The 72,089-nt window shown below is 38.5% G+C and overlaps 1 pseudogene; it reads right to left on the reverse strand.

Annotated features, from left to right (window-relative positions):
- Positions 1 to 44,383: 44,383 nt before the first annotated feature.
- On the reverse strand, positions 44,384 to 46,900 carry LOC137225990 (PC-esterase domain-containing protein 1B-like; annotated as a pseudogene).
- Positions 46,901 to 72,089: the final 25,189 nt, after the last annotated feature.

Raw genomic sequence — 72,089 nt, forward strand, 5'->3', positions numbered from 1 at the left:
GTCCATTATGAGTTGCTATAATTTTGACATATTATTCTAAGGATCTGTGCTTGTGTGCAGGCGTGCATGCGTGTGTGTGCACGTATGTGCAGGGTGTCCTTCTGACAGAGGAAAGAATTTTGAGAGCCCAAGTGTCATTAAATAGTAGCTTCCCTCAGGGGTTTCTCAACGAAAGCCAACTTAGGCCAATAAGGAGGTCACATGAGGTGACACCATGGGGAGAGGCACAAAAAGATTCCCAAACTGTCACTTACAACTTGGATAAACAGTGAATAAAGTCTTATAAGAAGTATAAATTAAATCATCACTCTGAACAAATGGAAGGCTCTAAACTCAGTTAAATTTCATCAAACTGGATTATTGGGGAAACGAGGGAGGGATGAGTTGAGACTGCTCCTAGTATAGATCAAAATCTAGTTTCACTATTTCCTGGACACACAGACATCGTCTGGTGAATATAAAAAAAAAAAAAAGCTAGATACTTGCTGATCTAACTTTTATGTAATCACTTTATTTTCAAAGTTATGCTTCTCTTCCTGACTTGAAGATATATCATGAGAATGTGATTTGTTTTGCATCCAAAGATCAAATTTTCCTTGTACATTTTTAGGTATGATCATTGCTTTCATAGATATATGAAAATTTGTTACCAGCAGAGATTTTATATATGTATATACATTTTTAAAGTCCAATAATACTACTGAGTTTATAATAAAAACAACAGAAACTTGACCCACCCAAACTCATTCCACTTCCCTGTACCCTAAGGCAACCATAGGCAACACTTTAAGCTATACATTCTAGTGTTTAATTCTGTATTTTCAAGTAACACACTCTATTACTATTTCTTGATTCTTTAATTTTAGACACTATGAACTTCCCATTATGAAAGGTAAGAATTTAGTTCTGTACACACCTGCCCTGTCAACCCTGCCACACTCCCTCTGACACACACTCACACACTCTTCAGTCTTATTCTTCTAATAGAGATTTCACTATTTGGAGCTAAATAAATAGTTCGAGTTTATATTATTAATATAATTATGTAAATATTATTTAGAGATGATCAATATAGTGATAACTGCATTTTGCTTCTTATATAACTTTATGTATTTCCTAAAGTTTATACTTGCCTTTGTTTTTGTTTCTTTAGTTTCCTATATACCAAGTATTAATTTACTTCCTAACTTTCTAACAAAGCTAAAATTCTCCACTTGATATATTTTAAAAATCAAGTATTATTTTGTTCTTTGAGTTATGTCTTTTTGGACCCTTGTTTTATCCAGTTACAATTTAGATGTTTCATTTCTAGGCCTCCAATGTCACTATCATCCTGAGGATTAATATCCTAAGATTTTCCTACACCTTTTTCTTGGTTTTCCTCCTAATTTTGGTGGGAAATACCATCCAACAACTTCTTGAGAGAGATTCATAAGAGATAAATGTCTTAAGTCCATGCTTAAAAAAATTCTCTTCTACTCTTACCCTTGATTAATACTTGGTCTGAGTATAGACTTATAAATTGAAAATAATTTCTCTTCAAAACTCGAAAAGCATTGTGTATTTCTGAGGGATTCCCTTAGTATAGGTTTTATTTTAATCATTGTATGGGCTCTTGAGAGTCATGTCAATCTGGGAATTCACATTACAAGAATACCTTGGAGTTAGTGTGGGTCTGGCTCCAGGCCACCACAATAAAGCAAAAATCACAATAATACAAAGCATTTGATTTTTTTTGGTTTCCCAGTGCATATAAAAGTTATGTTTACACTATACTGTAGTCTATTAAGTGTGCGATAGCATTACATCTAAAAAAACAATGTACATACCTTAATTTAAAAAACAATGCTGTTGGGAAAATGGCACCAGTCGACTTGCTTGATGCAAAGTTGCCATGAACTTTCAATCTGTAGAAAAATGCAGTATCGGGGGACATTCAAGATGGCAGAGGAGTAAGAGGTGGAGATAACCTTCCTCTCCACAAATACATCAGAAATACATCTACATGTGGAACAGCTCCTACAGAACACCTACTGAATGCTGGCAGAAGACCTCAGACCTCCCAAAAGGCAAGAAACTCCCCATGTACCCGGGTAGGGCAAAAGAAAAAAGAAAAAAGAAAAAACAGAGACAAAAGAATATGGACGGGACCTGCCACTCTGGGAGGGAGCTGTGAAGGAGGAAAAGTTTCCACATACTAGGAAGCCCCTTCACTGGCAGAGGGGGGGTAGTGAGGGCGAAGCTTCAGAGCCACAGAGGAGAGCACAGCAGCAGGTGTGCAGGGGCAAAGCAGAGAGATTCCCACACAGAGAATTGGTGCCGACCAGCACTCACCAGCCTGAGAGGCTTGTCTATTCACCCACTAACTGGGACGGGTGGGGCCTGGGAGCTGAGGCTCGGGCTTCAGAGGTAAGATCCCAGGGAGAGGACTGGGGTTGGCTGTGTGAACACGGCCTGAAGGGGACTAGTGTGCCACAGCTAGCTGCAAGGGACTCCGGGAAAATGCCTGGAGGTGCATAAAAAGCAAGAGACCATTGTTTCAGGGTGCATGAGAAAAGGGAAATCAGAGCACTGCTTAAACAAGCTCCAGAGATGGGCATGACTCACAGCTAACAGTGCAGACACCAGAGATGGGCATGAAATGCTAAGGCTGTTGCTGCAGCCGCCAAGAAGCCTGTGTACAAGCACAGGTCACTGTCCACAACTCCCCTCCCAGGAGCCTGTGCAGCCCACCACTGCCAGGGTCCTGTGATCCAGGGACAACTTCCCCAGGAGAACACACAGCACACCTCAGGCTGTTGTAATGTCATGCTGGCCTCTGCCGCCACAAGCTTGCCCTGCATTCCCTACCCCTCGCTCCCCCCGGCCTGAGTGAGCCAGAACCCTCTAATCAGCTGCTACTTTAACCCCGTCCTGTCTCAGTAAGCAACAGATGCCCCCAGGCGACCTACACACAGAGGCAGGGCCAAATCCAAAGCTGAACCCCAGGAGCTGTTAGAACAAAGAAGAGAAAGGGAAATTTCTCCCAGCAGCCTCAGGAGCAGTGGATTAAATCTCCACAATCAACCTGATGTACCCTGCATCTGTGGAATAACTGAATAGACAACAAATCATCCCCAAAATGAGGCGGTGGACTTTGGGAGCAATGGTAGACTTGGGGTTTGCTACCTGCATCTAATTTGTTTCTGGATTTATGTTTATCTTAGTTGAGTATTTAGAGTTTATTATCATTGGTAGATTTGTAAATTGATTTGCTTGCTCTCTTCCTCCTTTTTTTTTAATATATAGATATAAATACATTTTTCCTTTTTCTCTTTTTGTGAGTGTGTATGTGGATCCTTCTTTGTGTGATTTTTGTCTGTATAGCTTTGCTTTTACCATTTTTCCTAGGGTTCTGTCTGTCCATTTTTTTTTTTTTTTAGTATAGTTTTTAGCGCCTGTTATCATTGGTGGATTTATTCTTTTTTTTTTTTTTTTGCGGTACGTGGGCCTCTCACTGTTGTGGCCCCTCCCGTTGCGGAGCACAAGCTCCGCACGCGCAGGCTCAGCGGCCATGGCTCACAGGCCCAGCCGCTCCGCGGCATGTGGGATCCTCCCAGACCGGGGCACGAACCCGTGTCCCCTGCATTGGCAGGCGGACTCTCAACCACTGCACCACCAGGGAAGCCCTGGATTTGTTCTTTTGTTTGGTTGCTCTCTTCTTTCTTTTTCTTTAATACGTTTATATTTTTAAATTTTTAATAATTTTTTATTTTAATAATTTTATTTTATTTTATTCTTTCATTCTTTCTTTTTTTCTCCCATTTCTTCTGAGCCATGTGGCTGACATGGTCTTGGTGCTCCAGCTGGGTGTCAGCTTTGTGTCTCTGAGGTGGGAGAGCCAAGTTCAGAACATTGGTCCACCAGAGACCTCCCAGCTCCACATATTATCAAATGGCAAAAGTTCTTCCAGAGATCTCCACCTCAATGCTAGGACCCAGCTCCACTAAACGACCAGCAAACTACAGTGCTGGACACCCTATGCCAAACAACTAGCAAGACAGGAACATAACCCCACCAATTAGCAGAGAGGCTCCCTAAAATCATAATAAGGTAGCAGACACCCCAAGACACACCACCGGATGCAGTCCTGCCCAACAGAAAGAGAAGATCCAGACTCATCCACCAGAACACAGGCACTAGTCCCCTCCACCAGGAAGCCAACACAACCCACAGAACCAACCCTACTCACTGGGGGCAGACACCAAAAAACAAAAACGGGGACTATGAACCAGCAGCCTGTGAAAAGGAGACCTCAAATGCAGTAAGTTAAGCAAAATGAGAAGACACAGAAACACACAGCAGATGAAGGAGCAAGGCAAAAACCCACCAGACCAAACAAATGAAAAGGAAATAAGCAGTCTACCTGAAAAAGAATTCAGAGTAATGATAGTAAAGATGATCCAGAATCTTGGAAATAGAATGGAGAAAATACAAGAAACATTTAACAAGGACCTACAAGAAATAAAGAGCAAACAAAAAATGATGAACAACACAATAAATGAAATTAAAAATTCTCTAGAAGGAATCAATAGCAGAATACCTGAGGCAGAAGAACGAATAAGTGACCTGGAAGATAAAACAGTGGAAATAACTACCACAGAGCAGAATAAAGAAAAAAGAATGAAAAGAATAGAGGATGGTCTCAGAGACCTCTGGGACAACATTGAATGCACCAACATTGAATTATAGGGGTCCCAGAAGAAGAGAAAAAGAAAGGGACTGAGAAAATATTTGAAGAGATTATAGTTGAAAACTTCCTTAATATGGGAAAGGAAATAGTCAATCAAGTCGAGGAAGCACAGAGAGTCCCATACAGGATAAATCCAAGGAGAAACATGCCAAGTCACATATTAACCAAAGTATCAAAAAATAACTACAAAGAAAAAATGTTAAAAGCAGCAAGGGAAAAACAAAAACTAACATACAAGGGAATCCCCATAAGGTTAACAGCTGAACTTTCAGCAGAAACTCTGCAAGCCAGAAGGGAATGGCAGGACATATTTAAAGGGATGAAAGGGAAAAACCTAGAACCAAAAATCCACACCCAGCAAGGATCTCATTCAAATTCGATGGAGAAATTAAAACCTTTACAGACAAGCAAAACCTAGGAGAACTCAGCACCACCAAACCAGCTTTAGAACAAATGCTAAAGGAACTTCTCTAGGCAGGAAACACAAGAGAAGGAGAAGACCTACAATAACAAGCCCAAAACAATTAATAAAATGGTAATAGGAACATATGTCTTGATAACTACCTTAAGTGTAAATGGATTAAATACTCCAACCAAAAGAAATAGACTGGCTGAATGGATACAAAAACAAACCCTGTATATATGCTGTCTACAAGAGACCCACTTCAAACCTAGGGACACATACAGACTGAAAGTTAGGGGATGGAAAAAGATATCCCATGCAAAAGGAAATCAAAAGAAAACTGGAGTAGCAAATCACATATCAGACAAAATAGACTTTAAAATAAAGACTATTACAAGAGACAAGAAAGGACACTACGTAATAATCAAGGGATCATTCCAAGAAGAAGACATAACAATTGTAAATATTTATGCACCTAACACAGGAGCACCTCAATACATAAGCCAAATGCTAATGGCCATAAAAGGGGAAATCTACAGTAACACAATCGTAGTAGGGGACTTTAACACCCCACTTTCACCAGTAGACAGGTCATCCAAAATGAAAATAAATAAGGAAGCACAAACTTAAATGATACATTAAAGAAGTTGGACTTAATTGATATTTACAGGACATTCCATCCAACAACAGAATACACTTTCTTATCAAGTGCTCATGGAACATTCTTCAGGATAGATCATAACTTGGGTCGCAAATCAAGCCTTGGGAAATTTAAGAAAACTGAAGTCATATCAAGTATCTTTTCCAACCACAACCCTATGAGACTAGATATCAATTACAGGAGAAAATCTGTAAAAAATACAAACACATGGAGGGTAAACAATACACTACTTAATAACCAAGAGATCACTGAAGAAATCAGAGGAAATCAAAAAATACCGAGAAACAAATGGCAATGACAACATGACGACCCAAAACCTATCGGTTGCAGCAAAAGCAGTTCTAAGAGGGAAGTTTATAGCAATACAATACTACCTCAAGAAACAAGAAACATCTCAAATAAACAACCTAACCTTACACCTACAGCAATTATAGAAAGAAGAAAAAAAAAACCCAAAGTTAGCAGAAGGAAAGAAATCATAAAGATCAGATCAGGAATAAATGAAAAAGAAATGAAGGAAACGATAGCAAAGATCAATAAAACTAAAAGCTGGTTCTTTGAGAAGATAAACAAAATTGATAAACCATTAGCCAGACTCATAAAGGAAAAAAAGGGAGAAGACTCAAATCAATAAAAGTAGAAATGAAAAAGGAGAAGTAACAACTGACACTGCAGAAATACAAAGGATCATGAGAGAACAGTACAAGCAACTATATGCCAATAAAATGGACCACCTGGAAGAAATGGACAAATTCTTAGATAAGCACAAACTTCTGAGACAGAACCAGGAAGAAACAGAAAATATAAACAGACCAATCACAAGCACTGAAATTGAGACTGTGATTAAAAATCTTCCAACCAAGAAAAGCCCAGGACCAGATGGCTTCACAGGTGAATTCTATCAAACATTTAGAGAAGAGCTAACACCTATCCTTCTCAAGCTCTTCCAAAATATAGCAGAGGGAGGAACACTCCCAAACTCATTCTAGGAGGCCACATCACCCTGATACCAAAACCAGAAAAAAATGTCACAAAGGAAGAAAACTACAGGGCAATATCACTGATGAACATAGATGCAAAAATCCTCAACAAAATACTAGCAAACAGAATCCAACAGCACATTAAAAGGATCATACACCATGATCAAGTGGGGTTTATTCCAGGAATGCAAGGATTCTTCAATATACGTAAATGAATCAATGTGATAAACCATATTAACAAATTGAAGGAGAAAAAACATATGATCACCTCAATAGATGCAGAAAAAGTTTTTGACAATATTCAGTATCCATTTATGATAAAAACCCTGCAGAAAGTAGGCATAGAGGGAACTTTCCTCCACATAATAAAGGCCTTATATGACAAACCCACAGTCATCATCATTCTCAATGATGAAAAACTGAAACCATTTCCTCTAAGATTAGGAACAAGGAAAGGTTGTCCACTCTCACCACTATTATTCAAGATAATTTTGGAAGTTTTAGCCACAGCAATCAGAGAAGAAAAAGAAATAAATGGAATCCAAATTGGAAAAGAAGAAGTAAAGCTGTGTCACTGTTTGCAGATGACATGATACTATACACGGAGAATCCTAAAGATGCTACAAGAAAATTACTAGAGCTAATCAAAGAATTTGGTAAAGTAGAAGGATAAAAATTAATGCAAAGAAATCTCTTGCATTCCTATACACTAATGATAAAAAATCTGAAAGAGAAATTATGGAAACACTCTCATTTACCATTGCAACAAAAATAATAAAATATCTAGGAATAAACCTACCTAAGGAGACAAAAGACCTGTATGCAGAAAACTATAAGATACATAGAACTATAAGAAATTAAAAATGATACAAACAGATAGAGAGATATATGATGTTCTTGGGTTGGAAGAATCAACATTGTGAAAACGACTACACTACCCAAAGCAATCTACAGATTCAGTGCAATCCCTATCAAACCACCAATGGCATTTTTCACAGAACTAGAATAAAAACTTTCACAATTTGTATGGAAACACAAAAGAACATGAATAGCCAAAGCAATCTTGTGAAAGAAAAACAAAGCTGGAGGAATCAGGCGCCCAGAATTCAGACTATACTACAAAGCTACAGTAATCAAGACAGTATGGTACTGGCACAAAAACAGAACTGTAGATCAATGGAACAGGACAGAAAGCCCAGAGATAAACCCACGCACATATGGTCACCTTACTTTTGATAAATGAGTCAAGAATATACAATGGAGAAAAAACAGCCTCTTCAATAAGTGGTGCTGAGAAAACTGGACAGCTACATGTAAAAGAATGAAATTAGAACACTCCCTAACACCATACACAAAAATAAACTCAAAATGGATTAAAGACCTAAATGTAAGGGCAGACACTATAAAACTCTTAGAGGAAAACATAGGCAGAGCACTGTATGACAAAAATCACAGCAAGATCATTTTTGACCCACCTCTTAGAGAAATGGAAATAAAAACAAAAATAAAGAAATGGGACCTAATGAAACTTAAAAGCTTTTTTTTAAAATAAATTTATTTTCATTTTATTTATGTTTGGCTCCATTGGGTCTTTGTTGCTGCATGCAGGTTTTCTCTAGTTGTGGCAAGTGTGGTCTACTCTGCTGTGGTGCACGAGCTTCTCATTGCTGTAGATTTTCTTGTCGCGGAGCATGGGCTCTAGGCATGCAGGCTTCAGTAGTTGTTGCACGCGGGCTCTAGTGCACAGGCTCGGTAGTTGTGGCGTACGGGCTTAGCTGCTCTGTGGCATCTGGAATCCTCCCGGAGCAGGGCTTGAACCCGTGTCCCCTGCATTGGCAGGCGGATTCCTAACCACTGCACCACCAGAGAAGCCCAGCTTAAGAGCTTTTGCACAACAAGGGAAAACATAGCAAGACGAGAAGACAATCCTCAGAATGGGAGAAAATATTTTCAAATGAAGCAACTGACAAAGATTAATCTCCAAAACTTACAAGCAGCTCATGCAGTTCAGTATCAAAAAAAAAAAACAACCCAGTCCAAAAATGGGCAGAAGACCTAAATAGACATTTCTCCAAAGAAGATATACAGATTGCCAACAAACACATGAAAGGTTGCTCAACATCACTAATCATTAGAGAAATGCAGGTCAAAACTACAAAGAGGTATCACCTCACACCAGTCAGAATGGCCATCATCAAAAAATCTAGAAACAGTAAATGCTGGAGAGGGTGTGGAGAAAAGGGAACCCTCTTGCACTCTTGGTGGGAATATAAATTGATACAGCCACTATGGAGAACAGTATGGAGGTTCCTTAAAAAACTAAAAATAAAATTACCGTATGACCCAGCAATCCCACTACTGGGCATATACCCTGAGAAAATCATAATTCAAAAGGAGTCATGTACCACAATGTTCACTGCAGCTCTATTTACAATAGCCAGGACATGGAAGCCACATAAGTTTACATCAGCAGATGAATGGATAAAGAAAATGTGGCACATATATTCAATGGAATATTTCTCAGCCATAAAAAGAAACAAAATTGAGTTATTTGTAGAGAGGTGGATGGACCTAGAGTCTGTCATACAGAGTGAAATAAGTCAGAAAGAGAATAACAAATACCATATGCTAACACACATATGTGGATTCTAAAAAAAAGAAAAAAATGGTTCTGAAGAACTTAGGGGCAGGACAGGAATAAAGAAGCAGACATAGAGAATGGACTTGAGGACACAGGGAGGGGGAAGGGTAAGCTGGGACAAAGTGAGAGAGTGGCATGGACTTATATATACTACCAAATGTAAAATAGCTAGTTGGAAGCAGCTGCATAGTACAGGGTGCTTTGTGACCACCTAGTGGGGTGGGATAGGGAGGGTGGGAGGGAGAAGCAAGAGGGAGGAGATATGGGGATATATGTATATGTATAGCTGATTCACTTTGGTATAAAGCAGAAACTAACACACCATTGTAAAGCAATTATACTCCAATAAAGATGTTAAGAAAAAAAAATGCAGTATCCGCAAAGGGCAACAAAGCAAAGTGCAATAAAATAAGATATACCTGTATTTAGTTCTGGGAAATTTTCTACAGTTTTAATTTATTTTTTCTCATCAAAACTCCAATTTTTAAAAATTATATCTCCTAGACTTTCTATCCAATTTTCTTACATTTCCCTAATTTTATTTCATGAACTTTTAACTTCTGCTCTCATATTTTTTCCATTTTCAATATTTCTTTTATCATCTCTGGTTGTGGCCTTTAAAAATTATAGGATATTTTTCTCAATTCATGAATATAATGGCTAAAACTTTTTTGTATGTTTTCTTTTGATCCTATTTCATCTGTGGGGTTTTTTGTTTGTTTATTTTGGACTCTGCTTTTCATGTTTGAGACTTTTCTGAAATGTCTAATGATCCTTTGATGTTTGTTTATATTAAATAAATCACATGAATTTACCATTTTTATAGGCTAAAAATGTTGAGTATTGGCAATTTCATATGATTTAATTGAGTAAAGTCTTAAAAAGCTGAAGCACTAGATGCAGATGGGGTAGGGGAGGGGTTTTGAGAGTTTGATCACTTAGTTTTCAGACTCTTATTTGATGCTCTTGGAACCTTACTTCCACCCTCAGTTGTGCCTGATTCCTTAAGTATGGATCCTGTCTTGTGCAACTTCTCCAGAAAGCAAATCTCCAGTCTACCGCTGGAATAAAAAAGTTTCACCACTCATTTTTGTAGGAACACAAAATCCTGGAAAGATAGTTTGACTGAGTCATTGAGAGCTCTGTTACAGAACCAGGACTAGACTCCAGATCTGTGACTCAACATAATCTCTCAGTAAAAACAGTCTTCTTTCCTCTTCATTATACAAATGATTGAATTTTTAAGGAACTTACCTCTACTTTGTTAAATAATTCAATATCCTCAAGATTATAGCAAATTCATTTCCTGGCTCACTCTTTGTATAAAGTGTTTTCCATTGTTGTCCCAATATATATGTGTTGCCCTAGTGAATGATGAAGTATTTAAATTCTCTCAATTATTGTAGCTAAAAGAAGACAGTCATTATTTTTATATATGGAATTAATACTTGTAACCTAGAGAAGAGATCTGTACTTGTTGGAGATGAAAAGTGTTTTCCTTTTTAAACAATTGTAAGCACAGAACAAATGAGCCTCATCAATGGTATGCTCTTCTCATCCTCAACCACCTTTTTTTCTTTTATAACAATAGTGATTTATAATTTATTGAAATAATGCAAATCCATAATTTAAAATCAATCAATAAAGAAAATATAAAGAAAAATAGTGACAAATCATTTGAAACACCAGAACACAAATATAACCACTGTTACCACTTTGTAAATCTAATTCCAGGTATCCCTTAAGAATATATACAGAAAAGAGATATGTTGAGAGGAAAGGGGATTTGTCAATATAATTCGATAATAATGGAATATTTAAATAAAATGTGTTTGATTTAACTGTACTTGGAAGGAATTTAATAGAAAAAAATGAAATCAGATTAAAACTGTAGTAGTTACTGAACTTATGATAAACATGCCTTCTTTATAGAAAATATTAAGAAGGAGCCTATTTAAACCGATGCTTTAGTTTCCCTCAAGATAAATTGACTTCCTGTTATGAAAGATTCCCCACATGCTCTTCAGAGACTACCCTTTTAAATAATGGTTAAAAGCTATGGAATCTGAAATAAAAATGCTACATTTAAATCCTGTCTCTATCACGCAATAGCTATATACATTTGGGCATATTTCTTAAGCTCTGCATGCCTCAGTTTTCTCAACGGTATTTTAGCAAGCGTAATAGCAGATACCTCAAAAGAGCTTTGTGAGGACTGAGTCATAGAACACTTAAGAAAAATGAATAAGCCCTCTGCAAGTATTAGATATTGTTACTCATTCTTGCCCTTCGTATTCCTTTAGTCTGATTCTTGTTGGTTATATTATTTTTTATTTATCATATTTGTATAATATTTAAATTCTATTCTGTAACCTTAATTTTATCGCTTTTTAAAATATGGAGATATATATTTAGATTAATTCAATATGCATAAACAATTCCTTTCGCTGTAGCTTCTTTATTTCTGAATTCTTTGATTTATTTTATAGAAGACTAGTTGCTTTAAACCCCTACATGGCTCATAATCCCTCTCCAACCTAAAGGAGCAAGTCCAATCAGAGTAATCTAACCCTTTGTAACACCTTTAGCCCTGTTTATCAACCTGCCCTGTCCTCACCCAGTACTCTTCACGTCCTCCATTTCAAATATGTTGTCTTTCCATGCATATGCCAGGCTCGTTAAAGCCTTTATGCCTTGGTAAATGATGTTGATGTTACCTTTGTTTGGAATACCATTCTTCTCCAGCCCGCTTGGCAACTATCTACTTAACTTGCAACATAAACTTTCCCCATTTCAATAAATGGTATCATAGTACTTCCAGTCACTCAGCCCCTAAACCTTGGAGTTGTCCTCTACTTCTCTTTCTACTTCATTCCTCATAGCTAATCCATCAGTGAGTTCTATCACCTCACACCCAAACCATATCCAAAATCCAACCACTTTTCATACTCTTCACTGCTATTCTCCTGGTCCAAGCTTTCATCATTGTCTTATAAATATGTAAATGACCCCAGGAAATTTCTCAATAATTGTCTCCCTTCTTCTAACCTTGCCCTTTTACCATTGCCTCTTTACACAACCAGAACAATCCTTACCTCTCCTCTGTTGCTAACTTGTGTTGGTTTTATGAGAATTGTAAGGTTTTTCCAGTGTTATTTTTGTTGGATGATGCTATATTTTTTATAGTTATAATAGCCAGTAAATATGCAATGAAAGTTAGAGATAAACTTAGAGATTGAATTTCTTTATTACCCAATCCCGAATCTTTGTTTTCTAATCAGGAAATATTATTATCCTTTTTTACACTAGGAAGCAACTTCTCTACCTTTATTTCCCAAATTTAAGGTATATTTTAGAAACAAATTTTCTTATGAAAATTTGAAGTTTTTGCAGTCTATGAAGCAAAGACTTTGAGTTGGGAAGTATAGATTCTTAGATTTGTGAGTTATTTTACATAATTATATTTCTGAAAAATCCTTTGGCATTTAGAAGTTGTCTTGTCTTTGTTCTTTGTGAAATAAGGGCCACCTTTATTTTACATACCTAAGGTTTCTCCTAGAGCAGTTTCTTCTGATATTTTCAAATTATAATAAAGGAAGGAAGAAAAATAAAAAGAAAATAAAAGAATAGAAAAGGAAGATAGGAAAGAAGAAAGAAAAGAGGAAAGAAGGGTAGGAAGGAAGGAAGGAAAAAATATAATGCATGTAAAAATTTCCAATCACTAAAACCAAAATTGAAAGTTAATACTCTACTAGTAGTAATACTATTTTTCCTAGTGTTACTACCAATAATAATAATAGCAACAATAGCCATTTATTGAACATTCTCCATATGCCAGACTCAGAAAAATATTTTACAAGTATCTTCTCATTTAATATCAATGCTACAATTTAGTACTGGTGGTACAAGTTATTAAGTAACTTGGTCTAGGTTGCCCAGCTAGTAGGTGACATTGCCAAAATCTACTAGCTAGAAGACTACTAGGTCTTCTAATCAGAAGCTCTGACATTACCCGAAACTCTTTTTACAGTATCTCTCATCATTAAATAATGAATAAAAATGCAAAAATAGCCTTCAAGGTTGAGTTAAGACATTGGAAATATTTGTGGTTATGTTTTTTTCCTCCATTGAAAAATAGATTGCGTTTCACAGTTTTAAATCACAACAATTCCATTAGCATTCAGCTTTTGCTGTGAAAGGGTTTGGATCTTTGCCATAATATGCCCTTTAAAGTGAAATTTGGCCAAGTTGTAGCCTAGGAGCAATAGTGGGGCAGAATTGATCTATTAAAATGAAATTGCCAGACTTGAGTGGTCTAGCAACCATAATGCATTATGCTGACTACGTAGATTCCAAAGTTCCTTTTAATGCTAATAAAGCAATAATTTTTCATGTTCAAAGATTTTCACAGTAGTTTACCTAGTTTCTTTCATTTATTTTGGAAGCATGTAATAATACCAGTTTATAAACCACAGCTAGAAGATGATGTTTACTTCACATCCCCAAATTCTCTACCCAACTCAAATTTACAAGAATTTAAGGTAGGGAATATGTAACCTGAACTGTAGCTCATAGAATTATTGCCTTACTTGGCAATTTAGGACTCTTGGCTGTAAACAACAGAAATTCAAAAGAGCTTAGACACCAGATAAATGTATTGATTCTTGTAAATGTGGGGGGTGTTTGCTTGGAGGTATGCCTGGATCCCAATGATCTAACAATGTTGTCAGAAAGTTGATTCATTTCAGCTCTCAACTTTCTTTCCTCTGTGTTTTCTTTCTTTTTCTTTTTTCCTCTGTGTTTTCTTAATTCTTATGCAGGTAATATTCAAATGGTGTCAAAGATGGTAAATATTCCAAATTTAGCTTAATAACATCATAAGAATAAAAGTGCCTCTGTCCTTGTCACTTTGGCCAAAGTTCCTGGAATGGCTACCATTAGCTCCTTTTTATCCCTGAGTAATTACCAAGGCCGGGGGATGAAGTGCTCTGAATGACCATTTGAGTCTGGCAATTTCATTTTACTAGATCAACTGTACTCCACTATTGCCCCTAGGCCACAATTTGGCCAAATTTCACTTTAGGGCAACCATCCATTCCTGAGGCTAAGGACTTGAGTCAGTCCCATTCAAACCCCATGATGCTGAAGCAGAAGAGGTGTCGTTTCTGTTACTAGAAGAAGGGGAAGTAGATGCTGGTCAGACAAAAACAGAAGCAATCTAGTATACCTGGACTTTTTCCCAAGTGACTGAGAAATACAGTAATCTCTCACAAATATCTCATTTTATTGGCATGAAATTCTACTTTATACTAATTTACTTCCATTTAACTTTTTGATATTTAGTTCTATTTAGGTCTTAACATAACCCTGGATTTCTAATGGTTTCCCTTGGCAATAATTAGAGAAAGAACCAAACAACAACATAGAAAATGGAGATAAAGTGAACTACAGAACAGGAGTAGTAACACTTTAGGATAAATTTAAGGAATATGAAAACGTTAAATCCTGCATTAGAGATTTTCCAACTTCAGTTACAAGGAGGCTGATGACCTCTGCTTTGGAGTGACTTTATCTTGGATAGCCAACATTTTGTGCTTTCCTATGTATTAAGAGGGAGTTAAAAAAAATGATCAGCTCAGCTAATCTTTTTCCATCAAAAGCATCAAAGTTACTCTCTGTCTCTGGGACTGTGATGAAATGTAGGAGGTGAGAATAAATAACTATAAACCATAAAATCAGAAAGGTATAAAACAGTCAGTTGAAGAAATAAGTGTAGAGAGTAAATTGTAGCATTCATATTATAAGTAGTCAAGCAAAATTAATCAATGAGTGTCTGCTTGAAATTGTAGGGAAGAAAAAGTACACTCAAATGTTTATAATGAAGAATGAAATGCCACTGAAAATTAATTGGACAGTGCTTATTATTATTTTTATTAATGAGAAGTCATAATAGTATCTAACTCATAGGGCTGTTGTGATGATTAAATAAGATGATACTATGCAGTGTTAGGCCCAACAAAAACCCTCAATAATTGTTAGACAGTCTATGGAACTTAAATGTCCTTCCATGCTAACTTATTTTAATTATAGGACCTAAAAAAGTTCTCCAAACTTTGCCTGAGCATACACATGAGCATACACATGAAAATAACAAAACACCTATGGGAATCCAGTTTCCCTGGACAAGAAGAGTAAGAAAAACTAAGGACAGGTGTCCTGATGAAATTTAATGGGAAAACCATGATAGAAAGGACAAATAACTACTTGACCAATGATAAAACACACAATAGCATTATTTAAGGAAGCTTAATACAGTACAACAAAGGCTTTCTACTTTGAAAAGATGATTGGCAAACCAAAATATGTATCAGTGGATGATGTGAAGCGTATAGAGATATAAATGTGTGACCCCGAAGACCAAGGGGAATAAATATCATAAAGCACAGAACAAAACCCACAAGAAATTAAAATCACGAGGAAAACGATCTGGGGGGAGATAAAAAGCAAAACAATTTGGGGAGGAGATAAAAAGCAAAACAATTTGTATAACTGAAATTAGGGATTCCCTCTGTGAATAATGGGTATTAAGGATGGAGAAAAAGAAATAAGCGGGGCTGGGGGGCAGCATGCAAGTTAGAGGAGGCTGGAACAGTGTACAGTTAGAGATGAAGAGAAGAGGGGAGTGGAGTGGAAGATAAATAGTTCCTTGGAAAGTAGTGTGATATAATCCTATTTATAGATAATTTTATATGTGAGTGCATGTGAAGTACACTTTTTGCTTTTATATATTATTTATTACAAAAGTTAATTTCTACAGATTTTGGGGGGGACCATAATATATTGTTCACTGAGAAAAGGACACCCAGGACAATGTGTACAATATGGTGGTGTTTTGATTTAAATAAAAAGATCAAAGCCCTGTGTGTGCACATGCATATATGTGTGAATGAGTATGTATGGGGGTAGGTATATGAGTGGATGTGTGTCTTCTTATATAGGAGAGGATATTAAATGAGAGAAGAGAGAAATGATTTTTGTAGTCATCTTCATATCATTTAACTTGTTTACTATTAAGTCATGTATTGCTTTTGTAATTTGTAAAACATCAAATTAACGTATCAGAATAAAACAGTTTAGGGTGCTAATATCTGGGTAATCTAACGATAGGGAAGGGGTTCAATGTAATGGAAACTACATTCGGGGGCTATTAAACCAACATATTTTAATCCTCCTAACTGCAGTTATCTAATGGGCTCCCAGATCAAGAGCCACACCTGGAAACTCAGATTCCACACCTGGAGCAGATATTGCCTTTGCAATGACCACTGCACCATGAGCCTTGCTCCTATAATGAAGAAGGAGAAAATGATGCAGAAAAGTAGAAGAAGAGGTGGACAATTACCCCTTAGGAGGCATTTTGGAAAATGGTGGGGCTCTTTGTTATTGTTGTCAAACAACGCTCGGAGGCCATGTTTTTAATGAAGAGAGACCAGGGATTCTAGACAGCTAGAATGAGTGGCCTGGTTCACTGAAATAAAGTAATATCCTAAGCCATGGACACATCGAAAATGTGTTTAAAGTAATCTGAGCCTAGAACCTGACTCTAACTGACATAAAAACAGGAATATTTTTCACCCAATTTGCATACATTAAATCTTCCATAAGTGTGCTACAGTATGAGCGGTAGGAAAATCATACTTTGTTTCCTTTGCTAGTTTATTGAGATTTGGTCACTATTTTGGAATATCATCCAACAAAGTATTCATGGAGTTTGAGTCCAGTAGAGAAATATAATTTCTCAGTAGAGAAATGATAACAGTCACATTCAGGTGATCTCCACATAAAGACATAACCACCAGACCAATTCAGTATGTCTTTCCTTGTAGTTATGACCAAGCATTTGTTTATATTTTAAAATATATAAAGAAAAATTACCTTTGCTTTTTCTCTCTTTATTACAGTTGGAATATGATACTGATTTTAGTTCTGTGAGGAGAGTTATATTATCTATGATTTCCACTTCAGGATAGCAAAAGATGTGACAAAGATTATTTATTATTAAAGGAGCATAGTGTCTAATAGGATGAGAAAGACTCCAGCCTCTGGGAATGAGGAAGGAAGGAAGGAAGAAGATGCCAGACTCCTTGATTCCTCCCCACTTTGGGGCTTACATTTTCAATGTTGTGGGCCACAGAAACATCTAGAAAGGTGGGGGGTCCTGGCATCACCATATCAGTGGCATGCTTCCCTGGGTGTATAGAGGGGAAGCTGCCAATGTCTAGAGAATTCTCATGCTCAGCATGGCCAGGAGCTGGGGAGCTCACATGGAGGCAGGAGACACAGAGAGAGAGAGAAGCACCTCTGCCTCTCCATTTCCTACACAGGAAATCCGGAAGTTCCTCCATTCCAGACACAGAAAATATGGGACAGCCCATCTCCCCTTCTGCCACGGGGTCACACACATCTAAATGTCAAGAGAGGGGAAACATGAGACTGGGAATTTTACCTAGAGACACTAAGAATTTTTCATGAAAATACTAATATTGAAGCTAGTGTGGGTTGGCGTGAGCTTCCTGGACTAGATTAAGTCTAATATTTTTCCTTACCATTCAGTGGAATATCAGATTAGTTATTAGGAAAATTCAAAATCTGCACTGTCTTTACGATTTATACGCAATTAAAAGTGAAATTACAAGCAGGTTCCAAATGTAAATATTGTAAGATGTCCTTTTTATTTTTTGATAGAGGGAAGATTTTAGAAGCTGGAGGGTACTGAGCACTGAAGGTGAAGGGGGGATAAGGTATAAGGTATAAGGTATATACAAGTTGGGAGGGAGCAGAGAAAAGGGAATTTCTAGATACCAACCAAGTTTTTCCACTTGACAGTTTTGCTTTGGGCCTATCCCGTTTGTCTTCATCTGGGCTCAGATAACTAGAAGCTGAGGCCAAAAGGCTTCTCCTTTGTTCTGCGTGACAGAGCACAGTCCAGCCTAAGCAAGAATTATATTAGTGTCTACTACAGAGATAGGGGAGGAAGAGAAGACATACTCTGTGGGGGTGTTTTCTTCCAAATTCTTCTGCGTGATCTTTGTTTCCCAAATACAGTTCTAAGATGTTTATGAGTTCCTTTAAAATGTTTTCTCCTTTTATTATCTCTTTTTTCTTCTTTCCTGCTCTAAGCATTCTTATTTTTATTGATTTCAACCACCTTGTATTTTGTGGGAAATGGAGAGAGTTTTAAGAGTGAGTCAATAAATTTAGAGCTAGGACAGAGGAAAGGCACTTAACAGAGGATTATGGCCAACCTCTTTGTCTAAATTCTCAATTTACTATGTTAGGGATTTCGTTTGAGTTGTGGATAAAGATGTTTAATGATTTTAGGAAAGCACATGCAGATGCTGATCACAGGAATGCAGACACTGAAAAGAAAGGTTTTATTTAGTCATTCAACAAATATTTATTGTGCAGTAAAACCACTAGCTGCTGGTGATATAGCAGTGAAAAGAAAAAACAAATACTGTTTTTGTTCTCGAGGAGTTTTAGTTTTATGCGGAGAAGAGAAACAACAAATAAATAAATAATATGCTATGTATCAGGTGGTATTAAGAACTATGAAGAAAGAAAAAGCAGGTTAATGGATTAGATAATAACTACCAAGGAGGGAAAGGGTGTAGCTATTTTTAAGAAGTCCTCGCCTGACAAGGTGACATTTGGAAAGAGAATTGAATGAAGCAGGGGGCCAGTCACTCTGATATTCAGAAGAGTGCCTTTTCAGGCAGAGAGACCAGCAAGTACAAAGCCCGTGAGGCAAGAGTGCGCCTGGCATATTGAGGAGAATGGGTAGTCTATATGGCTGGACCAGAGTGACCAAAGAGGGAAGTGTGACTCAGTTGGCAATAACCAAGTCAAGGTAGAGCTTTAGAAACCACTGGAAGGCCTTTCTTTTTCCCTGAGGGATATAGGATGCCATGGAGTTTTGTTGAGCAGAACAGTGAAATAATTTCATCTGTGTTTTAACTAAATCAATTTGGCAGCTGTGTTGAGAAAACATTAACAGGAAAAATCCAAAAGTTGGGAGGATATTGAGATGGGAATAGATATTTTGGAAGCTGAGAATACAAAATGTTTCAAGAAGGAGGTGGTGGTCATCTATGTTAAATGCTGCTATGAGGGCAAGTAAGTTTGTTCATTGGATTAGGCAATGTGGAGACAATGTTGACAAGAGCAGTTTCCATGGAGTTGGGGGTCAAAAGACTGGAGTGCTTTCAGAAGAGTGAAGGAAGTGGAGACATTAGTATGGACAAAAATTTTATCAGTTTTGTGTAAAAGAGGGCAGAAAAGAAAACGTGAAAGGAGAAATAGAGGATGGGAATGTGAAATAGGGTTGTAAAATCAAAGAAAGTTTGCTTTGATCTGTTTGCTTTAAGGTGGGAGTTTATGGCATGCTTGTGTATTGATTATCCTAGTAGATAAGGCATCAGTAATGGTTCAGGAGACATTGGGGACAGTTATAGAAAGCCCTTGAGTAAGGTGAGTGGGAATGAGTTCCAGGGGATAGACCCTGGAAAGTTTGTATGGAAGAGTTGACTTTATTTTCAGTTTTATTGGGTTATAATTGATAAACAGAAATTGTATATATTAAGGTCTACAACTTGATGTTTTGTTATAGTATACATTGTGAAATGATCACTAGGAATCAAGCTAGTTAACATATCTACCATCTCATATAGCTACAGTGTTTTGTGTGTGTGTGTTGGTGAGAACACTAAAATCTACCCCCTTAGCAAATTTCATATATACAGTACAGCATTGTTAACTATAGTCACCATACTGTATATTAAATCTCCAGAATTTACTCAGTTTGCATAATCGAAACTTAGGACTCTTTGTCCAGCATCCCCCCACTTTCCTCAACTGCTGGCAACTACCATTCTACTCTGTGCTTCTATGAGTTCAACTATTTTAGATTCTACATATAAGAGATCTTTCAGTATTTTTCTTTCTGTGCCTGACTTATTTCGCTTAACATGATGTCCTCTAGGTTCATCCATGTTGTCACAAATGGTGAGATTTCCTTCCATTTTAGGGTTGAATAACATTCCTCTGTGTGTGTGTGCATGTGTGTGTGTGCGTGTAAAATTATATTGCCTTTATCCATTTATCTGTGGACAGACACGTAGTGCCATATCTTGGCTATTGTGAATAATACAGCATGAGCATGGGAATGTAGATATCTCTTTGAGACAACACATTTCATTTTCTTTGGATATATACCCAGCAGTGGGATTGCTGGATCATATGGTAGTTCTAGTTTTAATATTTTGAGGAACCTCCATACTGTTTTCCATAACGGCTGTACCATTTGTACCAATGTAAATGTAAATTTACATTTCCACCAACTGTATGACTGTTCCATGTCCTCTCCAACACTTGTTATTTCTTATCTTTTTTATTATAGCTATTCCTAACCAGTGTGAGGTGATGGGTTGACTTTAGGTATGAGTACATCCATGGCAACAGGAAGGAAAGCAAAGTACCGGGTAGAGATATAGTGAAGTATACACTGGGGGTAGGAATATGTGGATATTCTTTTCTGATTGCTCTACTTCAGCAGTAAAATATGAAGTAGGAAATTAAAGAAGACAGAGAGTGTGTTAGAGATTCTGACAAGAAAGCGTAAGTGATGGAATACTCATTTTGGAGACTGGGGAGGTAAATTGAATTGAGACATGTAATAGGATTGCTAAGAACATCATGGGCCCACTGTAAGTAGTGATCATACATTTTAAGTCAGACAGGTCAACACAGTCATATGTTTTCATATGTCAAGTCATGTCCAGCTTCTCAGAGTCAAGCACAGAACACACAAAAGTTGGGATTCAACCACGGTGGCGTTTTGTCAGGCTACTATACAATGAAGGAAGAGAGGGAGCAATGTTTTCAAGGGATTGTGTGATCCTTTTATACTGAGTAAGGAGGGACGTGAGGATGTGAAAAGGATGAAAGACCAGCAAAAGTTGATAGAATCCATCTTCCCATGAAAGTGCAGAATCTTTGAATGGTGTATGAAAGGCATTAACTGAAAATAAAGAGAAAGAAGTAATCACAAAGTGGGGTATTTCAAATGGAGGTTGTTGAGATCTGCAGTTGATAACGACAACAGGATCTAGGATATGACCTGGAAGCAGGTGGTAGCAGGAAATAAGGGCAAGACCATTGGACATGAGGAGGTCAAGACACTGAGAACCTGAATATTGAAGGATTCTCTGCAATGTGAGTTACAAAGGTGTCAAAATTGCCAAGGATGATTGAAGAAGTGGTAGAGAGTCAGTGAGCTACTTGCTAAATTTTCATTGAATGAGAAGGGCTGATCTTAGTGTCTGTACATGACTGGAACAAGGGAGGGGGCCTATGATAGGAGGTTGCCATATGGCATGAACTACAAAGGAGCAGGGATTTTTTTTTTTAAAGGAAGGAGGTAGTACTGGTTTGGAACTACCAAGAAGAAACAAAGGAGAATATCTACTCCACCCTCACGATTTACGGGAAATAAGAGGAAAAAAAAATCACCTTTTTGGAGGCTACAGGGTATGCAGTATCCACAGGGCAAAGAAGTTTTTGTTAGAGCAGGAAAGTGAAGGAAACATTTAAAGAAAAATTTGAGAATCCCGGGGATTAAGTTGATGAAGTATCAGGAATTCCAGAGAGTACATTGGAAGGATTTAAGGGAGAAGGAAGGAGTGAAAGACTGCTCCAGATTAGGGGATATTAAAATTGATATGGGGATGAGAGGTCAAGTAATGAAAGAGGACTCCTGGTTCCTGGAGTGACTAAAGTAAACAGGAATGTAGGGCATGATGTGATTAGTCCCAAAACTTGACTTTGTTATCTACAGAAAGGATTACACAACTCTCTCATCATTTCAGGAAATATCCAAGGAAGCATGAAAGGTGAGAAGAGGGATTTAACAGTTTGTGATAGAAATGCCAAACAAGAAAGTTTTAAATTTACTCAGCATGCCTGACTACTTAACAGAGAGCTGCATTTTCAGTACAAAAATTTACTGATAGAACCCTGTAGTGAATGGTCCAAAAAATCCACCAAAAACAAAACCAAAACTGCACCATATTATGATAACCACCACATTATCAGCAATTACTAAATACATATTTTGGGCATTTATTGTGTTAAGCTATTTATATCTATTATTTAATTTAATTTTATAAGCACCACTGTCAGTAGGTCTAATAATCTCCATTTCACGGTTAAACAAAACAACCACGACGACAAAAAAACAAGTTCAAAAAAAAAAACAAAACCAGAACAAGGGTCGGTAAGGATTTGAACTTACAGCTCTCTGACTCCAAAGTTAAAGTTGAATGATGGTGAGGATCTGGAGTTTTGGAAGATTCGAGGGTAAATGTGGAGTAAAAGTCTGATTCCAGGAGCAATTCAGCTCCACAAATATCATGATCATACTCCAGCACCGCACTCAACCCTGGGATAAAAAAGATTAATAAAACTTGATCTTTGCCCTAAAGGAGTTCAAAATCTACTGGATGGACTTTGTAAACCAAAATTACAGTCCATTACGACAAGTGCAAATATGAAAAAGCCTGTGTCCAGATAGAGGTAATACACAGGAAGAAATGACTAACTCGGCATCAGGAGGGTTTCAAGGGACCAATCAGAGTTTTCCAGGCAGAAAAAGGATGTAGCACATTCTAGAAGGGGCCAATGTGATTAAAGACACATGTGGGCTTGTTAGGTGTGAATTGGAGGAGACCCAACATTTTCTGAGACTGTGGTGAAACACATAAGGATTAGTGAAATATAGTCACATGTAATAGGAGGTGGAGCCAATGAGAAGGCTAAAGAAAGACTATCCCTTGGTTTTATATAAGTTGCATGGTTTTTCTCATAAGAGCTGACATTCCAAGAAAAAATATAACATTTCTGGCCAGAGCTTCTCTTATTTTTAATAATCACAAGTATGTCTTATCCCCATTATGCAAATGAGAAGAGAAGAGACAGAAGTCCAAGTCTGTTTGACTCCATAATTCATGTGCTTTATACCTCCCACAAGGGGATTCCAGAAATACACTGTAACATGTATAAGTCATTTGGCCAAGTGGGAATCAGTAGCAAGAGAGAAGAAACTGGGAAAAAAAAATAAAAATAACAACAACAAAAAAGAATCACATAATAATACAGAAGGATTTTATAGGTAAAAATACCAATTGCAGAAAGGTTTCATGCATCGTCATGAACGCTGGACAAATGTGTATAAGTGACAAGAATACAAAAAGGCTTAGAACACCATCTATAGTTTGTGTTAGGAACAGATTATGTATATGAAAATAATTTAATTGTTCATTCATTATTTTACAAAAATATTTATTTGCTAATATGTACTGGACAACTTGCTAGTTCATATAAAATTCATATAAAAATAAAACAGAATCTCTGTCCTGCAGGAACTCACAGTCAAGTAAAGGAGACACAGGGGGAACTCCCTGGTGGTCCAGTGGTTAGGACTCTGTGCTTCCACTGCTGGGGTTCGATCCCTGCTCGCAGAAAAATCCTGCAAGCCACGCAATGTGGCCAAAAAAAAAAAAGTAAAGGAGACACAAATGAGTAACTTATGTATGGAAAGTGCTCTGTGAGAAAGCCCTAAGCTTGAAAATAAGTGTGAGTTATCGAGCACATAGCAAATGCCCCCAAAAATTATAGCTATAAGTGTTGCCCAATAGGTGTGAGTGGAAGGGAGAGCCTCCGGTTACTTTCCGCATTCTGAGTTTTGGTCTATTCAACTAGAATTTCAGGGAGGCAGGATCTAGGTACATTTATATTTCACAATTGCCCCAGGTGATTCCTCTGAAGAGACAAAGTTGGGAAGCATGAGTTAAGGCAGTGGTTTTTAACCACAGATACACACTAGCATCATTTGGGGAGCTTGAAAAAGAATGCTGCCTGGGTTCCCTCCCAGTCTCATTGAACTAGAATCTCTGAAGGTGTGTCTCATGCATTAGTATTTTTTAAATACTGTCTAGGTGATTCTAATGGTCAGCCAAGATTGAAGACCACTGAGTTAAGGGATTGGCATGGATGGGATAGCCCAAAAAGGAGGCTAAGAAAAAGCACAAATGAAAGAGTAACACTAGAGATAGGAGAGGATGCAAGAAAAAGTCATGCTGTAGCATTACAGGGGTCTTTCACAGAGGAGTGAAGATGTGGTCACCTGTTACAAAATGTCACAGAGACATCAACATGGTTGCTGGATTTGATTATTATAAGGTGGCTGGTGACCCTGATGAGAAGGGATACAAAGGATGGTGGGATAGAAGCCAGATTACAATGAATTGAGGACTGCATGAAGGAGAGAAAGTAAAGAGAGAGAGAGTAAAGATTATTCTTCTAAGAAACTTGCTTTCAGTGGAATAGAGAAAGTTTCAGAAGGATGGAGAGTTGGTCAAGAAAGGATAATTGGTAAAGGTGGGAGAACCTAAGACCCGGAACATAGAAGTTATAAGGAGAAAAGAAAGTTCTTCCTCTAGGAAAAGCCTTAAGGACAGGGATAGATATGGACAGTTTTATATCTGGGGGCAGGAGGGAAAGTTGAGGGAATTCCCACCCAAGGAACTCATTTGTGCTGATTGATTAAGCCAAAAAGCTGGGGAGGGGGATGAAGGAGGGAAGGGTGGCATTGAAGAACCTGTTGATAATTTAAAGAAGTTGGAAAGAATGGGGCTGAGTTAAGGGAAATGTACAAAGGCCTGATGTGAGTGCATTGAGGGCATTGCCTTGGTAGAAGATATTAAAATGAACAAATTACGCAACTTTATTCAGCAAAATTCTGAAGTCTGGATATAGAAGCCAACACTCGATAAATGAATTGATTGGGGATAGGTGAATTACGGGACAAGGAGAGCAGACAGATGTTAGTACTATAAGCATTCCTTCCCTAGTAATATTAGGTACCACATAAAAGATACTGTAAGTGGTCTTCCCAGAGCCAGTGCAAGAAAAAATGGCTTCCTGGGCAAACATTATATGGAGGAAAGGAGAGTTATTAAATATTAGGCTTAAGAAAGAGAATGAGGAGTAAGAGAAGTTGAATGGCAATGGTGCTGAGACCACAATTGTGTCAGTGAAGCTGGCAACAGTGACCAGTCTGATTGGAGCAGAAGATATGTGAGTGTGGAAGAGAAGAAACAGATGAGATCCAATTGCGAAGGGTCTTGGATGCTGGGATAAGGAGATACAGACTGAATCCCACGAGTGGTGAAGAGTTATGGTTTGCTTTTCTTTGATCGTGGAAAATGGTGTGCAAAGTTGCATTTTAAGCAGGTTAATTTGGCAGCCACCTATATGGCTCATCTGGATTTTAGATGTTGATCTCCTAAGTTTCTTGTGGTTTTCACTATTCAGCTTCTCTACTAATTTACTCTTCCATTCTTCACAATCATTATTATTTAGCACCTTGTGCTCCTGCTTTCACCACTACCTTCATAGATTTTTGGCAGATCTCATTCTCTTTGCCCTCTCTACCTCTTTCCACAACGGCTGGAATTTCCTCCTCCGTTGGCATCTGTCCTGCTTCCATTCCTATTTATCAGGCTGTTCTTTTCCTTCTTTTTAAACTCTCCTCCTTCCTCCATTCCCCTAATGCAGGTATCAGTCTGGAGTCCCTGTTCCTCTTTGTCTTCTTCTGAGGAGACTTCCTCTTTACGGCTCACCACCTCTGTGTAGATGACACAAATCTATACCTCCAGCCATCCCTGCTATCCTGAGTTACAGACCCCAAATTTCGATTTCTCAGTATAAATTATATCTTCATATGGGGTCCCTCCTGTACCTCAAACTCAGTGTTACTAAAACAGAATTATTACATATCTTACAAAAGAAGAGTTTCTTTCCCTGCGCACAAAACTTCTGTTTTGTTTTTTTTAATATATATTTGTACCCCCTATTAACATCCTATCTGGGTTGTTGTAGTAGTTTCTTAATTGGCTTACTGGGTTCTGGATTTTTATTCCTTTGATTTGAGTTATGAAACATTGACAGATAAATCTTTCTGAAACGAGTTTTATTCATGTTCTCCAATTGGCCTCATTTCTCAGCCTTCCTGTACCCGTAAGAAAGGCTAATGGACTCTCCATTGCTCATGGATTGAAGTCCAAAACAAATTTCTTAGCTTTAAATCATTTGTTCTTTAATGGCAATAATATTTTTGTCGATCTTTATGTTTTTCTGTAGTGTTTCCTAAATTGAGTTATATCAAGCCCTCATCTTCATTTTATTTGCTTATTTAATAAGCATTTTCCAGCATCTCTGGTATTCTGACAGGAGGCAAATGCTTCACACTTGATAATTACCTGCCCTACATTTTCCCCTGTCTGCCCCAAACACAAGGTGTTCTACACTCAACTCCCAAATGTGATTGTTTCCTGAAGGTGACAGTGACCTTGCTAATAAAAAAGGCATCTCTTGGTGCTTCTCTGGTGGCGCAGTGGTTGAGAGCAGGCGACACGGGTTCGTGCCCCGGTCTGGGAAGATCCCACATGCCGCGGAGTGGCTGGGCCCGTGAGCCATGGCCACTGAGCCTGCGCATCCGGAGCCTGTGCTCCGCAACGGGAGAGGCCACGACAGTGAGAGGCCCGCATACCGCAAAAAAAAAAAAAAGAAAGAAAAACAAAATAAAAAGGCATCTCTTTTTACTTATAATAAGATTTTTATAAGGAAATGTGTTCTATAGTACTTTTTTGATCTGCTGTTTTTTATTTCCGTTTTTTAAAAATAGGCTTTCTGGATGAGTAATCCGTGAGGCAGACATCCATCCTTGTTACTACCTTACTACAGGAATTATTGCACACATAGTGAATGGTGTACTCTGGGGGCACTTTTGGCCCATTAGCCTTTCTGGTTGCATAGTAGTTCAGTCTCTCCTTAAGTGCGAAAAGACTTCTTTATGTGAACCCCCATTTGATACCTAAGGACCTATGCTTTAGCTGGAATTTCAAGCTGGCTTGGACTTCCATATTATGTGAAGAAATGATTAAGCCTGCAACCATGAGGTTTCCGTAGTCTGCAGGGTCCAGAGAGAAAGGAATCTTTCTGACTGAAACCCTCCTGGTTCTGGACACCTTTTTTTGCACCAAAGCTGCTTTCCCCCATAACTATTATATTGAACTTTCTTTTGTTCGGTTTCTTCTGTTGCTCTTCTAATCAACTGGATTTTAATACATACAATTTCCATGGTTTGTTTTGCATATAAAATGACTTTTTAACAATTGCTTGAGTTTTTCAGATTAAATATTTATTTAGGCCTATTGTTTCTGCCAAATCTTAAACGTTGTTTACATTATCACCTTTTCTAGAAGTCTTATGTTGCTTCTTAAGAATTTTGAAAAAGAATAAGAACATGAGAAATATGGACTAATTTGCAGAATACTAATTGGTTTTGCATTTTTCTTACATGAATATATTTTCCTTTCTAACATGATTATAAGCTTCATGTGGGTAATAATGTATCATATTGTATAGTTCTTTGTACAGCACCCAATAGGGTCACGTAGGTAGTAAACACTCAGGAAATACTTATTGGCCTCTGTTTCAGGAACACAATCTATCTGTGTTGAAAAAGGATTTTTAATATCCAGCAACTTCAAATCAATCATGCCAATTTATTGAACTTAAGAATTTAAGCAAACTTCAATTTTAAGAAAACTGTTTCCTACAACAAACCCTGGTTTGTTTCTCTCTGCCTCTCCCCATACTTAAGGAATTCTGTTGGTTTGATCTTGACTGTTATCTAGATCTCCCTGTGTTAACAGGGATGAAGTATTAACTTGTTGACTTATTATTAGTAATGATTTCATCTAGTACCATACAGCAACGAAATCAAGAATAATCTTGTTCCTTGAATTCATAATAAATAGATTAAAACAATTCTATTCTGTATATAAGTTTTGGAGATTAGACTAAAGCTATAGGCTCTTTGGCGTGTGTGTGTGTACTTTAAAAAATGTTAATTAGAAAACTTAGTCAAAACAACTTATCCTTTTGCTAATAGATAAAAGTGTAATAATGGATCCTAGAAGGAAACATTAGCAACTTCTTTAGAATGTTGTATTTGAATATGCACTTGAACTTTTTAGTTAATAATTTAGATAATAAAATTCCACATGAAATCTATGTCGAAAAATGGTTAGAAAATACAAAAAGTATATCAGTAGACATGATTCTGTAGAATCTGAAGATGGTTGTAAAAAAGAAAAAAAAAAGCTTCTAGATATGGATGAATTTAGGAAATAGTTTGCACTAAATTTTTACTTTAAATTGGAAATAAATATGGAAGAGTATTGGTTGCAAATAAATCATCAAATCATAAATATTTTAAAGACTCTGCTAACCCTGTGCTTGCTGCCATGAAGTATACATGAAAAATAAAAGAAAAAGAGAAATCTTTGTTCTCATAGTTTATTCCTATTAGAGGAAAAACATAAAAGGATAAAAAGTTAAATAGTAAAAAGCTTAAAAATCATCTTGAGATTATAAACAGAAGAGAGAGCACAGGACAATATTTATTCACAACATAGTCTTTGGTCTAGTTCTATGTTTATTTATTTATTTATTTTTGCGGTACGCGGGCGTCTCACCGCTGTGGCCTCTCCCGCCGCGGAGCACAGGCTCCGGACGCGCAGGCTCAGCGGCCATGGCTCATGGGCCCAGCCGCTCCGCGGCATGTGGGATCCGTGTCCCCTGCATCGGCAGGCGGACCCCCAACCACCGCGCCGCCAGGGAAGCCCTATGTTTATTTTTTATCTTTATTTTTTATTAATTTTTATTGGAGTATAGTTGCTTTACGATGTTGTGTTAGTTTCTACTGTACAGCAAAATGAATCAGCTATAATATGTGCCATTCCCTCCTTTTCTCCCTTCCTCCCTTCTCTCCCAAAGCATGGCTGAGCGCCTTCTGTATGTCAGGCCCTGTGCGGGGTATAGAGTTACAAAGAAAAATGAAGTATAGTTTCTGCCCTTGAATGAATCCAATTATACCAATTGGAATCTTCAGGAGCCATCATTTAACAGGTCAAACATCAGAGAGCAGCAAGGAGGGGCGTCTGTTACACCCCCAATTTGGGGGGTTCTTAGAAGGATTTTTAGTCCAATGGTGTCTCCCAGGCATAAGATCTGTTCAGGAGGGGTTGTAGCCAGCCCTTTACAAATATACTGGGATATCTTCGTGGAACCCAGTCAACTTTTCTAATCCATTCTAAGCTTCAGAATGGGAACAGGATCTAAATCAAGTTAACTACTTAGGAGGCAATAGGGACTTTATAATCATTACTAAATAAGACTACAAGATGAAATTAGGACTCAAACCCCAGGCGATGTACCTAAAAGTAATTTTCATTAGATTATGACATATTCTGAACTTCACCAATCACCAAATGTTCTTACTTCTGAACATCCAAAGAACAATGTGGATAAGCAGAGGTTTAGAATTAGGGGAAGGAAAGTCTACTGTGGATGAGGAATGTGTATCTTAAGGGAAGCAAGGGCACTCCCTAAACTTACCATGACCTCTAAGAAATCACATAGTTCCTGGAATGTAGTAAGTAATCAATAAAAATATCTTTTGACATAAAGATACCTAGTTTTGTCAAAACGATACATAGTTTTCAGAGGATAGCTCTGGAGACTCCTATCAGAGATATTCCCACGCCAGTGTCTGTGGCTCAGTCTAAGGTGGATGTCAGGTGTCTCCTTATTCCCACAAACAGGTCATCTAATAGTTTTAACCTGTGACTTTTTAAACAGTATCTATTATTTTCCTCTTTGAACAATGTATATGAAAGTGGTATATTTATATTACATAAATATATTTTATATAAACTGGTTTGTATATGGGAAGGGTGGTATTAGATTATCGTGTTTCCATTTTCTGACTTTTATTTCAGGAATGTATGGCTGCCTTGCTTCTCTTGGCCCTTCTGGTTCTGGTATTAATTCAGTGAAACAGATCTGGGGACTCTGCTTCTCCCCACTATTTTAACAGAAAGATTTACTGGCTTTCCTCATTAAGGGGGTTCTGATGTCCCAGGCAGACTAAAAGGCTTCACTTGTTTTCCTCATTTAAAGTGTTTTTAACTCTCACATTAGATCCTGATTTTTAGACCACGTCCATGGTAAATTGGGCATAGATCCTGGATTCTAGAGTATTTCCATTCCTCTAATTCTAGTTCCTGAAATCTTACAGGATAGATTAAATTATATAGTGCTTTCTGAGCCTCTCCTAGAAAAAAAAAATCCTAGGGTTTCATCAAATCCTAATTAAAAGAATGAAGGACTCAATGCAAAGTATGTCAGTCTGGCTCAGTGCCCAAAAACGAAGCCTGTATTGGACTGTTTGAAAAGGTGAGTAACCTTAGTGCTCATGACTTTAAACTTTGAGGATGCCTTTGAAGAGTGTGGAAGTCTGGTTGAACCTGGCAGTTTGTTCATTCCTTATGAGAACATTAGGTGTCAGGGCAATGGCTCAAAGGAAATCACTCTCACACGTTCCTTTAAGTAGGGAGAAGAGAAGAGAGGTATGTTGGCTCCTCCAGTTCCACATTAGGAATATGCCTCAGGGTGCCTGGGAAACGAAAGGGGTCATACAGAACAGGGAAGAACCTCAGCTCAGAAAGGGTATTCATTTGAGGGAGAAAAGGTTGGGAGAAAAACTTAAACCTTCCAGAAATCAGGAAAGATTTGGGGGACAAGGGGAGGGCGCTTTACCTAGGAATGTGAGACAGCAGCTGAGTGGTAAAGGGGACTGACAGAAGATGAGCAGGCTTTGAAAATCGGGAAATGGATAATTAAGCATTCTTTTAGGATCCAAATCTGGAGAATGAGCTTTCTCTCCCCCTCTGGAGTGTTTGTCCCTGATGAACCTTTGGGCAGATGTTGGCCTTCTTTAGCAAACTGTGTTAATTCCGGATTTGTGAGGTGGGGCTTGAAAAACTATTAAAGTTTGAGTGGAGAATCTAATGAAACATCTTTCTTGATTCGAAGTTCTATAACTCAAGTAATTTAGCTTGTTCTTTCAAGTGAGAGACAAAAATAGGAAATATTTCCTAGGTTTTTACGCTTTCCAGTTCTATTTAATCATGTTTTTATTTCCATTCCAACTATTTGGCTTTATTTCCGTTGTAATATTATAAATGACCTCAACACAGCTTAGGAAGTGGGAGGTAAATAGAGTAATTCAGTCAGAATTATTTTTTCGTGTGTGTATGCTGACAAGTTGTGTGGTGCCGTAACTATCCTGAAAGTTAAACATATTACTTTGAGGAAACAAAACTAAGACTATACAGTAACCACTTAGTTAATATTCTAGCTGCTCAGGCGAAAACTTAGTTATTCTTGCCTCCTTCCTTTCCCCCACACCTTGCATCCAATCCAGCAGCAAAGGCTGACGCTTTAACCCCCAATATCTTCCAAAACAATCTTTTCCCACCACCTCCATCAAAACCATCCTTGCCCAAACCCTGAAAAGAAGTTTGGATTTGCAGTTGTCTTCTAACTTGTCCATCTCATTCTATCCTGCCCCCTCTCTATTCTCAACCCAGCAGCACAATGGTCCTTTAAAAACCCAAATGACATCACGTCATTTTCCCACGTTTTTCATCTCACTTGCCATTAAAACTGAAGTTCTTACTGGGGCCTACAAGGCTACGGCTGTAATTCTACGTCCCTCTGAGCTAACCAGCTACCAATCCCCAACTCAATCCTTATACTCCTTACTACTCATTAAACACGACAGCACACATGTACCTCAGAACTTCAGTATTTCACTCTTTTCCCCAAATACCCATATGGCTTGGTCCTTCACCTCATTCAGGTCCACAGCAGACAATTTCCATAATGTCTTCCAAGATCATATGTTATAACTACACTTCCCTCTCTACACCTCCCCCTCCCCACACACACCCAAACCACTTATCCTACTTTATATTTCTCCATAGCACTTAAAATCTCCCTGGTTAACAATGTTTGTAGAGACCTTTTTCATTGATTTACCTCCGGATCCTAGATCAGTGCTTGACACATTGTATGTTTCAACAAATATTTGTTGGCTAAGCACCGAGTAATATCATAATCAAGGTTGGTCTTCTACAGGTGAAGCAGATGATGCCAGCCTATGCCACCGGGAGGCTCAAACATCAAGTCTGCTCCTCTTTTCTTGTTTATTCACCTGTTTTCCCCAAATCTTCTTAATATGAGTTTGCATTCCACAATTAAAAGAAAGAATTAAAATATACTAGTTAGCCATGGTTGCTTTTTAGGAAGGGGACATGGGACTCTGTCAGGACAGCCATGAACATATGTGCAAGCTGCGTGCTGCACGCAAGTGTTGACAAAGGTGCATAAGTGAAATCCTGCCAGGGTTAGATAAATAAGTTCTGTGCTTGACCTGGGGTTGCATTGCCCTGGATGTCATCCCAGAACGCTTTTCTAGTTTTCACAAAGGCATTAAACGTGATGGGGGCAGAAGAGGAGGCCAGGCTGGACTTTGGGGATTAGAGTGGGAGGTAGACTTACTTTTTACTAAGAAGGTTTTTATTCTCTTTGAAGTTGTTTGCATCTTTTAGTTTTTATGTATATACATTATCTATTTTTAAGAAAGGAAAAAAGGTATATGCATGAACATATTGGCATAATTTACCCGGAAATATAATAGATGGATCAATAGCAGAAACTTCCTTAAGAATGAGTCTGGTGGATATCCTCCATTTGTCCTCCAGATCTATCTTCTACCCTCTGTACCTTGTTCTCTGCCCTCTATGGTTGATCTATGTGAACCACATCAACAAGCTTTCTTTCTTCTCATGTCCGATTGGCTTTATCCCATGTGCAGCCTCAGTAGGATATGAGAAGGAAGAAGTATGTGTTTTGGTTATCATTCTCTTGATTCCAAAGTCATGGCTTTTCTCAAAGGGGTCATTTCTACTTATCTCTCTCCTTTTGGGTCTGGATAACTGCTCCCTCATTCAAGGAACTGCACTATGGCTTCTGACACCTTCCCTATACCTTTTTCCTAGTCCAAATCTTCTTGGGTTATCTTCGTTTGAAAGTGGCATATGTTTCCGGCGGCAACCCTGACTTATACACAAGTTTCATAAGAAGGAAGAGAACTGTAAGGAGACTGTGAAGAAGGAACAGGAGCATTGGCTCAGCGATAGATCAGAAATAGGATCCAGGAGGACACCAAGATAAACCAACCATCTGAGACATGCACTTTTAGAGTTAGCTGACGCAGGGGACACGGGTTCATGCCCTGGTCCAGAAGATCCCATGTGCCGCGGAGCGGCTGGGCCCGTGAGCCATGGCTGCTGTGCCTGCGTGTCCGGAGCCTGTGCTCCGCAACGGGAGAGGCCACAGCAGTGAGAGGCCCGCGTACCGCAAAAAAAAAAAAAAAAAAGTAGCCTTTGAGTTTGTTTAGCCCACGTCCTTTGTTCTACCATCTGAGGGAAACTGAGACTTAGATTTAGTAACCTTATTTAAGGTCATGTGACCAGCTGGTAGCAGAATCACAATTTGTACCCAGATCTGAAACATAAGCCCATTATTCCATCATAGTCAACGATTTTGCCTAGGGCCAGCCATGAGAAAAAATATGCCCTTTTGTATACCTAATTGCTGGCGTCTTTCTTTTTCTAATGCATCATAAGGTATGAATATATACATACCCTGTTCACTGGGATTGTACTCACTGAGATCGTACCCCATGGAACAGATAAAAACTTTCTCCAATTGTGGCTATGGTAATTGTGTCTTTTCCTGGCCACATCATTTTTTACTTCTGGTTTGCTGACTCATTTCCTGTATTTCATATTGTTCTTTTCTATGATGCTTTCTCACATCATGGAATTTTACCTTAATTGGAGAATATTCTTATTTGCATAATGGTTGACCACTAGAAGTTCAGATTTTAAATACAGAACTATCTATAATGACTACTGCTATATATTTAGTCATCTGTCTTCTAAATTGCCCAGACTTTGGGCTTTCAAAAACAGTGGTGCTTGTTTTTCCTTATCTATAAAATGGTGATAATAATATCTACCCAATAGATCTGGTATGAGATTTAAATTAGATAATATATAGAGAGCTCTTAGCACAGGAGCTGGCACATACTGTGCCATCAATTGATGTTAATTACTACTGCTGACTTCATAGTAAAAGGACACTCCATGCTACAATTTTCAGATCTCTGTTCTCCATTTCTCTTTCCTGTATTTTGGGATGTGTGTGTGTCGGGGAGGAGGGGTGAGAGCTTACCCTGCTTTTTGGCTTAAAAGCAGTTTCTGGTTTAAATCGAATCATCAAAAGGATTGCTTCTTTGGACAATTATGATTTTCACGATGTTTCTCTTGTAATACTATTGAATAGAAGGCTCGTATTGAATGCTGTCTCTAGTCTTCTGGGATTTTCCATGTTAGACATTGACATTTCTGTCTGGTAGTCTGCCTTTGCTTAAAGGATTTAGTTTAGCTCCACAAATGTTTACTGAGCAAATACTATTGACTAGGTGCTAGGGGTACAATGGTGACTCAGACAATTCTTCATACCAGAGAACTCACAGTCTTCTGGGGGTGCTTTTCTCTCAGCCATATCTTTGATCAAGCCTGTGAACCAAGTGACCACATCAGTCTAACGTGGATAACTAAGTACCAGCTCATCGCTGGGTTTTGCTCCCCAATAAGCAACCTGTCCTCATCTGATCCCATAGAGTTTCCAGTGACATTAGTGGGAATTTTGAGGGTATATCTGAGAAGAGTTTTATTTACTCCTTCCTTGCATTGTTTCTAATTATAAGCACATGTCCCAGGAAGTCTGATGCTTATCTGCTCTTCCTCAGGCTTCAACATGCTGGTAAGCACACTTGGGAAACACAGTTCTTCAGAATTTGATAAGAGTAGAGAAGACATTTCTAAATTATTAGATCCAAAAGACGCCCATGGAGATTATCCAGCAGCCATGTTCTAGAATCTGCCTCAAACTGTACATTTTACTGGTTACCTTGACAAGGTTATGAAAGATTGCTCAAGGAGCCTCTGTGACACTCCAAGGGTTGGCCAGCTGGCTGTGATTTAGGCAGAACTGAGAGCTGAATCTCCTTTTAACGCAGTTTCCCGTAATTGTGTACTGATGATTAGTTCAATTCTCAGTTTCTGTGATGCTGTGAGCCATTATTATATCTGCCTGGAAGGTCTCAACATTGGCAATTTGATGTTCTTAAATGCCAGACAGTTTATAAAGAACTGGGGAAGTGAGTTAATTTGCTATGAAGGTATGTGATTATTACCACCTCTTAGGGAATTCCTTTCCCTCATTAGGCTTTCACAAATGCAAAAGGCATCCACTGCTCAGATGCGCTGTGTGAAGATACTTGGAAGTTAGTACCCTTAAGTTCTATGTCATTGTCTTAGGTCTCTCCATGCAGTCCTGCTCTTGCGGGGAGAGGGGAGTGGTAGGACTTTAGGAGTAGTCAGCAGGTGAAGAACTATTGATACTGCTTGTGAAATAAACATTCAAAAAGGTAAGATGGAATTGTTTCTTGTTTTATATTTTTCCCAATTACATATGTGCCCAAGTAAAATTACAGTCCAACAGAACCTACAGAATTTTTTAGCAAGAAAAGAACCTTAGAGATCATTAAGTCAAAAGCTAGGAGAAAGGAGGCTAACTGAAAAGCATCCCCTGTAGGAAGATAAGATGCTAATTTTTAGAGGCACTCAGCAGTTAGAAAATCAATTTTTCTTAACATTGAGAATTATTGAGTGGCTGGAAAAGCATCTTACTCTATGAAATATAGTCACTGTTTAGTGCCTTTCCATTTTATTTACTATTTAAAGCACACAACAGCTAGTTAACCAACTACTTATAAAATATATTTAATGCTCAGAGGCACTCAGTGTGGTTATAAAATGATTTTAAGGGTATACAAATATGGTACATTAACCACATTTCATGAACTATGGTTCTCTCTGGAAAAACAAAAACGTTTTCCTTGGCATCCTGCGGCATCTCATCCTAAAGTTTGTAAATGACCCATACTGTTCAAACCGGCTGCCTCACTAGCTTTTGATGCTTAGCCACTTTAGAGCACACACCAGAAAGATCAATACGACCCCTACATAAGTGATAGAGCACCGTGCACTCAAAGGCTGTTAGACTCTCTGATAAAGAGCGGCTTGACAGATGCAGTGAAATTAAGCAGCATTCACAAAACCCTAGTAAAGAGGCTGTAGGGCTGCAGTCTTTTCTCTGAGCATGGCGGATTAATGGGTACACTGTGACACAAGATGCATTGAGATGAGACTCTGTCCCTGCCACATGTGTACATTAGAGAGTTTATGGCCTATGAAAAAGTGGGGAGAGTCTAACAAAGGATGGGGAAAGAATGGAGCCTTTTTCAAAGAAACCTGCTACAGAGAATTATGACAAGGGAGATAGAAGAGGGCCCAGCGTAAACTTAACAGTTAGGGAATGTTCAGCCATATTTATTTTTAGGCAATATCCTAATTCCCTGAAAACACTCTGCATCACAATGTGTCAGTCTCCCTCTTTCCTTATTGAAACTCCACAACATTGTTTATTGAGGAAATGTGACAGAAATGTTGTTTTAATTTCCTGCTGATGTAATAAAACCAAATGTGATGATGTTCACTTTATCTTGTTTACTTTGTTATGCTGCAGCATGCAGCCTGGCAGAAGGACTTCTAACACAAGATGATGTCCACACTTAAGCTGGGGAAAGGATGCAAAGACAGAGATTGAAGGCAGGCAGGTGTAAGTCCATACTCTGTCTCATCATATAGGTAGGAGTATTTCTAGCAAGGGTAACCAGTAGTAAAATTCTAACAACGATAGTTGATGGGGAAGTATACCAATTTTCTAACCAAAAGTTAAAAAAAATGCATAAACTATGAAAGAAGGAGATAACATTAAAGAATTAAAACAGACACAAGAAAATTGTGAGGCATTGTTTGGTGAGGACTCTAGCTTACACTGCAGTATGCTTCAGTTCTCCGAGCCCTTCCAAAGTGTGCTACACTGGACTTCTGGTTTCTGGTCCAGCATGTAAGGAGTTTGGAAGTCATCACTCCATTCTAACAAGGAAAAAGCTGACTAGACTGAAAATCAACAAATCTTCTTAGATCTGTCACAGAATTGAGCTTACAAAGCAAATCACTTTCTCCAAAACTGGAGACAGACAGACACACAGAATCACAATTTACTGGAGTAGAAACCCACAAGAAGAAACCTTTGTTGGAATTAGTACTCGAATAGGAAAACCTAAACAAAATTTACAAATTGCTGGAAGCTCAGTATGGACAAATCTGAAATCTAAAAACTCCAGAGGAGTCCAGTTTTAGGGGAGTCCCACACTTTTGTGAGTTTTACCCCAAGGAGGCTCTCACAGTGAAGATGAGAGAAAATTTCTCTCATGATTCTGGCAAGAGGATGGGCAAAGTAGCAACACTGAAGTATGTCCAGAGCATCCTGTCTTTAACAAGGTCTGCCCTTAAGAGAAACTATTCTACCAGAGCCTAATCTACTAGGCTTTTTTCCCAGAGCCTAACCAACCTGGCAGAAGGGAACTATCCAACTCCAGCCCCCTCTAGTCAACCTGTCCCATCTAAGTGGGGGAAACTGAAAAGCATTCATGAAGGTCACAGTCCAGGGGCTCAGGCTCACTGAAAGATGGTGACTTAATCATAGGACTATAGAATGCTTCCTGCCCCCACCCCCACCCTACCACCATATCACTAAAGGCTTATTAATCATAGTTATTTTACCCAGTACATCATGCCCAGCTTTCAACAAAAATATTTCAAGCATACTACAAGGCAAAAACCACAGTTTAAAAATACAGGAAGCAGCCACATAGCACAGGGAGATCAGCTCAATGCTTTGTGACCACCTAGAGGGGTGGGATAGGGAGGGTGGGAGGGAGACGCAAGAGGGAGGAGATATGGGGATATATGTATATGTATAGCTGATTCACTTTGTTATAAAGCAGAAACTGACACACCATTGTAAAGCAGTTATACTCCAATAAAGATGTTAAAAAAAACAACACAGAGCAAGCATCAGAACCAGATCAGATATGGTAGAGTTGTTAGAAGTACCAGACTAGGAATTTAAAACAACTATGATTAATGCGCTACAGGCTCTAACGGAAAAAGCAGACAACATGCAAGAACAAGATGGGTAATGTAAGCACAGAGACAGAAATTCTAAGACAGAATAAAAAAGAATTGTAGATATAAAAAAATGCTGTAACAGAAATGAAGAATGCCTTTGATGAGCCCATTAGCAGAATGACATGGCTGAGGGAAGAATCAGTGAGCTTGAGGATATGTCCATAGAAATTCCAGAACTAAAAAGCAAAGAGAAAAAAGGCTGAAAACAATATAACAAAATATTCAAGAACAGTAGAACAATTATAAAAGATTTAACAGAGGCATAATGGGAATACCAGAGGAGGAGAAAAAAAGGAACCAAAGAAATATCTGAAGCAATAAAGGCTGAAAATTTCTGCAAATTAATGCCAGACACTAAACCACATATCCAGGAAGCTCTGATAACATCAAGCAGGATAAATGTAAAAAAAAAAAAAACTACATCTAGTCATATCATATTGAAACTGCAGAAAATCAAAGATGAAGAAAAAAATCTTAAAAGAAGCCAGAGGAAGCACCTTACCTGTAGAGGAGCGAGGATAAAAATTACATCAAACTTCTCAGAAATCAGGCAAACAAGAAGAAAGTGAAGTGAAATATATAAAGTTTAGAGAGAGAAAAGGAAACACTAACCTAGAGTTTTGTATCCTATGAAATTATCCTTCAAAGTGAGGGAGACATACTTTCTCAGACAAAAATTGAAGGAATTTGTTGCCAGCAGGGACTTACTTTGCAAGAAATGTTAAAAAAAGAGTTTTCTAGAGAAAAGAAAAATAACATGTCAGAAACTCAATCTGTATAAAGAAAAGAAGAGCATTAGGGAAAGGATGAAAGGATGAGTGAAAGTAAAATAAAAACTTTTAATTTTTATTCATGATTGATTTAACTTATAACAGTTTGTTTAAAATAATAATAGCAAGAAGGTCTTCAATGTATGGATAACCTTGCTGTACCCATGAAGCAATATAGGTTTACCTGAAAGTAAGTTGGATAAGTTGTAATGTACACTGAAAACTCTAGAGCAGCCACTTAAAAAGGTTAAAAACTGAAGTAATAATTGATATGCTAAAAAAGAAGAAAAAATAGAATCATAAAAATGCTTGATTAAAACCATGAAAGACAGGAAAAGAGTGGAAGACAAAAGCAAGAACAAAGAAAAAGGGCAACAAATAGAAAACAGGTACAAATTGGGAAGATATTAATCAAAATATATCAATAATCACATTAAAAGTCAATGCTCTAAGTAAACCAATTAAAAGACCAATTAATAGATTGTGAATCAAAAGACCCAACTTTATGTCATATATAAGAAACCTGGTTTAAATATAAGGACACACGTAGATTAAAAGTTAAGGGATGGAGAAAGATATATCATGCTAACACTAGATGAGGCAAGCTGATGTCAAAGCAAGGAAAATTATCAGGGATAAAGAAGGGCATTGCATAATGATAAAGAGTCAATTCTTTAAGAAGTCATGACAATCTTTATTAGATATGTGCTTAACAAGAGAGCATCAAAATACAGGAGGCAAAAACTGGTAGAACTTCAAGAAGAAACAGATGAATCCACCATCATAGTTGGAAACTTCAAGACCTTCTGTCAGTAATGGACAGATCCAGCAAGCAGAAACTAAGTATACCATAGTTGAACTCCACAGAACCATAAAATAACTGACTATAAATGCCATGTACAGAATACTTCATTCCACAAGAGCAGAATAAACATTCTTATTAACCTCACATGGAACATTCACCAAGATAGACCACATTCTGACCCATAAAAATATACCTTAACAAATTTGAAAGAATAGAAAGCATACAATGTCTGCTCTCAGACTATAGTGGAATTATCCTAGAAATCAATTACAGAAAGATAGCTGAAAAATCCCCAAATAGTTGGAGATTAAAGAGCACATTACTAAATAATACATGGCTCAAAGAACAAATCTCAAGAGAAATTTTAAAATGTTTTAACTAAATGAAAATGAAAATAAAATTTATCAAAATTTGGGGGAATGTAGTGAAAACAGTGCTTAAAGTAAAATTTATAGCATTGATTGCAAGTATTAAAAAAGAAGAAAGATCTAATAATCAATAATTGAGGCTTGTGCCTTAGAGAACTAGAAAAAGAAAAGGAAATTAAATCTAAATGAGAAATAATAAAAATAAATAATAAAATAATAAAAAATAAAATAATAAAAATTAGAGCAAAAATCAAAGAAATTGAAAATAGAAAATCCATATAGAAAATCAATGGAACTAAAAGCTGGTTCTTTGAAAAGATCAACAATAGCCTGGAAAACTAAAAGAAGAGAGAGGACAAAAATTACTAATATCAAAAATGAAAGAGGGGGCACCACTACAGACCTCATGGACATTAAAAGAACTAGAATAATTAAGGAACATTATGAACAACTCTACACCCACAAATTTGTTAATCTAGATGAAATGGACCAATTTCTTGAAAGATGCAATCTGTCAACATTCACAGAAGACAAAATAAACAATCTGAATGGGCCTAGATTTATAAAAGAAATTGAGTCAATAATTAATAACCTTCCAAAACAGAAAGCACCAGGCCCGGATGAGATCACTGGTGAATTCTACCAAACGTTTAGGGAAGAAATTATACTCGTTGTCTAGAATTTCTTCTGGAAGATAGAAGTAGATGGCCTCATTCTATAAGGCCAGCATTACTCTAATACCAAACCAGACAAAAACATTACAATAACAGAAAATTACAGACAAGTATCTTTCAAGAATATAGATGCAACAATCCTCGACAAAATATTAGCAAATCAAATCGACAATGTACAAAAAGAATTTTACACTATGACCAAGTGGGATTTATTCTAGATGCAAAGCTGGTTCAACATCCAAAAATCAAATTAACATAATCCATTACATCAACAAGAAGAAAAATCACATAATCATATTAGTACAAGCGGAGAACGCCTTTTACAAAATCCAGTCCCATTCATGATAAAAACTTAGCAAACCAGAAACTGAGGAGATCATCCTCAACTTAATTAAAAACATACCCAAAAATCTACAGTTAACATCTTACTTAATGATGAGAAACTATAAGCTTTCTCCCCAAGATCAGGAGAAAGGCAAGGATATCCCCTCTAGCCACTCCTTTTCAACATCATACTGGAAGCCCTAGCTTATGCTACAAGACAAGAAGAGGAAATAGATCATATACAAATTGGGAAGGAAGAAATAAACTGTACTTGTTAACAGATGACATAACTGTCTGTAGAAAATCTGAGAGAATAAAAAAAAATACTCCTGGAACCAAGAAGCAATTATAGTAAGGTTGTAGGATACAAGATAAATATACAAAAGTCAATTGCTTTCTTATATACGGGCAATGAAAAATTATAACTTGAAATAAAAAACGCAATGCCATTCACATTAACACCCCCCTCAATGACATAGTATAAACATAACAAAATATGTACAAGATATCTATAGGAGGAAAACTATGAAATCTTGATGCAAGAAATCAAAGAACTGAATAAATGGAGAGATATTCCACATTCATGGATAGGAAGACAGACTACTGTCAAGATGTCAATTCTTCCCAACCTGATATAGATTCATTGTAATCCTAATGAAAATCCCAGCAAGCTATTTGTGGCTACTGACAAACTGATTCTAAAGTTTACACAAAAAGACAAAAGAATAAGAATAGCCAATACAACATTAAAGGAGAAAAAAAAGTTGGAGGACAGACACTTCAGGCAACAAATGGTGTGAGAAGAACTGGATCCACATGCAAAAAAAATGAATCCAGACACAGACTATACACTTCACAAATATTAACTCAAAATGGATCATAGACCTAAATGTAAAATGCAAAACTAAAACACTCCTAGAACATAACACAAGAGAAAATCTAGATGACCTTGGGTTTGGTGATAAATTTTTTTTTTTTTTTTTTTTTGCTGTACGCGGGCCTCTCAACGCTGTGGCCTCTCCCGTCGCGGAGCACAGGCTCCGGACGCACAGGCTCAGCGGCCATGGCTCATGGGCCCAGCCGCTCCGCGGCATGTTGGGATCCTCCTGGACTGGGGCACGAACCCGCGTCCCCTGCATTGGCAGGCGGACTCCCAACCACTGCACCACCAGGGAAGCCCTGGTGATAAATTTTTAGATACAACACAAATAGCACAATACATGAAAGAAACTGATATGTTGGACTTCCTCAAAATTAAAAACTTCTCCTCTGCAACAGACACCACCAAGAGAATGAGAAGATAAGCCACAGACTGGGAGTTACTTCTAAAAGACATATGATTAAATACTGTTATCCAAAAGATACAAAGAAATCTTAAGGCTCAATAAGAAAAGGAACAACTGATTAAAAATGGACACTTCATCAAAGAATATGTACAGATGGCAAATAAGCTTATGAATAATAATAAATAAATATAATAAAAATAATAAATACATAAATAAATAATAAGCTCAATGTAATGTCCTTAGGGAAGTGCAGACTGAAACACCAAGATACCTTGTGCTTATTAGAATGGTGAAAATCCAAAACAGTGACAACACCAAATGTTGACAAGGATGTAGAACAACAGGAACTCTTATTAGTTGCTGATGGGATGCAAAATGGTAGAGTCATTTTGGAAGGTAGTTTGGCATTTTCTTACAAAACTAAACATACTCTCACCATATGATCCACCAACTGCATTCCTTGATATTTACTCAAAGGAGTTGAAAACTTATATCCACACAGAAACCTGCACATGAATGTTTAAAGCAGCTTTATTCATAACTTCCAAAACTTGGCAGCAACTAAGATGTCCTTCAGCAAGTGACTGGATAAACAGTGGTACATTCAGACAACAGAATACTTTTCACCACTAAAAACAACCGAGCTATCAAGCCATGAAAGGACATGGAAGAAACTTAAAGGCAAATTACTGGGTAAAAGAAGCCCATCTGAAAAGGCTACTTACTGTATGATTCGAACTATAAAACATTCTAGGAAACACAAAACTCTGGAGACCATTACGGATGGGTGGTTGTGAGGGGTTGGATGGGGGAGGAATGAAGAAAAGGAGCAGACAGGAATTTTAAGGCAATAAAACTATTCTGTATGATACGATACATGTCATTATACATCTGCCAAAAACCATAGAATGTACAACACCAACAGTGAACCCTAATGTGTAAAATGGACTTTGGGTGAAACGATACATCAGTGTAGTTTCACTGAAGGTAAATGTACAATTTTGGTGTGGAGTATTGCTACTGGGGGAGGCTGTGTATGGGAAGTATATGAGAACTCTCTACTTTCCTCTCAATTTTGCTATGAATCTACAATTGCTCTAAAAAATGAAGTCTAGTTTTTAAAATATGCTAGGTATTTGATGAGCTCAAGAGTAGAAAATATGTCTCTAACAGAAAATAAGGACTCTTGTGTTACTGAATGGAATACTTTTTTTAAGGATAAATATTATGTTGAAGCACAGATAAATAAAATTAAGGAATGTGCAAGACAATTTGTGGTGAAAGCTTTGGGGAGTAAGTTCTATAAATGTATGTAAAAACCAATGGTGATACTGAAGTCACTAGAAACGTTTTGGTAAGTGTTAAGGTTCAAAATTTTTCCCTTTTTCTTTTCAGGAAAAATGTCTAGGGAGAATACTGTTGGAAGACTTATATTTAGGCAAGGCTTAACTGTATGTGTACTTTTCATTTAGAGCTCATTTCTGCACAAACCTTAATTGGAGAATGGTGTGAGAAGTGGGGTGAAGGCTCTGGCAAAGAATGTGTGAGGTTGCTGACCGGTGAAAGTAAGAGGGTGAAGGAGTCCTCACCATCGCAGGGTTGCTGAAGGCCACGCTTGAGTGAGAGAAGTCGGGCAGTCTGTCAAGCCTATTGACTACGTTGGGAAGGAGCCCAGGTCCAGGTCTGGCTACTGGGGTCTTGCCTCTGGGTGTGCTTGGGGCCGTCTGTTGGTGCGCCTTCGCTGGCGTCTGCATGGCCCTCTGGGGCACTGGGGAGGGTAGGGAGGCGACCTTCTGCTCCGATGTTGGGTAGAGGTTCTGAGAATCGGGCCCACACGTGTCTCCCGGCCAACCACTGAGTTTGCTTCGCCAGTGTGTATCTGACCTGGCGCGCTGAAGAATCACTGGAGAATTGCCCGCGCTGTGAAGATGAGTGGTAGGGCACACAGGTGCCTTGGCAGTAGGGCTGGAACGGAGGTCGCGCCTGGGGAAAGGGTTCCGAAGGTCGCCGCGGAGGCATGCGGACGTGGCTGGGAACCAGGACAAGGGCTGTTCGCCTGGGTCACCTCTGCTGTCCCGGGGCTGCCTACCATCCACCAGGCCTGGAAGTCCCCTGGTGGGACCATCCCTGATCCACCTGCCCATGGGGTAGCGGCAGGGGAGGTCCACGCCCCAGGCATCAGCCAGATGCGCCAGCAGCAGCTGGGAGAGGTGGCAGTGTGCGCGCTCGTCCCAGTGCACGCCATCTCGCTGCTGGTGCTGTCCTGCATGCCGGAAGTGGAAATGCAGGTCCAGCATGTCAAAGCCGTACCTGCTGGCCTCTGCCGAGCTGTAGAAGTTGGCCTCTATCACTTCTTCCCGCAGGCGCGCACCTCAGAATAGGTCCTCCGGCAGCAGGAAGCCTCGGAGACGACCTCCGCCATTGGCAGGGCCGTGTTCCACACCAGGAGGCAGGCCTCGGGCAGCACTTTGTCCAGGCGCCCGAACAGGCTCTCCAAGCCCTCCAGGTAACTCCTCGGGAAATCCTGGCCGTACCTGGACAGGTCCCGGAGTCAGGAGTTCATGACCACCACGTGCGGGGCGTGTTCGCACGAACACGTCTTTACGTACGCGGAGTACGCACGCACGAGGAAGTAGAAACGCACCAGGTGGTGACCGGAGCAGAACCGGCAGACGTCGCGGTAATACGTGCAGCTGTGTAGGCGTTCCCACCCGCAGCCCTTCCGCGGCACATCACGCTCGAAGCTCAGCTCGCCCTTGCCTTCAGCTGGCTGGAAGAGAAGAGGCAGCCCTTCTGCAGCAGAAGCACCAGGTCCTTGCACACGGCCCTCTGCATGGGGTCCCCCACGACGACCACAAACTTGTTGCGCAGCAGCTGCCGGACGTCGCAAGCCCGCAGGTAGGCCGTGGTGGGGGAGGGCAGGCGGGAGGCCTAGCTCCTGCCTTTCCTCGGGCAGGTCGGAGGAGAGCTCGGGGGAAGGGCAGAAGTGCACGGGAAAGAGAGGGCGGTGCGCAGTTGGGCGCGGGCATTACTGACCGCGCGGGGGTGTCGGGCAGCGAGGAGAAAGGAGGCAGCGTGTTTGCGCCCTGAAGTCCGCCTCAGCCAAAACTGACTTTGGCCCGGGACGTGACCTCTGACCCGCGGAGGTGAGGCGCAGGACCCCCACGGGAACCTGCCCCGCTCAACTGCAGTGAGCGTTCTCTTTCAACGGATCCGTGCTTGCTTTCTATTATCTCGGGCTTGGACTGCTATTACGCTGCACTTCTGGGCACATCCAGTCCACTGTCCCTTCTTTGTTTTACCAGTATCTCAATAACGGGGCGCATCTGGGATGCCTCTTTTTGCCCCTGGCTCTTGCTTCCTGTATGCGTTCCCACCTCTACTTGAGAATTTCTTTATTGCTGGCTTGGTTCTCCTTTTGTACTGCCACCTCCTTTACTAGAGGCATTTGAGGAATGTCTCCGCCTGGGGAGAGACGCCATTCCCAGCGGGAGAATCTCGCTGGGGACTGACCTACAGCCAGGATTTACAAGCAGTGATTGGCAGAACACTCGGGTCTAGTGCAAATAGTAGAGGGTTCAACTCTAATTTTTTTCTTTTAATTAAACTACTTATTGTCACCGCATTGTGGATTCTCATGCACTTGTAAGAAATAATACAGAGAGATTTTCGTATACCCTTTACCCACTTTCCCCCATGGGTAACTCCTCCTGCGCCATTCCCCTAATGCCTGGTAATTGCTAAACTGTCCGCATTTCGAGAATTCTATATAAATAGATTGTACAGAATATAACTTTGGGGGATTAACTTTTTCCCTCTACATCATTCTCTGGTGTTCATCCAGTGTGTCCACTTTATAAACCCTATACCGTTTTCTTCATTAGAAAATTAGTTTTCCAGTGGTACAAATGTGTCAATACTCTGTTCCCTTTCTATTCACTGAGTACTGTTCTATGGTATGGACGTACCACAGTCACAGTCACTTCAACCATTCACCCGAAAGTATGTTGGGTTGTTTCCAGTCTTTGGCTATTACAAATCATGCTGCTGCGAATGTTACTGTACAGGATTTTGTGAGAACCTAGATTTTCATTTCTCTGGGATGAGCCCTGAACTGTGATTGCTGGGTTGTGTGATGGGTGCAAATTTAGTGCTTTCAGAAATGCCCAGACTGCTTTCCAAAGTGGCTGTACCATTTCACATTCCCAGGAGCAATGAATGAGTGGCCATTTTCCTTCTTTAGGATGTAGATATGAACATCCTGGGTATGACCTTTCTGGTTGCATGAATCCTGGTCTCTTCTGCACTTGGATATGGATATAAGCTTGAAGTTGTATAATGCAGGCCTCCTTCATCTTTAAGCATGGGTGTGAGCTTCTAGCCAGTGCAACCTGAGCCTCTTCATCCTTGATTAGGGATATGAACTTCCTTCGGAATGAATCCTCTCCCTCTAGATCCTTGGCTGGGGATGCAAACTTCCCAGACCTATTTTTAACCTTTTTTTTTTTTTTTAAACAGGTTAATAAACAGTCCTCTCTTAAAATATACCTATGATAGTCAAGTTTATCAGCCATGAAGACTTTCATGTGAAATAGCTTATTTTAGAGCCTCTATACTTCTTATTTTATATATATATATATATATATATATATATGGCAAGAAATCACCTGGTTTGGTAATTTCTCCTCATATTTTACAGAGTTATCAGTGGGATCTTCAAAGTCTTTTACCTTCACTACAAACAAAAGTATAGTTTACATTGGTGTAGCAATTTACTTTTGAACCCCTAAAACCAATAGTTTTTTTCACTGCCAAGAAAACAAATAGAAATTATTCAGTAGTGCATATAAGTATTAACTGAAATTTTATGTTATTTTATAAAAACAAAGTGGTTATTTCTATATTGCATTTTAAATATTATAACTACATAACGGAACTAGAGTCAGTTTAGAATAACTTACATAATCACCTTCTGTTAATATTGCTGCTTCATGGACATGCTACCCTTTCTTTGGGAGAGATTTTCCTGCTTTCAGTATAAAATGGAGAAAAAAACTTTGAAACCAAGTTTTGGTGATATCTTAAAAAGTCCCTTATACTACATCTTAAAAACACATATGTATGGCTAAAGAAGTATTATATTTATTAGAATATCACTGTAGCTTTTATATGCCCAAATACTAATTACAGGAAACTAAATTTTTAATCTAATAAAATTAGAGGAAAGAGATCAGTTTCATTTTTTTCTTAAGGAGCTATTTTTTGTTGTTGTTGTAAATATAAAGAGCTTGTCTGTCTTCAGAGCACAAGTGAAATAAATACTGCCATTTAGCCAGTTAAATTTTTAAGAAGAGTTTTCATCTACTTGTTTATTCACATTGATTTTTTTAAAAAATCAGCTAATTGACAGGTTTGCACTTCCTTTTGTGTTGTATAAACACAACCTTGCAAGACATTGCTTTGTGTTGTATTCCCTACCAGAAGTTCAGAAAAATTTCAATTTAGCACGAGTGAATGTTAAAGCAGATAGAAAAGATGTGAACATTTACTTTCTTTAACTCATTTTCCAATATGACCATTTTTCAACTGTGCCTAAAATTCTTTATCAGTAATATAAAAATCTGAAACATGTTCAGTTTGAAGTATTATACCATCACATAGCTTATTTTATAATATTTTACTTTTTTAGTGTTCTTTGATATTACAAATATAATAGATGACCTTCAAAACTTTTAAATAGTGAAGTAAAATGTATATTCAAAGTCTTCTCTTTACTCTTACACATTCTCAAAGATTTATTATGTGTTGATTCAGACCTCTTTTTATACCTTGACAAAAATATGTTTAGATATGAATATATACGTTTTGTTACATAAAATTTGTCATTCTCCATATTATTCTGTAACTTACTTTTTCATGTAACTTTTTCATGTAACATTATATAATAAGTATCTTACCTTAGACCAAGTTCTCTAGAAAACAGCTTAAAGAAAAAGCTGATGTGCCAGTTAATTAGCAAGTGTATTCCCAGAGGAGTGAGAATGAGTCAGGGAAGAAAGGAGAACAGACATGATGGGATGCATCACTGGACTGGCCACTGTGACCACTGTGGGTGTCAGTTGCAACTGATAGTGTGATCTCATGGGATCATCTTTCCAAAGACTGTATAAACTTCTCTGTTTCAGGACAGTTTTCCTCAGGATGAGGGGAGAAAAATGTATCTCCCAGTTCATATCTCCCGTAAGTCAAAAGTTCATTCACTGCCTAGGGCATTCATTCCCCCCCCCCCCCCCCCCCCCCCCCCCCCCCCGACAATTCCAGATCGCCAGTGTGTGAGCACCAAATGGATCCCCTAGCCACTCATAATTCAGCAACCAGTCCAGTAATGCATCAGAGCTCTTCCCCTCTACTTAGGGAATTTGGGGACATAGTTTCTCTGCTGTGGTTTTTCCAATGATCAGATCCGGTCTGCTATTTCTCTCCTAGTATTTTCTTAAACTGTCATCAGGATTTCTGTTTTGTATTCCACTACTGCTAATTAAATTTTTTTTTTTTTAAATTTCAGTGTTACCATGAGTAAGAGGAAAGTAAATTGTTCTTGTTCTTGAGCTGAACTCCATCCACTTAACTTTTTGATTCTGGAAATAGGTATATGATCTTGTACAATTAACTTCACCTTGCTAAGATGTTTCTGTTAAGATGGTACTGGTGGCAGGAAAAGTTAAGGTAATTTTCACCTCATTACGTTGTCTGACTCTATGCATCTGTGATTAGAAAGTTAAACCAACAACTTGTTAGCATATTATGTTAACAGAAAATTATTTCTTATCCTAGTGATCTTTTCAACCTTCTGATCCTCCAAATACCTTCCTGTCCTTCAGTTGTATGAATACACTAGTTTAAAAAGAAAGAAAGAAAAAGAAAAAAAATAAAGGTCATAGGCTATTTTGTGTGTGGGTATGTGTGTGTGTGCATGTGCATGTGTGTGTGTCTATTTTGGGTCTGTAATCCAATTGTTTTGTCTTCCTCTTAGCTTTATTTTCCTACTTCCCTTTGTCCAATAGTAGATTTGATTAGATGTTGGCGTCAAAGTATCATGGAATAAAAATTTCCAATTAAATATCAATAAATTTCATTTATTAACTAAATAAAAGGAATGACATAGATAAAGAGGAGATAAAACTTTCTTGAGATGGGCAAGAGGCACAGATAAATAAATATTTGTGCCCCCTCTTCAAAGAAATAAAAATCTGAGATTAGGAAGACAGGCCTGAGCCCAAATATTACAAAGCATTGGTTGGTGGGGAAAAAGAATTGTACTGTATCCTAGATGTATGAAGATACCCACATCATGGTTCTAAATGAAATTGTGAGTATTGGGCACATCCTGCTCTTAAATTACACTATGATAGGTTTACTACTAAATTCTTATGAGTTTAAAAATTAAAGTTATTCTGGGTTTAGGAGTTAAAGAATAAACCAGAGGGACGGTAATTAGTATAAAGAAGAAAAATGATATGAGCCTGAAGAAGAGGCCAGGACTGAAGATTTAGAGAAATTTAGTATGATAAAGACACGAGCTTATTAGCCAGGGAGGCCTATACTCCTTCTCTTAATCCATTACCGGAGCTTCTGACTCTGCTTTATTTTTTTCACATTTACCACTACTGCCTGACATTTTATTAATGATTTGTTTATTATCTACCTATCCCATCATAATTTAAGCTCCATGAGAAATGGCTTGTTTCTGTTTGTTGTTGTATCCTCAGTTCTTAAGACCATGTTGGAATGTGGCTGCTTCTCAATAAATACTTATTGAATGAAAGAAAGAATGAACTATGGAAGCTCAGTATTAGAAGCAATCATTAAAAACTACTTTAAACACTATTGAATGCTGGAATTGCCTAAATAACACACCTGTTAAAGAATCATCTAGACTATGTCCTATGTTATTCATGTTTAGTTATTGGGAACCTTATGCTTTCCATGGCAGTCTGTTTTGTTCTCAGGAAATGGGACTGTTAAAAATGCCTCTCTCTGATTTTTTAAAACGATACTGTTTTATTTCTTGATTTAGTAAAGGACAGTGATAATTACTTTTCCATATGGCAGTCTTTAATATATTTGGATATAGTTTGTATACCATTACTCTCCAGAGTGGTCTTTTATTATAGGCTACAAATCTCTTCAATTATTACTACTAAGGAATAATTTCTATTCTGTGTTAGTACTTGGCTTTCTTCAAATAGGCGTAATGACAAATAAGAAAGAGCATTCAGAAGTATGTAACTGTGGCCTAGCAAGAATTTCTTTATATGGTAGTAAAGTGGATCCCTCTGGGAAAATGCACCCCTCCCCTTTCCTTTCAAAAGGCAGTGAGCTTTTAATTCTAGGGTCCTCTGTCCTTGTAGATTCTTAACCCTGCAAACTCAGGGGGAGGAACTAAGGCAAGAGTTGCCTCATCCACTCATATGTCTTTGATCTCATTTATGTCCTCTGCTCTTCTTTTGTTTGCTGACTGAGCAGTAATCTCAACACTGTCACATTCATGTTGTCATTTGCATCAGTTATTAAAGCCAGACCAGCTTTTGGGGTTGGTCCTAGTTCATAAGTCTCTTCTCCTATCCTAGTTAGTCTTCTCAGAGTACATCATGAGTCATATATGACATTCACATAAACCCAGTTTTCCAGGTGTGGTTTGATCAACACAGTCCCAGGTTTGGATTATCACCTCCCTTGTTCAATTCATTCTGCCTAAAACCTAATATGCTTTTCTCGATGATCTACCACACTCATGACCCACATTGACTTTACCTTCCCCTAAACTGCCTGAGTCATTTTCAGACATCATAAGTATTGTCTCCCTTTCCCAAACCTGTGCTACTGGCTTTTGAACCTGAGAGCGAATCCCAAGATGTACTACTATTATATTTAGTCAGTTGTTCCAACTGGTCAAGATCTTTTTATCCCATTGCTACAGCCTGTCAAGATCTTTTTGGATTCTAATTCTTTCATCCTGGTTAGTCACTGTTCCATTCAGTAATCTGTAAACCATGCTTTGATAATCATTCGTTCTATATCTGCAAGTCAGTAGCAAAAATGCTAAACTGGGTAGTACTAGTTTTCAGTAGACTTTGGATGTAATTATTTAACCTATTATAGATCCACATAATTATCTTTGCTTGTAGGCCATCTCTGTCCATTTTGTCCAAAAGGAGCTCCTGAGCAGTTGTGGTAAACACCTTCCTAAAGTCCTTCTAGAGTAGGGTTACCAGGTTTCATGGATTTCACAGCATTGTGACTTCATAAAGGTGTGCAAAATATTCTTCCTGCCTCTCCCAATTCACTCTCCACCCTGTTTTGTGCTTCTGGAACCTGTCCTCCATGCACTATATTAACTGGATTCCGTTGTCTGAGATTATAGAAGGGCAGGAGAAGAATGGGATTAAGGTATGAATTTCACCAGTCCCTCTCTTCATAGCCACAGGTCATCAGTGTAGTAATTAGTATAAGTGGCTTAGCTCTTCTTTTGTCTCTCCAGTGGACTCTCCTCCAGCTAAAGATACAGCTACAACTCTCTCCAGGTTCTAGTACATGTTTCCCTTCTTGACCCTTGAAACTTAAGGGTCAAAGATGGCTGCAATGGGCTTGCAGCCTGTGTGGTCATACAGGACCTCATGCTTGGTAATGCTTTGCTGCTCCTGTCTTGAAATTCTTAGTGGATTTTGAATAAAGGGCTATGCATTTTCATTTTGCCCTTGACCCTGTAAATTATGTAGCCAGTCCTGTGTTGGGTGGTGCCAGTTCTCCACAGTTGCTTCACTATCCCTCTAAGTTTCCTTTAACCCTACCCCATGCTAGTATGAAGAGTCCCTGCTGTAAACTCACCTCAATTACCGTCTGGTTGTGTGTGCCATTTGCTCCCTGCCAGGACCCTGACGTACAGAAAGAAGTGAGAGGAGTCTGATTTTGTTTTGTGAGCCTTTATTGGTTCCTAGTGATCATTGCTTCTTTAGGCTTCCAAACCTATTCATCTATATTAAAGATTCTGAAATCTTAGCTGAAATCATTGTAACTTTTATCTGTCTCTAATTTGTCAAACCTCCCTTCATCTCATTTTTCAAAATTGGATAGTATTTGCTTATCTCCAGTTTTATTACCCTTTATTGTTCTTGACAGTCCCTCAAATGTCATTGGCAATGTTTGGTTTAATGATGTAATTTGCAAGTTCCTTGGAGACCTTTAGAGATAATTTGAGACCAGAAGCTTACCTATCCTTCCCTAGCTACACCTCCAGTTAATTCCCTTTTACCAATATGTTTTCTCTTTTTTTCAGTCCAAAGAAAGGTTTGCTTTCTCTTTTGTTATTAGTCAATGTATTATTGGCCTCAAACAGAGAACATTCTCTTCTCTATCTTCTACATACTATGATCAAGGCTTAAAAAGACGTGTGTGTGTGTGTGTGTGTGTGTGTTGGGGGTGTGTGTGTATGTGTGTGTGTAAATTTTGCAGTTTATTGAGTGCTTAGACTTCCCAAATCTATCAATTCTCTGCCACCCTCTAATATGAATCCTTGTCTATGTTTCTTTCACCTCAAGTTTTGAACATGTGGAGAGGACAAAAACATTAATACACAAATTCTGAGACTTTGGGCAGCCCCCATTCCCCTGTAGCTCTAAGAAGGAAGAATTCTTTATTATTCTTGCATCTTTAGGGCTGGGCTTTGGAAATTTCCATTTGGGTCCTGGAACAGAGAAAGCTCAAATTTATTTTCAACAGAAAAAGTCCTAGAAAAAAAAGTGGTCATAGGTGTTTGAGTTTGGACTAAAACAAGTGAAAGAGTTTTAGGGAAGAAGTGTAAGAAAGAATCCAGAAAGGTGGTAGGTGTTAGGGAAGCAACTGCCGTCAAAATGGATGAGAGGTAAGAGAAGGTATATGTAATTTTCACACAGTGTCTTTTAAGAGAATTCCAAAATATCTGAATTACTTTTCAGTACTTTCTTGGAGGTTGCTGTGTTGCATACATCACCATCTCAGGCCAGCCACAAGAAGGGCCAGTGCTGTTTGGCTTTTATATGTGTCCCTTTAAAATCTGAGCTCAGAAACCAAATTGATTTGTATAGAATATCTGGAATTTTTCTTCCTCTGTAGCTTCATTTGCAATTGCACAGTTAGAATTACATTTATGTGAACTCCTGGAATCATCTCAGTATCTCCTGGAATCAACTCAGTATTTCCTGGCATAAAAATCAAGCCTATTTTTTTCCTTAGTTAATATTTAATTAATTAAAATATCTTTGAGATAATATTTTAAACATTTGCTTTATTCCCTCTACTGTTTCTCCAAAAGTCCATACTTAGTTTTTTTGTATCGAATAGTGGAAATGCTCATGTCATTTCCAGTCAAGGGACCGACTCCTTTCACTATCAAATGAAGGAAAGTCATCTTACAGTGGCATTTACCAATCCCAGACTAAGTAGATGACCTGTTATTTGTAGTTGTTAGCCTGTTCTGTTGGCTAATAAAAAGTACCCAAGCTCTGTTTGGCCATTCAAATTATCTGTGCATGAAAATAAAATGCTGTTTTAACTGTTGTTTACTTTTAGTAAGCAGTGTTTCTTGCCTCAGAAGAGTAGCATCTAATAAGAGCATTATCACTATGTAACAATTCAATACTGACACTGTAGGGTAAATTGAAGACATAAAATACATGCACGGCTCATTTTATTAGCTAAGCAACATATCTCCACTAGAAAGATTCCCCTCCTTTTGTATCATCTACTTCACTTTCCTCCTCAAACTACTGGCGCTGTGAACCTTCATTCTAATCACTGATGCATTCTGGTTGTGCCTAACTCTTGAACCAAATTCCAGCCCAGTGTGCCTTTGTGCCAGTTGCTTAAGATGTTACTGTCTGTGTGCAGGGAAATGCCAGACTGGGATTATAGTTACTTTCTGTTTGGGTTTTATATTTACAACCTCTTTTTAAAATGAATATCCTAAATTCATTTTATTTTATATTCAGACGAAAAAATAAAAGTGTTTTTTGTGTACTTTTTCCTTGAAAATTGCATGTCCATTCATGTATTAAAGAATCTGAAAAACACCACTATTAAAACATTTGCTGAACTTTGTTTGACTCTGGAATTCCTAGACTTACGTTGAGAACCTTTTACACCTGCACATTTATTGTCTAGATTCCATATTAACATGACTTTACTACGTAGCTTTCTTCATTACATGGTTTTACTCTTCAGGAAAATTGTCCAGGATGTTACAGTTACAAATAACTTCGTTGTTCATTTTAGGAACTTACAGAAAATCCATTTATCCAAATATTCCATTTATCCTGATTAGAATAAATACCCTTTCTGAAGATAATATGGTATCAAAGGAGGGCTAACTCTTCAAGATTCTCTTTGAAACCATATCCATGCTCTACTCACCAATCCTATTATATCATGAATCTCTTGCAATCCTAATCAATCCCCAACTTTAACCAGACTCCCCAAATCTCATAAATGTCTTCACTTTGTCCTCCATCATCTTGAACTGATCAAGATGTTACTAAGACTGTCAGAGTAACCATTTTCCTCACCACAGTAAGCAATAAACTCAGCTCTGCTTTGTGAATAGAATATTTTGCGGGACCAGCATTTGAAAATCTGATCACAGAATACTCTTTTCATGTAAACTTATTTATATCTAGAGGAACCATTGTTTCAAGGAATACGCTTAAAAGCATAAAGGCTCATAGGGTAGTGTAGGACAATTCAGTGCCCAAGAAAGTCTGGATCCAAGCTGTTAAAAATCACCTTTTCGGGCTTCCCTGGTGGCGCAGTGGTTGAGAGTCTGCCTGCCAATGCAGGGGACACCGGTTCGTGCCCCAGTCCGGGAAGATCCCACATGCCGCGGAGTGGCTGGGCCCATGAGCCATGGCCGCTGAGCCTGTGCGTCCGGAGCCTGTGCTCTGCAACGCGAGAGGCCGCAACAGTGAGAGGCCCGCGTACTGCAAAAAAAAAAAAAAAAAAAATCACCTTTTCTTCAAATTACATGATATTTCTTCAGGAAATTTTCCCTGTCAACATGTTTGTATATACTAAAAGAGGATAGCCCTTCCTTCATGTCTTTTCTGTATGGATAATTTAACCCCAGGGTACAGTTGTTCTTTTCAATCTTCACTGAGAGGAAATTCACTTTTTCTTCTGTGTGCTCCCATATGTAGGATGGTTTTCAAAAACTATGTCCAGAATTTATTTGGAAGAGAAGAAGTGAGGTAAAGCTCTCTGAAAGGTCCTCCAATTGGAACTTTAAAATATCCATTAACAGGATAAAGAAGTTCTGATACATATATACAATGGACTGCTACTCAGCCATAAAAAAGAATGAAATAATGTCATTTGCAGCAACATGGACGGACCTAGAGATTATCATACTAAGTGAAGTAAGTCAGAAAGAGAAAGACAAATACTATATGATATCACTTATATGCAGAATCTAAAATATGACACAAATGAACTTCTCTACGAAACAGAAACAAACTCACAGACATAGAGAACAGGTTGCTAAGGGGGGCCAGGGAGGGTTGGAGTGAGAATGTGGGGTTAGCAGATGCAAGCTCTAAGAATGGATAAACAACAGGGTCCTACTGTATAGCACAGGGAACTATATTCAAAATCCTATGATAAACCATAATGGAAAAGAATACAAAAAAATATATATATCTGTGTGTGTATGTATAACTGAATCACTGTGCTGTACAGCAGAAATTAACACAACACTGTAAATCAACTATACTTCAATTTTTTAAAATATCCATTAACAAAAGTGTTATAATAAGCCTCATATTAGTGAGACAACTCTTGGTCCCATAGCTGACTGGGACTTCCAGGAAAACTATACTGATTCTAGGCATCTCTCAGTTAATTTACCAGTAATCTGTTCTATAGGCTTTATATAGGGAGACAGATCTGGGAGAATACAGGTGATGCAGGACATTCCCTCTGCCTCATATCTCCATTTCCCCAGCAGGGTTCCCTGTCATCTGCTCTTTGTCACTTATTCATGTCCTTTACTCTGCCATCCCCTCCTCCACCTCCTCTCCACCAACCTCTGCATAAGATGAGATGGGCAGAAAACAGGAACTTGATTCACATTGTTGCATGATTTTACTATCTCATGATTAAAATTTAAAGAATTAAAACAAAAATCATACATCTATACCTACCTGGACCTCAGTTTTCTCATTTGGACAATGGAGGTTTTTACAGCTGCTCTGTAGTATTTCAAAGGTTGTTGTGGTGATCAGTTTATAAAAGTGCTAAGAGTAGGGCTTCCCTGGTGGCGCAGTGGTTGAGAGTCCGCCTGCTGATGCAGGGGACGTGGGTTCGTGCCCCGGTCCGGGAAGATCTCACATGCCGCAGAGCGGCTGGGCCCGTGAGCCATGGCCGCTGAGCCTGCGCATCCGGAACCTGTGCTCCACAACGGGAGAGGCCACAACAGTGAGAGGCCCGCATACCGCAAAAAAAAAAAAAGTGCTGAGAGTATAAAGCTTTATGTAACTGTAAACATAAACCACTACTGATATATAAACGTGGTGACAGGTACGGGTGCTACTTCACATTAAGGTAGAAGTAAGAGGAAAAATGGTTTGCTATTCTGGCCACTCTAAATATTTTCACTAAATTAATATGGCTTTCAGCAAAGTCTTAGTTTAAGATAACTACTGTCATTTATGTCTACCAGCTCAGCTTTAGGTTTGAATTTAATTCATTCAGACTAGAAAACTACAGCAGTGATCAAAGGCATAATTATAACATATTTATAGCCCATTATTATTGTAACATTCTGAAGTAAAGGGCAAAAATTCTACCCAGTGAACTTGTTCTTCCTGTTACTGACACAGATTGAGACATTTAAATGCTAAGACATGGATCCCTGAGGCAGAACATAAAATATTTATAATGAAGGGAGTATGGACCAATAAATTTCAGTTATGAATGTTTTTAGCCAGAAGAAATAATAAATAACCTTCCACAGGCTATATTTCAGTTTACATTTATTGCACCTCATCACATCAGATTTTCAGGAAACAATAATGATTGTATAATAGGACACTAAATTACTCTCATGTTTAATGAACGATTAAACTGTTAAGCTTTGATTAAGATATAAGAGCCTCCCTAATTTGACTGTGAAATGTGGTTTGCTTGGAAAGGTACAGTTTGTAATAGGACCAATAAAGAGATTGTAATTTATCTGATTTCTGTTGAAAAAAGAATGATTTCAGATACAGGTAAATTTTGAAAGAGAAATATCAAACTCTTCGGTTTGGGAAAGGAGGAAAGGAGTAGCATTGAAATAATAGGGAGATGAATTATGAACTTGGAATGCCTTACCTCTAGTCCATTTAAACAGTTTTAAAAATTGGTAGGGAAAATGGCTTAAATTTTATCTGATTATGCATAGACTTTGCTAGGAGATATTACGGCACCTAGGAAATAATGCAGGATTGGGCATCAAAAAAGATTTAAATCAAAGTCCTGTCTTTGTAGTTTATTAGCTGTGTGACCCTGGGCAAGTAATTTATCTTCTCTGAGTCTCCTGTTTCTTCATTTATGAAGTAATAATAGATATCTGGCATGGTTGTTGTAAGGATGAAGTGAGATAACTTACGTGTCTTAGCCTGTGTTCTCCAGGAAGCAGAACCTGAGTGCAGGTTGTTTGTTAGCATTTGTGATCCTGGGAGCTGGAAATGGTGAGGGACAGGGAAACCAGCCAAAGAAGGAAAGAGAGTCAACACCAAGATGAGTCGCTAGTGGACCATTGCTGTAAGTACTGCTTGCTTGATCACCAAGTACTGTCTAAGAGCCTTCACATGAAATGTGAATCAGGACTGCCTGTCTAGAGGAAGAGTGAAAGAAAAATTTATTCATCAGTTTCCTTCCCCTGTTGGTCACCCATGGGGTGTTTATAGGCTGGATAGTATTCCCCCAAAATTCATATGTTGAACCCCTAACTCTCAGCATCTCTGAATGTGACCATATTTGGATATAGGTGATTAAGTTACAAGTTACAATGAGGCCGTTATGGTGGGCCCTAATCCAATCTGACTGGTGTCCTTATAAGAAGAGGCAATTTGGACAGACAGAGAGAAACACCAGGGATGAGTATGCACAGAGGGAAGACCATGTGAGCACATAGCAAGAAGGCAACCAAGGAGAATGATTTTGGGAGAAATCAAACCTGTCAAGAAATCAAACCTCGATCTTGGACTTCTAGCCTCCAGAATTGTAAGAAAATAAATTTTTGTTGTTTAAGCCACACAGTCTATGACGTTTTGTTATGGCAGCCCCAGGAAGCTAATACAGGTGTTAATTCCCTCACACTCTAGGTTGTACATGTGTGAGTGGAGAGTAGGTTCCCTACCTGCCCCCAGCTTGAGGAGTTGACAGAAAAGCCCCGAGTGTGAAGCCAGAGATGGGGTCCTAGGGTAAAGTCTGTCTAGCTGCACTTGTGAGAGGCTGACCAGAGCCCTCACTGGCCAGGTGGTCACTTTGGTGTCTGGAATTAGATAAGTGAGACACAGAGTAAGTACCCAAGGAGGTGCACAGGAGGTATTAATACAATATGCAGAAACATGTTAAAGCTACAAGGTTTTTATGATAATAATCAAGGATAAAACTCCTTATTGCTACTTCATGGATTTATGTAGGATTCATTAGGAATATATATAATTTATGAACTCATAATTACATGAATAAATTTTGTTTTAAAGCATGTTTATGCAGAGCTCTTCTAAGACCAAAGGGAAATAGCCACATGTTTCCTTCAGAAAGCAAGCAAAATTTAGAGTCTTTATGAGTAAGCAAGCTATATACTTGAAAAGACAAAGCCTTAGATAAAATCTGTCATTGCTTTCATTGTTTTTGTATGTATGCATGAAATCCATTAACACCAAAATATAGCCTTCAAATTCCATGCACCATGGTCTATTGCAAAGAATCCTGAATTGGACACAGTAGAGAGATGAGTGATTTTCTTGGTCATGTGAGGCATGTATATGGTTGTAAGTTTGGTTACATGAGACCACGAAAGCTTTCTGTTATATTTGTGGAGATGTCAGGAAATAGGTCCATATTTCAGGGGTAGTTAAAGGGTTTGTGGATTGGTGAAGTGAGAAGGAGTGAGAGGAAATGTGGTTTCTGTGGGTGAAGAAATGGAGTCAGGAGTCCTGTGTGCTCTGACATGTACGTGTGTGTGTGTATTGGGGGTGGGGGGAAGGTGGCTAGGACATGCTCACGCAGAAACCAGTGATTGAAAACTAATCAGTTTTGAATTTTTCGTGTCAACAAATCTGACACCTGACATGCTTCATGTATATATCCTGGTCTAAGAAGAAAAGAGATTGAAATCCATCCTCAAAGATAGCATTGAGTAGGAAGTTAAACTGGTTTTCATCACAAATATTGTCATATTCATATCACAAATTGCCTAACAAATATTATCAAAATGTTTCTTGCTGAGGAGCCTGATAATGTTGGTAAGATGAAATGGGAACACTAAAATTGCAGGCTTTGCGTAAGTCATCATTTAATAGCTACCTTATTTACCTAATAACTACCCTTTTTACCTAATAGCTGAGAAGTAGAAAACAAGAGGAGACAGATGCGGTTGCTCACACACTGTTTAGCTCTGTGTTCATCCCTGGCTGGATGCCATTTCCAGGTGTTTGGTGTTTAGCCAGATACTAAAATTAGACATTTGGTACAGCCCTTGTTGAGATACAGGGGTGGTGTAGGAAACCTTGTTCAATCCTTGGCCCTCAGCACTGCTATTACGGCCTCTTTCCAGCTCTTTCCAGGGCTGTCAAATTCACCCACCAATTTAAAGGAAAATATAAATAAGATTGAAATGTGATCATAAAAAAAAAAAAACGATTAGATCTCAGATGTTAAAGCAAGGTCACCCTCAAACTGCACTTGTTTACTTAAAAAGTTTAAGTTCTTTTTTCTTTCTTTGGAAAAACATGGAATTTGAATGATGCTTTTATCTTTTTCAGGGTTTGGTTTAAATCTTATTCTAAAAGTTCTCATAGATATATAACACTGTAAAGATAAAATCTGGAAAAGCAGAACCAGAGTTTCAGATATGAAAAGAAAATAAAAAAGGAGTATGCCTGTATGTGAATTTATCAGACTGTAGAATCTAATCTTCAGTTTTGCAGATCCAGAAACTCTGCTTCGTTAGTATCCACAGAGGGTACTGCAGAGTGATGCTGCCTGACCAAATCCACAATAGAATGCTGTCTAGTATGCATTATAATGAATCTTGATTAATTTATCACTTACATTGAAAGGTTGGCATTTTTTTTACTGTCCACATATTATAGGATAAAATGATCTTAGCAAGCGCTCATCGTCTGGACAAGGATACCTCATTGCTTTGAGTATTTGTGCCATGTATTGGGGAAAAATTAAGAAAGGTGGAGATATTTATTGAATAAATGTGAAGAAAAGTAATAATAGTTCAAAAATAAAGGGTCAGAGGATTTCTAATTATGGCTGACCAGTCCTTCAGTTTTGCTATTGAGAAGTGGAGAGTAAAGACCCCTAATCAATCAGGTCAGTGAGGCTTCCCTGGCTGGCATCTCTCCACCATTATAGAAACCCCAGGGACAGACATGGCATGGATTTTCTATGCTAACTATCAAAAAACTGTAAGGGCTCAACAATAACTACTGGGTGACTAGGAAGGGTCAGAGAAGCACTTGACTTGTAGCTTACTTTTCTTGTATCAGAGACTAAGTCTGGACACAGCCCTTTCACTCTCTCCCATCCCCAAAGTTAAGAAATGCCTAATGTCTGTGGTTGAGGGGAAGAAAAAGGGTAGAGGGGGAATTACATGTTTAATATTTTGATCTCTGCACTACAATTAACAGGGCTCTGCTTTAAGATCCCAAATATTAGCGGTGCTTATTTGCTCTCACACGTATTAGGAAGGGATGTTGAAAACAGGACAAGGGCTGAGAGATATAAATCCTTTTTGTGCCCCAGACCTAAATTGGAACCAAAGTCAGGCCTAAATTGGAACCAAATTCAGGCCTAAATTGGAACCAAAGTACCCTCTTTTCCAGGCTTGAGATATCTGAAAAGCAGGAATTAGCAGTCATGAAGGTTTCCCCAAGAGCAAGAATTTAAAGCAAAGGGAGGTGGTTGGCCTTGAGGGGTATTTCGCCTCATACACGTGGAGGCCTGATAAAATGCCCCTGACCCAATGTACTCATAGATTGAACAGAATCCCTATCCCCAGTTTTCTCTGTCAAGTGCCATACAGTAACTTTTAACTCTCTTGGTTAGCATTTTATCCTCCTACAATCACACCTTCCTTTTTCTCCACACACTTGTCTTTCCCTAGCTTTGTTAAAATTATTGGTTGATTCTAGTTAAGCCCTTACTTTTGGTTTTTGGCATGAGCAGCGTTGGATCTTTATTTTTTTTATTTATTAAAAGAAATTATTTTTTGGCCGCACCGTGTGGCATGCGGGATCTTAGTTCCCTTACCAGGGATCGAACCTGCTCCCTCTGCTGTGGAAGCACAGAGTCTTAACCACTGGACCAGGAAAGTCCCAGCGTTGGATCTTTTATCATTATACTTTATACAAAAGAGTTTGGAATCATCGTTAAACATATTTTCACAAAATGTGTTCAATATATGTTTTTCTTCAATTTCCAAACACATTTTCAGGTGAAGTATTTTGAAATGTTAAAGCAGTGGGTCCAAGTGCTAATCTGAAAGAAGAAAACAACCCACCTCACCCAAACGACAAATCAATAAGCACATTATTTTTCTGTGTTTCCAGACATTTTAGACAATCCAGTGTATGTTCATTGTACGTTTTCAGATTCAAAATTAAACCCATTGCTTGAAATTGAGAGGTATTACATCCAAAAATACTTTGAGCCTGTTTTTTTGGAAAATGTAACGTACAATTTAAAAATAAGTTTACCTGTGTTTCCCAACTTTTCAGATTTCTTGTGAATCCTTTAGACAAACAGTCAGGGTCATACTGCTTGAAGCTTCAAACAGAACAGGGCCTAACGGTATTTACTGTCACTTAACACTGGCTACTGACTGATTTATTACTAAGGCTTTGTCTTTTTTATTTTTTCCATGCCACTTAATCAGATATTTTTAAAAAGGAATTTTGCAGTTCCATTCCCAGCATAAATAATGAATGCTTGCAAAGAATCCCAAATGTTCTGCCCTTGACTCTGTATAGTTTGTGCCAGAGCAATTATTGCAACACCTAAAGCAGCAGGAACTATTCACTTGAGGTTTGAATTCTAGAAACAAATCCACCGTATCCCTCTTAGCAAAGCTGTTGTCAGCCTCTGTGGAGCTCATGTTTATAATAAATAAAAAATAATAATGCCATAAATGAAATTTATGTCCCGCAAAGTAAGAACATTGTCAGTGTTACTCAATATCTTCCGGGTGCAGAGAAAGCCTTATTATGACAGAAGAAATAGTAAGAGTTGGGGAACAGAGAGCGTGTGGAGTTGAGAACCTCTCCGTGAGTATTTTAGCACCTCAGCTGAATTCATGCTTGCAGCTTCTCTCAAGTGTGATTTAACTCTTAACCAGTGTCTGGCTCAGTCTGCAGGCCTCTAGGGCAAGCCCTGGAGCTTCACTGACTTGTGTAGGGCCATCGAGTGGCTGCAAGTAATGGCGGCCCCTGTCTGGGAATCAGAGTCAGACAGTCTCCAGAAGCTGGTGAGCTGCTTCTGTTTGAAATCTCTTTTCTAAATGTTCTTGGACCAGTGATGCTTACCTCCTGAAACCTGAATCCAGGGTCTGACAAGTCCCAACATACCATAGCTCCTGATACCAACAAAGTCTGTACTCATTCTAACCTATTGATTCCCTGAACTTGTTCCCTGAGGCATAGAGGGAGCTAATTAAAAGAAAATGGAGCTTTGAAAATCTCTGAGAATCTCTCTGAGATGCTGCCACTAACCTTGGGAATTTGAATCACTGCCCAGCACGGGAGCTAACAACAAATCTTTCTCCATGCTGCTGAACTAGGAGTGAGATGCCTTAAAATGGGGAAAGAAAAATCATAAACCTCCCTGCTCTCATCTTAATTTTTCCCTAGGATTTTGAGGGAAGTAAAAGAAATTTGAGGGTTAAAAAAAATGTAGTTGTGCCTGTCTATATGTGTGTGTATTGGGGATAATCATGGTATTTATTTCCAGGGTGTTTATAAATATCAGTTAATTTTTAAAAATTTTTCTCTGTGCAATAAGGGCAATTTCTTCCATTTTATGGGTAAGTAAAAGGAGACAAAGATAAGTAAGGTAATTTTTCTTAAGTAATCTGAGTCAGCCAGAAAGACAGTTGGATGAGATTACAACTCAGAGTTGCTGACACTCAAATACATGTGGAAACCACTAGACCACATCGTTATCTTTCTTTTTCGAATCGACTATAACAAAACAGCACTCATATGCTTATAAAATCCTTGCCTGTTTTGTTCTGAGGTAGTTTCTAGGTAGATAGAACAAACAAGTCACAAAATCATTGCTAAATACTAGCCATGGTGGCTCACCCCTTACTTTTTAATCACACCATGACCATTGCAGAGTGGCAGAAAGATTCAGAGTAATTTTGAGACCCTAATATTTCATTGGTTGCACTTATGGCCATGTTCAGATTGTGTCGCTTCCAAAAAGCTGCAAAGGCATTTTGCCAGAATGGCTCCTTCTTCCCAGGCAAGGGCCAAAAAGATGAGAATAGACCACAAGACTATCATTAGATGAAAACAATAGACTGGGACTCATCGTCCAAAAACCCTAAACCTGCTTCCCACATCAGATAGTTTGCTAGTAACCCATGGGTATTCATCGTTCTACATCTTCAACAAAATTATGGGTAAATAAAATTGGAAGATAGAAGTTTATTCCCGAATAACCAAATTAGACCTTTTTCCGATGACCAAGAATGATTCACATTCAAGATTCAAAACTCTAAACCTCAGCTACAGATCTTAGCAGCATAGGGTAAGCCAGGAGAAGTTGAAAAGCATGAATCGATCCAGGTTCAGACTTTTGTATTCTCACTTTCTCCAGAGCTGGAGAGGTGAGAAGCATATGCTGCCATTCCAGATCCACCAGAAAACCACAATGAACTGGAGGAAATGGGACTTTCACAGAAGAAATACCAGTTATCTATGGCTATATACAAACCCCTCCAAAATTTAGTGGCTTTGTTTAAGAGAAGACTGATTTACTATTTCTCATGATTCTGTGGATTGGCCAGGTGCACCTTCTGCTGCCTTGCCTTGGGCCCTTCTGGTGGCTGTCCTTCTGCTAGAGGGTCAGCTGGAATGGCCAAGATGGCAGTTGGTGCTGGCTCTCAGCTGGGTCACTTCAGGTCTTCACGTGACTTCTGTTTCTTCCGTAGTCTCGACTGGCTTCCTTACCTGAAAGTCTCAGGGGAGTCTTCCAACAGGGCACGGGAAGAAGTTGTAAGGCCTCCTGAGGTCTAGACACCTGAACTACTCATCTCTTCTGCCACGTCCCCTCAAAGTAAGTCACAGGACAGCCCATAGTCAAAGCAGTAGAAAAATGAACACCTGTAGATGGGAGAAGCAGCAAAGTCACATTACAAAGAGGCCTGCTTTCTGGGATAGGAAGAATTTGAGGCCATTAACCATCTACCACGTAAGATGTACAAGGGAAATGAGGAGATGAAACAAAGAGTTCTGCATCCTGTGTTGTTTTCTGGGAAGGCAGAGATTGTGGAGAATGGAATCCCAATTTAGCCCAGTATAATAAACACATCAGATTACACATAAATAGGGTGAGTTCTTGATCGGTTTTGGGGGGAGATAGAGGTAGTGTAAATACTTCCTCATAGTGTAAATACTGCCCCCAAACTCCCAGGGTTCTTCAAATTTTTACTCAGATAATCAAAATTTCTAGCAGATACTACATTTTCTGTTTATAAACAAAACAAAAGAAACTGTGGATTGCCTCCTGAGGCAGGCCAACCCTACCATATTTTCAATACCTGTTTCTCTGGAATATTCAATAATATGAGAGGTAACGGTCAGTTAGGACAATGAGCTGGAAGGAAGCTAACACACATGCCCCAGGTGGTGTGGCTCACCAGGACAAACATTCCTGGTACAAAGCCTGCAATTTCAGAACTTGTCTACGAGCGGCTTTAATTTAGGATTCTCAAAACAATCTATGAACTAAGACTTCCATTGCCTTTTATAGGGTATAGGAAATGAAGGGTTTGAGAAAGAGTTGAGGCTAAAAGACTTACTCAACATTATAAAATAAAAGAGTAGAATTTAACTCAAGATTATAAAATAAAGTTGAAGACTCTCTGAACAAATGTTCATGAAAAGATTTTATTTTATATATTTAATAACTTAATATGGGGGACATTTCTATCAACCATAACTAGTCTATCCTTTGTTTACTAGCCTCCAAAGAGTCTTCTTTTTTCTTTCACACAAAAGGAAGAGACAAAGTAATTGAAAAGTCTACCTAGCAAAGAGAGTTTTAGAGTTTTCATGTGTAATTACTCTGGGAAGTTAAACCAGTTGGTTTACCTTTTAGAAGGCAAGTCCCTCATACTCGTAGCCTTTAATATACATGCAGATGACAAGAATGTTACAACAGAGAGACTGTAAAACCAGAAATAGACTATTATATGGACTTGGTCTGGGGAAAGCCACCTTATAAATAATACCACTTAAGAGTTCCAAACAGAAACTGCAAATAGTGTTTTCTAAGAAGCAAATTTTAATTAGTACACAACAGAAGAGAGGGGAGTATGGTGACAATTTAAAAAATATATATGTGCAATTAGCTTAGTAAAGCTGTCCTTTTAGGATTACAACTTGTCTTCATTCTTTTGGGAGAGAACTATTCTGTGCTAATGGAAGTTTTAGTTTTCTATGAAGTTTGCATTTAAAGAATAGTGCAATAAAACCTACAAATTTTTTAGAAATTTATTATTGAATTTCAATTCCTGCACTGTCATTAGAGAACTTTCATAGTGATTCTTCTGCTTGAGTGATTCAGTTCAACCTCTGTACCAATTTCTTTTTCTAAATCTTGGATTTATGCAACCTAGAATACTGCTAGAAAATATAAAAATGGTGGTGAAACAAGGAATACAATATAATATAATAGCTTTGTCAGGAGAAAAAATAGAGTTCTGTTTCTACATAGAGTTCCTGTGTGTCCACGGTTAGATACATATCTGGGGAGGAGAGTGGTGGTGGGCCGGGGGTACTGGATAATATGGAACATTGGAAAAAAAACAGTGCTTCTTTCCAGACCAAACCTCAGAAGTGGGCCTTAGTAAATTGTTGTTTGACTTTTCTTTATGGGACATGCAGGTTCTTGCAAAGTATTAAATGAGAATTTAGAACTTCCTTATACTTTGTCATATTTTTCAAACTTTCTTTTCTGCAAGATCCTCCTACCTATGCACATGGTAAACTGAGTATCAATATTATGACCCTCCAGTATGTGTTATCTAGACTGTGAAACCCAGAAAGGATCTCAGCTAAGGAATAATATTGGCAGACAGAAAGTTGGTGCTCATGTTCTGTTATGGTTCAAGCCAGCCTGTAGCAGTGTCCTCTTCAGATAAATAGTTATGGCTATTATCTAGTTCAAAGAGACACTAAAGAAATAGTTAAAGATAAATCTTCTCTTTTGCCAACTTGGATCAATATTTAGTTTTCTACCTCTGAAAGGGAGAAAAAAGTTTAAAAATTTAAGAGATTTGAGATTCTTAGTAAAGATATTATATATAAATTGTCACTTGCTATCACAAGGTGGCTCTGGGGAAGTTATGGAATCAGAATATCTTAAAATTAAAAAAGTAATCTCTACTATTTTCCAGAATAGGTAGCCACTGCTTGGTTAGATGGTATCATTTCCAGTGGTGTAATATTTACCATTGCAAGACAGCTAATTACACTGTTGGATAGCCTAAATCATCAGAAAGTCATTTTTCAATTGAATCAAAGTATGCTTTCTAATACTCACACTTACTGGACCTGCTTTTACCTAGTGGATTTAATAAAAATATTAATTTTTATTATAGCAAACATCTCTGTAACACATATTATTTTAAGTGTTTCACATATGTTACTTCATTTATCCCTCACAACAACCCTGGGAGTTAGGCACTTTTATCAACTCCACTTTACAGATGTGGAAACTGAGGCCTTGAATGTTACAATGCCCAAGGTCATACAGCTATTAAGAGACAGAGTTGGTATTTGAACCCAGGCAGCTAGATTACTAAATACAGGTACACATCAAACTGTTAACAACTGCCAACAGCAGTATTTAGTAATTGATATAAGGAAATACACACATCAGCAGGTGTTGCAACCAACAAGCTTTTTTTCTTTTCTTTCCTTTTAACATTCCCAGCATCTGCAAAGTCAGAATGCAATTAGCTATAATACACTGCAAAGAGCAGCTCAGTTATGATGCTTACTTTTTTCTTTAGCTGGCACTTGCACACTTGAGAACAGATGTCCTGACTTCCTTAAGAATTCTCCTTTCAAGACCAAACATCCCTAGCTGTTTAATAATATTTCATATTCAGCTGGAAAATATTTTTGAGCACCTACTTTTTCCCCCAGGAACATTGGTAGACATTGTATAAAAATAAAACACTCAAAGATTAATTTGTTGGGTAGCTTAAAGGTCTTGGGGGGAGAAATTAGTTTTAACTGATTATAGTACATGAAATAATTATGATGCATTTATGCTCAAGATTCTTTGGGAGCAAAGAGAGACTTCTAAGTATTACTGGGGCATTAGAGAAAGATTTCCAGTGATGGTTATAGTTTGGGACTTGAAGGATGGGTAGAAATAAGGTGGGTAGAGAGGATGGAGATACTGTAATAGCAGAAGGAACAAATGGGCAAATCTTGACAATATGACTGGTTATAATGTGGGTAGGAAATTGCCAGCAGTTTAATTTCTTGGACTGAAGAGTGCATCTAGGAGAATAGCTAGAGGAGTGATTGGAGAGGACAATAAGACTTTCTGTCCTAAACTGTGGTAGAGGGGAGCCTTTATAATAAGTTTAGTTTGTAAGTGACTTTATTCAACTAATATTTATTGAGTTCTTACTATGTACTGGCCTATGCTAGACATTTGGGATTTGTTGTGAACAAAGACATCATCCCTGTCTTCTTAATACTTACAGTCAATAGGAAAATAAAGACTGACAATAACAACAAATCTGGTACTAGGATAAGGGACATATGGAAAGCTATGAGAACATGTATTTCCGGAATCTAAAATGTCCTGGGATTAGAGTCATACTTCTTAAGGGAATAATCTTTATACTAAGACTAAAAAGGCAAACAAAACTTAGCTAGGAGAACCAAGAGGTGGAGGTTGATGGGGTGGGGAGAATGTACCAGAGAGGAAACAGAGCAGGGAGTATCTGAGGATCTGAAATAAAGCTCATATTGTCTTCAGTTGGATTCCTCAGAAGTAGATCTTGAGGCAGGAATTTGAGTGAAAGTGTTTTATTTAGGACATGATCAGCGGAGAGTGGAGAAGAAAGGTTGGGAAGGTAAGAAACTAAGTACAGAATGTATTAATGACCAGGTTATCTCTTTGAACAGCTGGAGCTCAATCCCTCTGTAGAACCCTGGAAGACTGTGGAGAGCATGCCTCATAATTGTGATACCTGAGAGGTAAGGAAGCCAAGTTATTTATCCATCAGATTCCATCTGTAAGTGATTTGAAGGCTGTTCTTAGGGATATTAACTCCCCAACATTTCCAGATTGGCCAGTAGGTTGAACAAGCTCCAGGGAAAGCTCTCATGCAGTCATGGGTGCTTGCAGTAGAATGTGCTCACTGTAGCGTCCCATACTGAGTCCTCTCTGTTCTGTCAGTGGATCTTCAAAGTTGTTGGTCACAACTTAAGAAAAGAAAGACTTGCAATGGAAGAGATTGTGGGATAAGCCATAGTCCCTGCTGCTGTAGTTGGTCAGAAGCCCAAATAGGAAATATATCATTTGTGTCCTCCACCAGTTATTCTAGATTCCCCTCATCTTGTTCAACACTTCTTCCTGTCTGGTGGTATTACCCAGAACTTTTTCCCTTCATCGCTGAGCAGTCTGAGCTTTTGATTCTTCCTCCACATGATGCTGATGACCAGGTATACTGTTCAGTTTGCCTCACTGCCATCTTTCAGAGCCACCTCTGACTTAGGCTATAATGTATCATCAGTAAATTTCTGGCTTACCTCAACATGTAGAGCTGACCTATCAGGCTATAAGGAATGCCTCATGGGACCATATGTGTGAATGGAGGAAAAGGGTAGGTCTGAGCCACTTTTTCATGTTAACTTGTACCATTTGGGCCTTTTAGGACTCAATTCCCAGTTACACTCTTCTATGGATTTGTACTGTGTTTATGGCATAAGGGGTCTGAAAATAACCAGTTATGATGGGCATTTTCAGTTGCATTATCAATTGATTTCCCATGGTCTTCCATTTAGCTTCTACTAGGGCCCATGCACTTTGTCTCTACCGGTAATATGCCAGAAACTGTTTTTTTTACTCATTCTCTGTTCTATATCAGATGACCTTGCTCAAAAAAAATCTTAGATTCCACACAGCATTCTTATCTATCTGGAATATCTCTAGAAAAATGGAAGCTTGTGTGTAAGGTGGCCAAGTAGAAGGTCTGCTTGCACTGCAGCCTTAATCTGCTGCAGAGCCCTCTCTTTCTCTTTCTCTGTCTCTAATCAAATTTGGAAGCTGTGTCCATATTACCCTATAAATGTAGAGGAGCAGTAGTTCCAAATGTGGTATAATCTCTATCTAAAATATAAGGAGGCCTTTTAAGTGTTATGCTTCTTTCTTAGTAGTAGAACAGGCAACGTGTGAGCCTGTCCATTAGCTTTGAGAAGATATCCAAGAATATCTGCAGACAATGAACTTCTAAAATCCTCACCGATACGTCAGGATCTTGAATCATTTTAAGGTTTATCTGTCACCCTCTGGTGCACGTGCATCTTACCAGTGGCACGTGTAATGTCACTTCCTACTCTTCAGATTCATCAATAAAATGTCAGTGTGGTGCTTGTGAAAATGTCAAGATTATCAGAGCTCTTTTGGACTACATTATGAGAGATCAAGAGCAGTAATTTAGGCTTTAAGCAAGACTGTAATATGTATTGTTGTCCACTCCAGGTGAAAGCAAACTGCTGTTGATCCTCCTTGTTGGATGGAGATTGAAAAGACCTCAGTTTGTAGATGAATAGCCTCATGGAACAGTCACGGCCTGAAGGTAGTAGGAGCAAGGATGGCAGTGACTTTATGCAGACCTTATAGTGGGTCTTGGATAAGACCTGAGATGATTGATGATATCTTCAGGTGAGAGTCAGATTTTGTCTAAGGTCAGGAGAACATGTGGTAAAGAATTTAGAATTTACAGAATATTTTAGTTGTGAGGGAAATCCAGAGATAAGAGTGTTAATTTAGGTAGAGAGAAAAGTGGCTGAGGTGAGAATCCATGCTGTGGGTAGCAGCTGAGTGGGCCAGGAACTGGCAGAAGTAAGGACTGGCAGGCAAAACATCCCTCCTAATCCAAGGATAGCAGCTCAACAGAAGTTTCTATGATGGTAATAGCAGGAGGATTGATGGCCATCTCTGTGTGGAGTGTTGTGCCTGGAAGTGTGGGCTGGAGCAATGTGAGGGTTGAGGGGTGTAGGAATATTGTGTATATGAGGAGAGGGTGTTCCCTTCCTGCCTCATCGTCAGATTTGCTTTTTATAGAGATCATTCAGACAGTTGCAGGTGATGGTTTCTGAGGACCAGCCTGGCTCCAGGAAGACAATTTAGAAGGCTACCGCAAAAACCCAAGTAAAAAGTGATGGGTCCTTGAGCTAAGGAAGCATAAGAGAGAATAGAGAGGAGTCTGCACATGTGAGAGCTATTTAGGTAAAAGAATCCATAGGTCTAGGTGATTGATTAGGTGTAAAAGATGAAGGAGAATGATGGCAAGGCAAAAAGTATAGGATGGCTTCCTAGTTCTGATTTGTTAACCAGGTAGAGGATGCTGTGAATCTCACTGTTAGTGAATGAAGCAAGAGGAGCAGATTTTGG

Source organism: Pseudorca crassidens, chromosome 6 (assembly GCF_039906515.1).
Source record: "Pseudorca crassidens isolate mPseCra1 chromosome 6, mPseCra1.hap1, whole genome shotgun sequence".
Classification (NCBI taxonomy): domain Eukaryota; kingdom Metazoa; phylum Chordata; class Mammalia; order Artiodactyla; family Delphinidae; genus Pseudorca; species Pseudorca crassidens.